We start from the raw sequence: 56,976 nt of genomic DNA, 5'->3' as shown, positions 1-56,976 counted from the left end.
GCCACAGCTAGAGAAAGCCCGTGCCCGCAGCAGAGACCCACTGCAGCCGAGTGTAAAGTCTAAAAGACTGAGGTACCTTAAGCCGTGGAAAAGGTAACGTTTGTAGATGTCGACATTTATGTCAAATGAGACAAGCAGGTCCCGGATATGCTGCGATGCATGCAGTAGGATGAGTGCAGAGGGATTTCAACGACGCAAGTCCACACGGTGGATCCACGTTTGTAAACACCTAGAAACGACCGAGGAAGCTATCTGCCAACAGCTGACAATGGTCTTCCCCTCCAGAAGGGGCAGAACTATGTCTGCAGTTGAAATCCCATGGACAGACGAGCCTGGTGGGCTCCAGCTCACGGCACGACTTAGCCACTACACAAATGGTGTTGGGACTTACGAGCGTGTGCTACTTTTGTCACTTAGGGAGGAAAGGGAAACACAGTCTCCAAAACCGAGTGCAGACGGAGAAGAGCTGCAGTCGCCCACGTGCGTGTGCCGCCTCCCGGCCTGTGCCAACAGGCCAGGTGCCCACACTTACTGAGACTCAAAGCGGCCTCCGTCACCACCTCCCGGAACAGGTGGGAAGGCAGAACCACAGACAGGTCAAGCACCTCGCGCAGGCCACACAGCAAGAGCAGTGCTGGGCCAGAGCATGCGTCCAGGTCCAGCCCAGAGCCCGCTCGCCCACCCGCGGCCCTGCAGAGGGCTTCTGCAGCCTGAGTTTGTGCTGACGACTTCGGGGTACACGGGGCTGTCCAGTGTCCAGAGCAGCTGCCTTCCCTCCCTCACGGGCTGTCCCCAACACCCCAGCTGACACACATCTACCCTGGTCCTATGGGGGCCTGAGGGCCAGGTGGCCGGGCCTCATTCACCTTTGCTCCTGAAAATCGCACAATAGTTGACATTAGAAAACGCTCAATAAACACATTCTAGTACGTTCTCAAATGCATTCCACATATTCACTGATGTTCATTATACGTGAAGCCCACTATTTAGAATTTCTGTGGGTCCTGGATTTTTGGTTTATTAGTTACATGGCTTGGATCAAGATTCTTATGTTCTTTAAGTGTCAGTTTTCTCATCTTTCAAATAAGAGCAACACCTCACAGGGACGTCCCTGGTCTCCAGCGGTTAAGAATCCACCTGCCAATGCAGGGGACAAGGTTCCAGCCCTGGTCCGAGAGCCACAGCTACTGAAACTCGCACACCGAGAGCCCGCACTCGGCCACAAGGGAAGCCCCTGCAGTGAGCAGCCACAGACCACGATGGAGAGAAGCCCCCGCGTGCCACACCTGGAGGAAACCCCGTTCAGGGCAGCAAAGACCCAGCACAGCCAAAAACAAGCAAATACTTCTTTAAAAAAGGAAAAAATAAAATCTAGAAAAAGAAAAAAGACCAATACGTCACAGAATTTTTCTGAAGATTAACTGTGGACAGTGGCTGCAGCCATGAAATTTAAAGACGCTTGCTCCTTGGAAGAAAAGCTATGGCCAACCTAGACAACGTATTAAAAAGCAGAGACATCACCTCGTCTAGTCAAAGTTATGGGTTTTCCAATGCTACTGGTAAGTCGCTTCAGTCGTGTCCGACTCTGTGCAACCCCATAGACGGCAGCCAACCAGGCTCCCCCGTCCCTGGGATTCTCCAGGCAAGAACACTGCAGTGGGTTGCCATTTCCTTCTCCAATGCATGAAAGTGAAACGTGAAAGTGAAGTCGCTCAGTCGTGTCCGACCCTCAGCGACCCCATGGGCTGCAGCCCACCAGGCTCCTCCACCCATGGGATTTTCCAGGCGAGAGTACTGGAGTGGGGTGCCATTGCCTTCTCCAGCCTTCTCCAATAGTCATGTACTAATGTGAGAATTGTCCCATAAGGAAGGCTGAACACTGAAGAACCGACACTTTTGAATTGTACTGCTAGAGAAGACTCTTGAAAGTCCCTTGAAGAGCAAGGATATCAAACCAGTCCATCCCAAAGGAAATCAGTCCTAAATACTCACTGGAAGGACTGATGCTGAAGGTGAAGCTCCAATACTTTGGTCACCTGATGCGAAGAGCTGACTCACTAGAAGAGACCCTGATGCTGGGAAAGACTAAAGGTGGGAGGAGAAGGGGTCGACAGAGGATGAGATGGTTGGATGGCATCACCAACTCAATGGATGTGAGTTTGAGCAAGCTCCGGGAGATAGTGGAGGACAGGGGAGCCTGGGGTGTGCAGTCCATGGGGTCGCAGAGAGTCGTGTGACACAGGGGAGTGACGGAACAGCACCAGCCGCGTGTGAGGCGCTGCACACACTGCTGGCCACGCGGGAGCTCCTGGACATGCAGCCTGAGTACACGTGTGCTCACTGCAGTGACCCCTCTCTCGCCTGAACTAGGGGGCAGGTGTCCGTCATTTGGTAGCATATCAGGGCTCAACCCACCCACCCAAGTCCAAAGTGGTCTGGCTGCACAAGGGCAGGCCGAGCACACGCCATCTATGCTGACCGTTAAGTTTCTCCAGAGCTTCCCGGGCCCAAGGATGCTCCTTCCAGAAGCCTGCTCTTGCTGGAAAACACATCACACCTCCACTGCCCACCCCGACACAAGAGGAGGGGGCCCCTGCCTGGACACCCGGCTTCCACCCACCAGGCTCAGGACCCCTGCCCAGTGGGGGCAAGCAGATGGCCCCTTCATGACACCTCTCCACAAAAACGCCACCCCCTGAGCACACCAAAACGCCTTCACAGGTAAGCATGTCTTCTGCACAGAACGTTCCCGATGCTTTTTATAAATGTCACAGCTGGCTGCCTGAGTTAATTAACAGAATGAAAGTAATGAGAAAGACAGAATAAGCTAAGCCATGAGCTAAACCACTCACCATGGCAGAGGCGGGAGGAAAATATAGCCCCTCAAAATTCCAAGTCAGACTCAAGCCTGTTTATCAGCCTCTGATTAAATACCTGCTTCTTAGGAAAATAAATTCCCATCATTCTTTCCTCGACTAGACCCATAAACTGTTACTTAAGTGTTTTTCCCTTAAAAGTTCTCCTAATTCCTCACTCTCCGATCCTGAAACCAAATGTCTACATTTCGCAGCAGGTAGGTCTTCGGTTCGTGGTCCTGGTCCTTCTCCACGCCCACTCTGGGGGCCGCCTCACCCTGCCTCTGTCCATGGTGCTGGAGAGACCCGCCGGAAGAGGGCCTGGCGCGGAGCCAGGCTCCTCCACTGACCAGCTAGGGGACCAGAGGCAGCCGTGGACCGTGAGCCCCAGCAGGGAAAGCACAGCTAAGACACAACTCACAGACCCGCTGCTTCCTGACTGTTCTGGGGCACGTATGCCCGGGGCCCAGGGAGGCCTGTGGTTTGAGCTCAGGCCGCACCTGCACTCTGCGCCTCTCCTCACCTCTCTGAACCTGCTCCCCTGTCTGCAGAACAGAGTCAGGGTGCGCGCTCGGTCATGCTGGGAGGACGTGCACATGAGCACCTGGTTCGCAGCCTCTGGTCCACACGCCCCGAGAAGCGGATGCTCATTTCAGCCGAGAGTGCAGAAGGGACTGCGTGCAGACTGGAGCTGTGTCCTGGATGCACCCCTACCCTTGGCCTCTGACACAGAAAAATGTACTAACCCATATTGATGAGGACGCTTCCTTAATTGCCAACTTTGATGCATCTTTTCAATATACTAAAACCCCTAATGAAGACGTGTACAAGATTAACAGATACAATTAGAAAGAGAGTCTTTCTGTTTCATTCGCTACAGAATCAGCTTTTTATTGCACAATTTGTAACACCTTCACATTTCAAAGTCAGGGCACACAGAAAGGGGAACTCGGCACACCCGAGTGTATCATACATAGTTATCTTTAGAGGGAAAGGAGAACAAAAGTGTGAGATAAGTCTCATTGCCTGTTGAATAGTGAAAATCCACAAGAAACAGAAAAGTGTCCAGGAAGTTTGTGTTCATCACAAGTACCTTTCCACAGTGGCTTCATAAACCCTTTGTGACCTTCAAGACTCTGGTTAAGTCTCCTGGACAGCACTCTCAACATGAAATAACAGTATTTAAGGAGTTTGTAACATAAGAGTCTCAATGGGTTTTGGAGCCAAGGTCAGAAAGACAGGCAGCCAGAAGTCCTACACCAGAGCATCTTCATCTGAGGGCAGACGGGCAGGACCCCACGCGGGCCAGGTCAGGGGTCCGCAGACACACAGGACAGGGCTGGGAGCCCAAGGCTGCCAACAGGCTGTGCCCCTAACAGTAAAGATGCCTCTGGCCCTGGTCATCACCCACTGTGGCCAGAGGCCTGGAGGACCTGCTTTCAGGAATGAGGCAATGGTCCAGAAAACCACCTGACCTCCAGGCCCCACCAAGAATGCTGGACTTCTGGCCTCTGTGACTGGACAGACATCCTCTACCAGATGCCAACCCTGAGCCCGCCTGGCAGGCCCGAGCCAGGCACAGCAGACAAGAGCTGCCACCGGAGCACAGGTCTGCCCCCGGGCCTTGTGGTGGGCACCCACCACCAGCGCTTGGACCATAGCCAGCATTTAATAACATCTGCTGCTCAGGGCATCAGGCACGAGACACAGGGCGGCACGTGAAGAGCCGTGTGGATTAGTCTCACATCTGCAATCCCCGAGCCACCAGACGGGGAGGGAAGGGAGAGGGGAGAAGCGGGGAGCGGAAGGGAGGGAGCGGGCGGTGGACAGACCAGGCTCTCCAGGGCTGACACAGCCCCAGGGCTTGGAGGAGAAAAAGTACATCCAACTGCTGACTGTTCCTTCTGTGACCGCTATAACAAGAGCGTTAAAAAACAACCAGTGGGAATTCGTCTGACTTTCTGGGAGCTCTCTAAAAAGCTGAGCATTCCTCGGGGGAGGATCATGGTAAGATTCTCTCATGTGTTAAAAACCGATTAAGGCCTACGAGCGAATGGTCATTGTGGGTCTCAACCGCAGGAGGTTACCGTGGAGATGTGAAGAAGCCAGGAGGAGGCTGCGGCTTTCTCCCCGACCATCAAGGACCCACAAAGCCGCCAGCAAGATGGGACAGTGAGTTATGAAAACCGAGGCCTTGGGGCTCCTGCAGGACCTTGGGACCTTGGAGATTTGGGGCAAAGGGTGCAGAACAGTATTACATACTCAACATCACTGCACTGTACACTCAAAATGGCTAAGAGAAGACAGTTCAAGCTGTGTGCATGTTACCATGATTTAAACGATAAATCAGAAGATTCAGGAGCAGGAAGTGGTCAAGCTGGACCTGTCAGCCGCTCACTGCCCTCCCTCCCCTCAAGTCCCCTCCAACCCACCTCCCCAGGGTCCCCCCATTCACTTCCCCCGGGTCCCCCTCACCTCCTCGGGTCCCCCTCGCCTCCCCCGGGCCCCCCTCACCTCCCCAGGGTCCCCCTCACCTCCTCGGGTCCCCCTCACCTCCCCTGGGTTCCCCTCATCCCCTCGGGTCCCCCTCTCACCTCCTCAGGTCCCCTCACTTCCTCCGGTCCGCCATCTCCCTCACAGGCCGGTGGTATCTCATCCTGGTTGACCCAATGCCCTCCTGGGTCGCAGCCTGAGTGCTCATGTCCAAGCCCCCAGGGTGGACACTGGTGGCTCCGGCATCTTCTACCCCCACCCCGGAATGCACGTCCCCAGATGGGACTAACCCGTCCCCATCATGGGGCCTGCCTGCTCCCCGGCACTCTGCATGCCTTCAGAGGGACACCGCCAACTCGCCGGGGGGCATCAGGTCTCCGCTGACTTCCAGGAGGTGGTTTCACAACCTTTTCGGCTCAGCTAGGAGGGTCCCTAGGTCACGTCGCCAGCAGCCCCTGTGACGGAGACCTGGGTCACCTTGCCGTGACTGCAGGCGGGCAGAGTGCACTTCTGGGAGAGGGCTGAACTGGCCGCAGTCTCCCAGCAGCCAGGGCATAAACCTTCACACCCCAAGAGGAGCCAGGGCACTCGGGCCCTTCCTGTTAGAATGACCCTACGACATCACCTGCACCAGGAGGATGGCCAGAGGCCCACCCACCACTCCGCTCGTGTGGACTGGGATGGGCCAGCCAGGCTGGGACATGTGGTCACCCTGGTTACAGCGAAGCCACCCGGGAATTTGGGGACTGAGAAGAAAAGGCGTGCCTGATGCAGATTCCTAGTCTGCTAAGACACTGACGGGGCCAATCCCGTCCCAGGAGGAGGTCAGAGGCTCACGGGCCAGTGATGTGCCCAGGTTCATGGTCCACGCAGCCTGGACGTCTGTCGCGAAAGCTCTCCACGCTCATGGTGCAGCTTGGTCCGAGACCTAAGGCTGGTTTATCACATATGCTAATGTATTTCCAGGTTTACTGGGGGCTTAAGGGGTCAAGGCGGAGAAGGCAATGGCACCCCACTCCAGTACTCTTGCCTGGAAAATCCACGGACGAAGGAGCCTGGTAGGCTGCAGTCCGTGAGGTCACTAAGAGTCAGACACGACTTCACTTTCACTTTCACTTTCACTTTTTACTTTCATGCATTGGAGAAGGAAATGGCAACCCACTCCAGTGTTCTTGCCTGGAGAATCCCAGGGACGGGTAAGCCTGGTGGGCTGCCGTCTATGGGGTCGCACAGAGTCGGACACGACTGGCGCGACTTAGCAGCAGCAGCAGCAGCAAGGGGTCAAGGCTGAAGAGAATGCCTATTTCCTATCCTTTAAATCACGGGGGAAAATCCAGAACATAAAGTGGGTCATCTTTAAGTGCACAGTTCAGTATGAAATATGTTCTCATGGCTGTGTAACTGTCACTAAAACACGGAAGGGCCTTCATATCCTATTTCAAGTTCATCACTAGAGGGATAGTGCCTACAAGCTTAAATTACACATAATGGCCCATCTCTGGGAGTCCTACATCCCAGGTAATGAGCATTAAGCTAAAATACCCTTGCTTAGCTCATAGGAAACATTCTGACCAGACCCACCTCTGAAGGCTTCAGGAAGGAAGAAATTAATATTCCCTCCAGAGTCCAGCTAAAGCAGACCTCACTCCCTCCCCTCTGAGTATAAAAGAAGCCTGAATCCTGACTTGGGGAAGATGGTTCTTGGGACGCTAGTCCGCCACCTTCTCGGTCTGCCGGCCTCTGAATAAAGCCACTGTCTGCTGTCCCGACACCTCGTCTTCCATCAGCTGGCCTATGATACAGCGAGGACTACAAGCTTGGACTCGAGGACATCACCACTGCCCATCTCCAGAACTTTCAGGGGAGCAAAGATCCCACATGCCTCGCAGCCAAAAAAATAAAAAACACACAAAACAGAAACAATATTGTAACAAATTCAATAAAGACTTTAGAAATGGTCCACATCCAAAAAAGGAAAAAAAAATCTTACCAAAAAAACCCCACACTAACTTACCATTCCCCTCCCCCAGGCCCCAGCACCCACCATCTACTTCCTGTCTCTACGAATGTGATTATTTCCAATACTTCACAGAGACGGAATCACCTGCTGCTTATCCTTTTGCGTCCGGCTTACTTCACTCAGCTGGACGTCCTCAAGGTTCATCCGCGTAGTAGCAGGTGTCAGAACTGCTTTCCATTTAATGCTAAATAACATTCCATTGCACACAGGCAGGCAGGTTTTACAAAACAGAAAGCGATCCTCAGCCTCCAAGGTCAGAGGCATCCGACAGGCTGGGGCGCAGGTCATGGCAGCCGTGACCTTGACACTGGGCTGGACTCTCCTCCTGTGCTAGGAGCCGCCCTGTCCCCCAGGCCACTCTGCACATCAGCCCTGAGAGCAGCTTTCAAACTAATAAAAGCAAGTGGAGTTTTCCGATCGCTCCTAATGAAGTTATGGGACTTCTGACGTTCACTGGGGGGAGAAGTTAATTCTGAAAGATGGTGCTCATCTCTGGGTGTCTTTTCAGGGGAACAGCGCAGCTCTGGGGCCCTGGCTGGCATGGCAGATGGGCAGCGGGTACTGGCGCTGGGCTCTCGCCGGCTGGCCCTTGTGCCCATTGCCAGGGCCAGTGACCTCCTCTGCGGCTGAGCAGCCTGGCTGCGGAAGGCTGTAAGACCACCGGCTCAGACAGAAGCGCATCTCACACAACACAGGGAGACACGTGATGGGCCACGAGGGGACCGGCCTGGAGGCAGCCTGGAGGTGGGGGCAGAACTGTCTATTCTCGGGGCCCCATAAACCAGAACCCTGTGAGCCCCGTGGCACATGCGGGTGAAACCCTTGAGTAAGACTGTCCATGCACACAAGCGGACCCCGAACTATACAGGTAACTCAGAGTCCTACCCAGAATCCTGTGCATGTGGCTGGAGAAAGTGGCTCAGGGTTTAGAACGGGCATGGACAACACCCCTGCGTCAAAACCCTGATGATCTTAGCTGCCTCTCTGACTCTTCGCCAGTGTAGACAAACTCTTGCTTCAAGGAGATGGGAACATTGCAAGGGCCGGCGTGCTCATCCTCACCCCACCGATCCACGTGGACAGTCTGCAGCCAACCGTCCCCCTCCCCCAACCTCCAGACTGGCCCCCAGCGCAGGGCAGGGTGACCAGCCCACCCAGCTCCGCCACCAGTTCCCAGAAGCCCCGGGCCAGCCACTCTCCCAGGCCTTGGTTTCCCCCTTGCCCCCATCACACCCAAGCCCCTCTCCTCTAAGTGGCTACACACACACCCCGACACACCCCTTCCTTCCGGCCAGCTCAGGCCGCTCACTGGGCAAGCCTGACCAGGAAGGGAGCCCCGTGCCCTGGGGCTGAGAAGCCCACCACCTTCATGGGACCCCTTCCCCAGGGCCAGAGGTGGACTCAGGGGCCACGTCTCCCATCTGGCTGAGGTCCAGGGAGCTGTCTGATGTCCTGCTGGGCACAGGAAAGGCGTTCCCTCATGAAGGGTCCCAGGGGCTCCTCCACCCCCTTCCTGCCCAGGCGATGATGATAACGGTGGCTCAGGGCATGGTCCCCGAGGACAAGAGAGCCCATCCAGGGCAGAGGGTGCAGCCCTCATACCAGGCTGTGAGACTCACCCCCTGGGGCAATGCCCTCTGTGGTCAAGAGCATCCCACCCCGCGGGCCACCTGCTCTGACCCCTGAACCACCTGGAGGAGCTCCTCCACATGGACCACACAAGCCACCCTGCAGGAGCCGGGGGCCGACATTAAGAAGACTGCTCTCCCATCAGGATTGGTGGAGAAGCTGGGGGCAAGGTTACCGCTTTCCCTGTTCTATGGCAAGAGTCTCAGCCATAGGCACTGGAAGAAATCGCTTCCATTTTTATTTCCTGATAAAAGATCCTCTCTGCTCCCACAACTTCCCCCGGCCGGAAGAAGAAAGTTCCAGCAAACCCAACTGACTCCAGCCGACACAGAGGATGTGGGGCGGGCGGGGGACGTGGGGGCCAGGGGACCACACCCCCTCCGACTTCAGGGCCCACAGGCCCCGTCCACTGGGAAGGGGCTGCCGGGTCAGTGTTGCCCCGAGCCCAGGGAGGCGGGGCCCAGACGCCCCGAGCAGCCAGTGAGGAGGACAGGCCGACCGGACGCCGACCCGGGCAGAGTCAGACAAGCCGGGGCTCGGAGCGCTGCGGCCGCTGCGCCCACAAACCCTCGGAGGATCGGTCACAGAGCACGGTCACTCCAGCGCGCGCCCAGCAACACCGCCGCCAGGGGGCGTGCACGAGCAGGCCCGGGGCTCCCTGGGCGGCCAAGCTGGACCGCGCTCTGGGGGGCCGCTCGCCCCGGCCGGCAGCTCCTGCCCGGAGGCGTCTGGACACTGATGCTGGCCCCACAAGACGGCCCGGGGCGGCAGCAGGCCCACGAGACAGGTCGGAAACGGTCTTCCCACACAGCTGCACGCTTATGCGTGTGTGCACATGCCCGTGGGCATAACACACACCCACACACACACGTGCACCCACATACGCACCAGCCTGTCTCCCTAGGTGCTGCCTGCGGCCCTGGGCTGCCATCCCCCCGGAAGCTCAGCTGCCCCGGTCAACACAGTGGACCCTGCCTGGCATCCCCACTGAGAAGACAGGTCCCCACTGCGTGCCCCCGGGCCAGCTCTGCAGCTGCGGAGGGGACAGGGAACAGCTCCAGCCCAGGCTCCGGAGGCACTAGACGCCTGCATCTCGGCCCTGTGACCACCTCGAGGACAAGCCCAGGCTGGCAGGGGGGGCAAGGAGGGGCCCCGTGGGGCAGCCCCCAGCCAACCCCACGTATCCCATGCATGTGAGACCCCTATTCCCAGCCGAGGCCAAGGCAGGACCAGAGACCCCGAGCGGGTGGCAGAGGGCAGGGTGTGTGCCGGCCCAGAGGTGACACCAGCAACCGTCCAATTTACACAAAAGCGTAACCAAAACCCAGCGTCGTGCAGGAGGGAGGAGTCTCATCAGAGGCTGGGCTCCCTGCCCTGGAAACCAGAGTCCTGCCGCGATACCAGGAAAGGGCCGCCCGGCCCAGCACGGCTTTGCAACAGCGGGGCCAGGAGACCACACTCAGGCTGCCGAGAACCACACGGGAAGGGAGCTGCTCTCCTTCCGGTGAGGCAGCGGGCTCGTCCTCTGACCCGCCCGCCCAGCAGGCAGTGAGCCTGCACAATCCGATACTGATGCACAACCCGCCCCTCGCCTGGGGGGCTGAGAGGACGGCCCCTGGGGTCTTGTCCGACCTGGGCTCACACCTGAGCGTGGCCTTTACCGCCTCCATCGTTTCGTCCACAGCCACGTCCAGCTGCCCACACCTGGATTCCCGCCACGGCCTCTTTGAGGCCAGCCTCCCTGGCATGGCGCCCCCTGCCTCCCCTCCCAGGCCCGTCTAGTTCAGCGGAGGTGAAGTTCCCATGGCCACTGCCCAGAGGCCTCCGGGGCTCCCCAGCCCTTTGCGTGGTCAGGGTCCAGCCCCACAGTTACAAGAGACGGGCCTTCAGCCGCTGCGCTCGTTCCCCGAGTGGCCAAGGGACCCGTGCGGACGCTGGACGCAAACAAGCAGGACGTGCCTCGCACCTCAGTGGAGCCAGCACTCGGGAGACAGGGAGTCGGCATGCGGGCAAAGGCGCCGAGGCATCGGGGGTAGCTGACCCGGGCCCGGGCTCATTCCTGTCCCCTCCTGCGGGCAGGGGGGCATGGGGGGGCAGGAAGGCAGGCCAGCGAGAGCCCAGCCCGCTGGGCAGCGCAGAGCCAAGGGCTGAAACTGTCACCATCAGCAAGCGCCATGGGCTGAGCCGAGGAGGGTCAAGGGTCAGGAGAGGAAGGCGAGAGCTGGGGAGGGCAGTGATCTGCTTAGAAAGGGCCTCACTGGCCAGGTGAGAGGGGCAGGAGAGGTGGCCCTGGGCACGCAGGGGCAGCAGCAAGGAGCCCTGCAGGGACTGGGCTGTTCCGTGTCCTGACAGTGGGCGTGGGTGCATGAGTTCACACGTGTGGTAAAGGGCAGAGAACTAGACACGTGCACGTGCCCACACACGCATGCATGCACAGGGACCCACAAGAGCACACACACACAAGCACACAGCAGGGCACACAGACAGGTAAGATCTGACGGAGTCACAGCCGTCAGCCTGCTGTCACTGACCCTGCGTGGACAGAGGGTGAGGACAGCCAGGACTCCTCTGTTACTTCTTACACTTGCTCATGAGCCTACCGTTATCTCCAGTTTTGTCAAAGCCCTGCCGGCCAGCACTCGGAGAAAAGGCTACAGGGAGGCTGGACCCCTTAAGGGATGAGCAGATGTGGGCACGTGAGGGCCTGCTGGGGGCCGGGGGCCAGGGGCCGCAGGCCGGGGCGGCCTGGAGCAGCAAGGATGGCACGGCTGCCTGAGCTTCGGGGGGAGGAGGCAGGGTCGGGCTCCCCCAGGTGCCTGGGTCACCCCCAGGCTCTGTGCTGAACTCCCCCCGAAACAGCAGAGGCTCAGATGGAAACGAACCCAACTTATAACTTTGACGGGTCATTTGAGTTTGTGAATAAGGCTAGTTTGCCAAAATGATTCTTCCCTCTTTAATTAAAATCCTTTATTAACTGCCAAGCTAACACCACCCCGCAAGACAGACAAGATAATGAGTCCACATCCTTCAGCACAGGCGGGCAGCCGTCCAAGTGAAGCAGGAGGTTCAGCAGAGGGGCCAGGCCCCTGCAGACATGCCTCACTCAGGATGCTGGGGGGCCCAAACCCCGGCAAAGGTTCCAGCTGGGGCACAAATCACAGACCTGACTGAAGATCGTGTGAGGAATGGGGTCCAACCCAGGCTTTGCCAGGCAACATGGTCCCCCACAGGCTCCAAGCAGACCAGGGCGGGGCAGGGCGAGTGCCCAGTCAGGGCACCTGGAAGGGAGGCGGCCTGGACCCGCAGGGCCCAGACTCACTCTCAGGCTGTGTCAGCTGAGCGAGGACCCTGAAAACAGTAGGTTCTGGATGCCAAGGGGCAGCAGGCTTGCACCCCAGTCACCCCGGCCGTGACCACAGATAAGGAGCAGGGCCAGGGAGAAGGGGCGGGTACAGTCATCCTTGCCAAGGGGGCACGTGGGGAAGTGACTCCACCAGCCTGGTTCAGCCGCAGGACATCAGCCCCACACGCACCTCCCATTCACTTCACCTGAAACATTTCAAACAGACAAGAACAATGGCTCATACAGTGAAAGCCATGTATAGGCCACCAGCCCTTCTCAATCTTAAATCACACTGCCCACTACCCTTCTAAGTGTAAAATAAATACCCGAGTCCACACCAACACAAATATGTTACTGGAAAAATTAATGAATGGAGAAAAGAGACAAATCTCCCAAAATCTCCTTGGAGAACTCCAATACTCTGCCTAACGACACCCCGTACATGCGGGCCGTGCAGATGGCTTCCTCCCAGAGGACACTGACCAGGGAAACCGTGGCTTGACTGCGGAGGCGCCTGACAGACCTCAGGTACCCAAGGCCGCCATCGGCAGTGTTGCACGCGGACCATACTCTAGGCAGGGCGTGATGAGAAGCACACTTGGCTCTGCTTTTCCTACCACAGCCCCACCTCAGTTCAGTTCAGTCCCTCAGTCGTGTCCAACTCTTTGCGACCGCATGGACTGCAGCATGCCAGGCCTCCCGGTCCATCACCAACTCCCGGAGTTTGCTCAAATTCACATCCATTCAGTCGGTGATGCCATCCAACCATCTCATCCTCCGTCACCTGCTTCCTTTAGCCTCATCTCAGCACGACAAAACCTCAGACAAATCCCAACAGAGACATGTCTCACCTGCCTGGCACTCCGGGGCAGCACCTGCCCAGCACTCAAGCTGCCAAGTTTACCAAAAACAGGGAGTGTCTGAGAAACTGCCCAGCCCAGAGGAGCCTCTGGAGACACACCCCTAAGAGTCAGTGTGGGACTCTGGATGGGACCCTGGGACAGAGAAAGACATCAGGTGAAAACGTTGCTGTTTAGTCACTCAGCTGTGTCTGCCTCGCGACCCCATGGACTGCAGCACACCAGGCCTCCCTGTCCTTCACGAGCTCCCAGAGCTTGCTCAAACTCATGGCAGTGATGGCATCCAACCATCTCACCTTCTGTCACCCCCTTCTCCTTCTGTCTTCATTCTTTCCCAGCATCAGGTCTATTCCAATGAGTTAGTTCTTCCCATCAGGTGGCCAAAATGCTGGAATTTCAGCTTCAGCATCAGTCCTTCCAATGAATAGTCAGGACTGATCTCCTTTAGGACTGACTGGTTGGATCTCCTTGCAGTCCAATGGACTCTCAAGAGTCTTCTCCAGCACCACAGTTCAAAAGTATCAATTCTTCGGTGCTCAGAGTTCTTTACGGTCCAACTCACGTTTGTACATGACTATATGAATCTTTGTTGGCAAAGTAATATCTCTGCTTTTTAATACACTGTCTAAGTTAGTCATAGCTTTTCTTCCAAGGAGCAAGCGTCTTTTAATTTCATGGCTGCAGTCACCATCTGCAGTGATTTTGGAGCCCAAGAAAAGAAAGTCTGTCACTGTTTCCATTGTTTCCCCACCTATTTGCCATGAAGTGGTGGGACCAGATGCCATAATCTTAGTTTTCTGAACACTGAGTTTTAAGCCAGCTTTTTCACTCTCCTATCTTCATCAAGAGGCTCTTTAGTTCTGCTTTGCTTTCTGCCACAAGGATACTGTCAACTACCATATACGAGATTATTGATATTTCTCCTGGCAATCTTGATTCCATCTTGTGCTTCATCCAGTCCAGCATTTCGTATGATGTACTTTGCATATAAGTTAAATAAGCAGGGTGACAATATACAGCCTTAACATACTCCTTTCCCATTTTGGAACCAGTCCATTATCCTGTGTCCAGTTCTAACTGTTGTTTCTTGACCAGCCTACAGTTTTCTCAGGAGGTGGGTCAGGTGGTCTGATAGTCCCATCTCTTGAAGAATTTTCCACAGTTTGTTGTGATCCACACAGTCAAAGGCTTTGGTGTAATGAAGCAAAAGTAGATGTTTTCTGGAATTCTCTTGCTTTTTCGATGATCCAACAGAATTTGGCAATTTGATCTCTGGTTCTTCTGCCTTTTCTAAATTCAGCTTGAACATCTGGACATTCTCGGTTCACATACTGTTGAAGCCTAGCTTGGAGGATTTTGAGCATTCCTTTGGTAGTGTGTGAGATGAGTGCAATTGTGTGGTAGTTTGAGCATTCTTTGGCATTGCCTTTCTTTGGGATTGGAAGGAAAACTGACGTTTTCCAGTCCTGTGGCCACTGCAGAGTTTTCCAAATTTGCTGGCATATTGAGTGCAGCACTTTCACAGCATCATCTTTTAGTACTTGCAGTAGCTTAGCTGGAATTCCATCACCTCCACTAGCTTTGTTTGCAGTGATGCTTCCTAAGGCCCACTTGACTTCACCCTCCAGGATGGCTGGCTCTAGGTGAATGATCACACCATTGTGGTTATCTGGATCATTAGGATCTCTTGTACAGTTCTGTGTATTCTTGCCACCTCTTATCATCTGCTTCTGTTAGGTCCATATTGTTAGAAAATGTGAATAAGGTATGAACTTATATCTGATAATAATGTATCAATATTGGTTCATTAATTGTAGCAAATCATCCATACTGCTGTGAAACACTAATAACACAGGAAACTGGGTGTTGATGGGGATATGGGACCCTCTGGACTTTGTGCCCCAGTTTTCTGTAAATCTTAAAAAGTCTGAAAAAAAATCAAGCCTATTAATTAAAAAAAAAAGAAAAAAACTAACCCCTGACGGTCCCGACTGTCCCCCCAGGTCCCTCAGCTCCCCCTCTGTAGGACAGGGAAGGTCTTCTGAGGCTAAAACACAAGACTCAAGAGCGGGGGAAGCCGACCCAGAACGGCCAGAGGTCTGTGCGAGCCGAGGCCGGGGAGGCCTGTCCTTGCGTGCTGCAACACCGGGCCCGGTCACCTGTGCGCACCTGGGAGGGCCGTGCGGGTCACCAGTAGCGAGGCGCCCCAAAGCTAGCGGGGCTCAACACCCCACCCGCAAGAGCCATCTGGATAAACTGGGCGGGCTGTGAGTGTGCCGGCTGGGGCTCTCCGCGGCCAGCCGGGTAAGGAAGGGTCGCAGGGTTCTCCCCCGCAGAGGCGCAGACCCCGGGACGCCCAAGGACCTCCCCCCAGGACGGAAGTCTCAGGTGCCCGCCCTGTGGGGGCGCCCTGCTCCCCAGACACTGGCGCCCGGACCACAGAGGCCTCCGAGGGACCAGGTCCCGGGGACCCCCGAGGGCCGGGGGGGGCAGCGGGGCTGGGGAGTCGTCGTCCCGGCTCCCTGGGCACCGCGGCCTCCGTGTGCTCGCCTGGAAATGAGGCCCACTGTCGGGCCAAGGGCGGAAGCGTGAAGAGTAATGCCGACGAGCAACACCTGCACAAGCGCGCGCGCGAGGCGCCCTCGCGAGAGTATCCGGCTTCCGGTGTCTCCCCCCAAACCCCGCGCGCGCGTGCGCACACGGCCGGCGCGCGCTCCGGGACCCGCTCCCGCGCGAGCCTCGGTCCTCGCGCGCCCCCTGGCGCCCGGCGGCCGGCCCTGCGGGCGACGCGCAGCGGCCCCGAGCGTGGAGAGCAGCGCCACCGAGCGGACACGCGCCGCCTCCGCCCACGCGGAGGGCCGCCGCCAAAGTGGATGCCACTTCCCCGGCCCACCGGCCGCTGAGCCCGCGCGGACCCCTGTGATCCGGGAGCGGCTAGAGCGATTCTGCAGGCGGGAGAACGGACGCGTGAGAGCCCCTGGAGGACCCCCTGGCGCCTGTGACCGTCAGTGCCCCGGCCTGGTCCCCCCGAGGCCGCCCGGCCTTCACGCGGGGCCCTTGGTGTCGCCTGCGGTCACCGGGCCCTGTGGCTGGAGCAGAGAGGTGTCCCTGTAGAGCTACGACCGGGCACACGGAGCGGGGGACGGGGGTCCCGGGGCAGGGACCCGCCCCAGCCAGGCAGGGCTGGCCACGCTCTCCGACCTCTGGTTACAGGGCCGGTATCTGCGCGTCCTCCTGGGCCGTGCGGCCCCCCAGCCAGGCTCAGGGGCTGCGCGTCCCCAGGGGCGAGGAGAGCCTTCACTCACCCACCAACCCCCGCCAGCACGGACGCGCCCAGGCCAGCCCTTCCAGAAGGCAGGCGCACAGGAACCCACCCCTCCAGAAGAGGGGCGCACTGGGACTTACCTCTCCAGAGGCAGGGGGTGCTGGGGTTGACCTCTCCAGAGCGGGGTGCACTGCGGTCGAGCCCTCCAGAAAGTTGTCTGTGCAGCGCCCCTCCACCCGCCCGCACGTGCTTGGCGCGCACCTCCTCCATGAGCCCCCGAGGGCGCACACCCCTCCCGGGTTGGGTGGGCAGGGCCTGCACAAGTCCGGGCACCGGCCCTCGGGGATGGCCAAGGAAACAGGGTGGGAGAGAAGGGCGGCCGGGCGGGGCGATCTGCCACGACCCTCGAGCAGCTCTCCAAGGGCTAATTCAAGTGCAGGGCTCCGGGTCACTGGCTGGGTGTGTGTGTCAGGTTAAGAGAACACACACGGTAACGCTGTGTTCCCTAGGTTTAGTGCTCGAGGGTTTGCACAGAGGGCGGGAGCCTTGCTCCGGCAGCACCTGCTGCTCCCCAGGGTGCCCGGGCCTGGCTGGGACCCGCTGGGCAGAGAGGGGCTCGCCCTGCACAAAGAGGAGGCCTTGTGGACAGCAGCCGCTTGGAGAGCCAAGGGGCTACTGGCCGGCAGCCCAGTCTGAGCACAGCCCTTGCTGATGATGACCCTGCTTTGCGCTCTGGGGGTGCGGGGCCTGGGAGCTCAACCACCCCCTCAGAGGCTAGACGTTAGCAAATTTCTGCACCTGTTCCCCCCACGACAGAAACGACACCTGTGACACCCACGAGTCCTCAGCAGTTTCTACACAAGAAGCACCAGGCTTCCCGCAGACTGGCCTTTGGCAGGGGGCAGCCCCCACGATCCACAGTCTTCTCCCCACCCCACACCAGCTCTCGGCCCTGTTAGGGCAGCAGGGCCCCTCGGCAGGCCAGCGCTCTGCCCTGTGCTCGGTCCCCTCTGGACACCTGGAGACAGGAATGCCTTCCCTCTACCTCACTGGGGCAGGAGCTGACTCAGGGACTCCACTCTGTGTAGGATGAGCTCTGGGGCCAGGTGACCCAGGGCCACACGCCAGCTCCACCGGGTGCTCTGTGACCTGGAGCAGGTGGCTTACCCTCTGTGCCATTTCCCCAAGAATAAAATGGGGTTGAGATGCTCACCTCACAGGGTTATTGTGAGAAGTAAGTGCTTCATGGAATCAAATATATAGGACAGGACGCGACATGTGATCAGCACCAGGTGGGTGGGAGCTAGCTGCCGTTATGCCAGGTCACTAACTCAGGGACGCACGCTGAGCAAGGAGCCAGGACCCCGTGACCATGTTGAGGGTAAGGTGTGTTTCCCTGGCAAACAGTTCCAAGTGCAAAGAGAAGACTCAGGAGTCCGGTGGTTACCCTACGTGGTTCTTCAACAGGATCCCTAGGGAAGAACACTGATTCCCCCACAGACCACAGGCCCAAGGCTGCTTCAGCCTGTGCAGGACCCCTGGCAGGCCCACCCTCAGGGAACCCAGACTGTTCAACACTCCTGTCACCTTGAAATTCTTCATCACTGTACCTCTGGACTTGGGTTTGCTAAGTGAAGTCCTGTGGGGATCTGAGACTTGGACTATAATCCTGTATGTATAGTCAGTAGTCAGGTGTGGATGGGAGAGTTGGACTGTAAAGAGCTGAGCACCGAAGAATTGATGCTTTTGAACTGTGGTGTTGGAGAAGACTCTTGAGAGTCCCTTGGACGGCAAGGAGATCCAACCAGTCCATCCTAAAGGAAATCAGTCCTGGGTGTTCGTTGGTAGGACTGATGTTGAAGCCGAAACTCCGGGACTTTTGCCACCTGATGTGAAGAACTGACTCCTTGGAAAAGACCCTGATGCTGGGAAAGATTGAACGCAGAAGGAGAAGGGGATGACAGAGGATGAGATGGTTGGATGCATCACCGACTCGATGCACATGAGTTTGAGTAGACTCCAGGAGCTGGTGATGGACAGGGAGGCCTGGCATGCTGCAGTCCATGGGGTTGCAAAGAGTTGGACATGACTGAGCGACTGAACTGAAGTCCTACAGGACAGGGTGTGTGTGTGGACAGGAGGTACCCACGACATGCATTCATACATGTCCCCTGCCCCCCACTCATACACAGCACAGAACCCAGTGCACCATGCACGGGACGCCCTCAAGACTCAGAGCAAGTGCAGGGGGGCGTGTTACACCTATGACCCCACAGCCCCGTGGCCATGCTTTCCACTCAGAACACAACTTGCTTTGTACACAGAAAGAAGGCAGTGGCGTTCTAAGAGCACAGGTGGTCAGGAACCCTGTCTGCCCTTCTGACCTCCAGGGATTCATATGGGAAACTTGTAATTTACTCGCACAAAATGTGTTGTTTTAGAAGATAATTAAAAATTATCTACAAATGGTAGTCATTTAGATGAAGGTGGGGGAGCACAGGAGAGACCATTTTGGTCCTAAATGCTGAGTCCTGGCACCTAATTTTTAAAATCCACAGTACTCTTGATGGATGTAAAAGTACTGTCATTTCAGAAGCCCAAGACCTCCAGCTGAAGCTATCGTTCAAAGCACAGTTCCCAGGCCTGGAGTCAGCATCTTCCTGGTTCAGACCCCGCTGCCAGCCCTGGACCCCTGCAGAGTGACTTAGACACCCTGGAGTCAACCTCAGAGGATGCTGAGGTCTCAGCTGAGCCAGCGCATGGCAAGCCCAGCAATGCCCAGCACACACCCTCCCTGTTGTGGCCAGCTGAATTCACATCTTCCGGATCTGAACATCTGTAGATATCGGACAAACCTCTATGAAAAAGCCCCTGGAATTCTGAAACCAGTGTGAGGCTACAAAACTATAAAACCCTGTCTTTGAAATTACCCATTTTGGTGCATGAGGCAACAACTTATATGTCCATTCCAACTCACCATCTGAAATGTGGTATAAAAATGAATTTATCTGCAAGGTGGCTCAGATGGTAAAGAATGTGCCTGCAATGCAGAAGACCCAGGTTCAGTCCCTGGGTGAGGAAGATCCCTTGGGGAAGGGAATGGCAACCCACTCCAGTATTCTTGCCTGGAGAATTCCATGGAGAGAGGAGCCTGGTGGGCTGCATAGGGTCCCAAACAGTCAACACTTTCACCTTCAGGGGAAAAAACTGTTTGAATTTTGGTAACATGTATCTGTTGTCAAGTTTAAGAAAACTGACTTTCATTAAAAATTAAGCCAGAAATCATGTTTCATATTTTGGTCTTAAGCTTTGAACTTCTGATTTGGCCACGCAAGCATGCATGCTAAGTCACACAACTCTGTGCGACCCCATAAACAGCAGCCCACCGAGCAAGCTCCTGTGTCCAAGGGATTCTCTAGGCAAGAACAGTGGAGTGGGTTGCCACTTCCTTCTCCAGACTTGGCCACAAGACAGGTCTTATTTCTGTAATTCCTTCCAGTGAGGCAGGTAGTGATCACCCGTGCCAAGTGCTTTAAACGCACTACAGCCACTTCTGAGGCCAACTAAACCTCTCTGCAGAAGTTTAACCTAACAGAAGCAGAAAATGTTAACAAGAGGTGGCAAGAATACGCAGAACTATACAAAAAAGATCTTCATGACCCAGAGAACCACGATAGTGTGATCACTCACCTAGAGCCAGACATCCTGGAGTGTGAAGTCAAGTGGGCCTTAGGAAGCATCACTGCAAACAAAGCTAGCAGAGGTGACAGAATTCCAGCTAAGCTATTGCAAGTCGTAAAAGGTGATGCTGTGAAAGTGCTGCACTCAACATGCCAGCAAATTTGGGAAACTCTGCAGGGGCCACAAGACTGGAAAAGGTCAATTTTCACTCCAGTCCCAGAAAAGGGCAATGCCAAAGAATGTTCAAACTACCACACAATTGCACTCATCTCACACACTAGCAAAATAATGCTCAAAATTTTCCAAGCTAGGCTTCAAAAGTATGTGAACCAAGAACTTCCAGATATTCAAGCTGGATTTAGAAAAGGCAGAGGAAATGGAAACCAAATTGCCAACATCCATTGGATCATCGAAAAAGCAAGAGAATTCCAGAAAAACATCTGCTTCACTGACTACACCAAAGCCTTTGACTGTGTAGATCACAACAAACTGTGGAAAAGTCTTCAGGAGATGGGAATACCAGACCACCTGACCTGCCTCTTGAGAAACCTATATGCAGGTCAGGAAGCAACAGTTAGAACTGGACATGGAACAACAGACTGGTTCCAAATAGGAAAAGGAGTACATCAAGGCTGTATATTGTCACCCTGCTTATTTAACTTATATGCAGAGTACATCATGAGAAACGCTGGGCTGGAAGAAACACAAGCTGGAATCAAGATTGCCAGGAGAAATATCAATAAGCTCATACAGATGACACCACCCTTATGGCAGAAAGTGAAGAAGAACTAAAGAGCTTCTTGATGAAAGTGAAAGAGGAGAGCGAAAAAGTTGGCTTAAAGCTCAACATTCAGAAAACGAAGATCATGGCATCTGGTCCCATCACTTCATGGCAAATAGATGGGAAAACAATGGAAGCAGTGACAGACTTTCTTTTCTTGGGTACAAAGTCACTGCAGATGGTGACTGCAGCCATGAAATTAAAAAACACTTGCTCCTTGGAAGAAAAACTACGATCAGCCTAGGCAGCATATTAAAAAGCAGAGACATTCACCCTGCTGACAAAGGTCTGTCTAGTCAAAGCTATGATTTTTCCAGTTGCCGTGTATGGATGTGAGAGTTGGACCATAAATAAAACTGAGTGCTGAAGAATTGATGCTTTTGAACAGTGCTGCTGGGGAAGATTCTTGAGAGTCCTTTGGACTGCAAGGAGATGAAACTAGTCAGTCCTAAAGGAAATTAGTCCTGAATATTCACTGGAAAGACGGATGCTGAAGCTGAAGCTCCAACACTTTGGCCACCTGATGTCAAGAACTGACTCATTTGAAAAGACCCTGATGCTGAGAAAGACTGAAGGCAGGAGAAGGGGATGACCAAGGATGAGATGGTTGGATGGCATCACGAACTCAACGGACATGAGTTTGAGCAAACTCCGGGAGTTGGTGATGGACAGGGAGGCCTGGCACGCTGCAATCCATGGGGTCACAAAGTGTTGGACACGACTGAGTGACCGAACTGACTGACTGTAACTTCTCTGCATGACTGGAAAGTTGTTTTCTTAAAAAACAAAAATGAGATTTTCTAATTATAAAAATGTGCTTTTTAAAAATTTAGTCTCTATTTCAAACTCATCAGTAGGTGTCTGAAAATGGAGAATAATTCTTCCTTCTTGAGCAAGTTTTTCATCAGTCGAGATGGGCGGGACCTAAGGTTCCTGGTAGAGGCCACGAGCAGCCACCCCACTGACCCAGAGTGACACGAGGTTGCCGTCACCACAGGGCAAGGTCCCCCAAGCAAGTCTCAACACATCTGCCCACAGCCTTCAGGTCAACCCTTGGACTGCAGGAGTGACAGCAATAGAGGAGGAGGTGTGATGAACCCTCTCCCTGATGCTCAGGAGAGGGACAGAGCGAAGCATGCTGGCTGGCCACCCCAGACTTCTCATCACAGGCAGAAAGGCAGTGTGATTCCATCCACCTTGGTGGGGCGGCCTCATGCAAGGGGCGAGCCTCAGGTCTCAGGGGTCGTACAATCCTGGAGTCACACATAAAAGCCCAACCCTGCACTGGGTCCTGCAGCTAATAAGTCTCGTATTTCCCTGAGTTCCTCACCTGAATTCCTAACTCCTTTCATTGTTTTTTTTTTTTCCCCCCTATGTCTGGTTAAAAGTAAACTCAAGCAGTTCTATTGGGATTTTTTAAGTCCATTCCTACAAGCTGTTTCCCCAAGTGGACACCAATCCCCCAGGAGCCCTCACAAGGAGGCTACCTCAGGGCACCACACACGGTGGAGTGGAGCTGCCTGCCCTTCCCCGGTGAGCCCTCCTGGTTTCCGGAAGTGCAACCCGGACAACGGGAGGTTTGGCTCCCCAGGGTCCAGAGACGAAGTCCTAGCAGCAGCCGCTGCCAGCAGCCTCGTCACCTGTGCAGTGACCTGCCACTCCCGGCCCCAGGCCCGGCACGAGCCCTCGGCCCAGCATGCCTCCCGGAATTCCCAAGTGAATTCAAGCACAGGGAGCTGTGCAGGCGAGGAGCTGGCAGAGTCGGCCCAGGGGGAGGCCCCTGCTCCCTGGCAGACAGCAATGATGCTCAGCCTTTCTATCCACACACACACCTGCTCCGCAAATTTCTGACCTCACTAGAGCCCTGAAACAGCACCGGTCCACAGTCTGCTCCCAACAGAGCTCGGCCTCGGGTAGCATCTGGATGACACCGTCGCCTTCCCCACTGACATCTCTCGGATGCTGGGAACTACTTTATCCCCAGAGAGAAGACAACTCTGAAAAAAGGTGATGACTACGGCAGACTCGACTGTTAGGAAATCTGATTGGGGTCGCGACCTATGGAAGGTGAAGCTCCACTGGGCATCCAGAAAGTCAGCGAGGAATGGCTCTCAGTTTGCACGAAGGTCTCTTGGCCTTCCTGACGTCTAGCCAGAAACATCTGCAAGATAGAAATCTGCTCCCGTCACTCCAACGTACCTGGAGCCAGCGGGGCCAGCAACTGCCAGGGCTCAAGAGGTCACCCTCATGTTCAGCACAGGGACAACTCCCCGAAAACTCTCCCAACTCAAACCAGATGTTCAACCAAGGACGACACTGCCCCCTGAAGGGAGTCTGTCCTAAAACACATGCGGCATCTTACATTATCAGAGTAACACCTCTGAGCAGAAGGGTGGCTCCCTAATTGGAGGTCAGAGTTTTTGCTAAAAGTTATGCATTTTATTTGAATATACAAGAGGAGGAAAAAAAAAATGATCTTTTCACGTTGTTGTGAAAGCAGATACTTTTTCTTGGGATAAGATGAGCTTAAAATCTGACTTAGTAGAAAATACAACAGGGCAGGCAGCGCCCATGGAGAGTGCAGGAATCATGAAAGCAGCATGGGGCTTAGATGGTTTGGGTTTGGGCTAAAGGAAATCAGGGCCCCTCCAAGAGTCACGCACATCCCTGGAGCCAACAGCTTAAGAAAATTTCAGTCAAAATCCACTTCCATCTGCATTTTAGAGGTTTTGCTTATACAGTTATTTTCAAAGTGGAAAAACGTAGTTCATAGACTAAAAAGAGCCCAGAAGAGCCCCATCTAATCATACATAGTGGCAGGAAGACACTAACCATGAGGGTGTCCTCCTCATGGCAGGAAGCAAGGCCACGTTTAGCACCCGAGGGCACATCTCTCCTCTCTGCACACGGCCTGTCGCGTGAGAGACAGGAAACGCCAGCGCCCTGGTGAGTGAAGGCCTGCCTGTGCTGGAACCACCTGCTTTCCCTCCCGTCTCTCCTACCCCAACTGCTGGCTGCTGCGCCCCTTTCCTTACAGACACCAATTTCCTGGAGCCTTAGACACCCTGCTCAGCAGGCAGGGGAAACTCCATGAGGATAACACGTGCCTCGGGTGCCGGCAGAGTCTAAGAACATGGCACCGGACTCAGCCTTCTGTTTAAGGCATGCACGGCAGGGACCTAAAGGAGCAACTGTGTCTTCAGCATGTTAGATTCAGAATCAAAAATACTACTACACCGTTCATAGACTTCTGGATGTTCTCAATTTATTTAAGGACTAAGTTAGTATTTTTAGTGCAAAGATTAGAGTAAGTTATGATGCGTAACACAACCCAACACCACCATCCTGCTCTCTGCCAGGCTACCTATCCTTGGACAAGTTCTGAAAGAAATCTGCTGACACCCCACTGAGAAGCCCCCTCCTCTGGGAGGGTCCCAGGGGCTACGCTGCTGGGGCTGATACAGGTCCTGAGTCTGCAGGCGCCGACGTGGACCCAGCCATTTCACCAGGGCCCCGCTCAGTGATGCTCAGAAAAAGCCCTGCAGCAGGATTTTCTGAGCTGTAAAGAGATCTTCGGCCAGTGAGGGGAGCCATTGGTTTGGTCTGTGAGTGGCTCTAAAGCTGGCGTGGCTCAGATTCTCAAGTCCCCCCTCTCTGAAGACTGTCTATTTCTTAACTGCAAGCTGCCCACAGATGATGGAAAAGAGATGAAAAGTGGGTTAGTCACAGTAACTACACACCTAACATCACTATAAAGACACGCTTTTTTACACAATTATGTTTAATTGAACTTGAAGATGTTTATTGCGGTCTAATTTTGGTGGAAAAAAGGTCACAGACGTTACTTAGCACAGCCTTGTGAAATACACAAAGCGCAACTGAGGATGAGCATTTTCTCCTCCTAATCCGTTTCTGAGGACTAGACCACGAACTGCTCCGCGGGAGGAAGCCTTCCTGCAGGGGGTGGGCACCAAGTCTACCATTCATTAATTTTCTCCTTTCAGTATAGGCAGCAACTCCCCATTTTCTTTCAATTCCTAAAAATAAAGAATGAAACAGTATCATGCATACGTATATATAGAAAATGAAAACATCTAAACAATGGCAGGTTGCATCTGTATCAGAGAACCCGAAGAAACGCCTTACTGGATGCAAACCCCAGTCCACCAGCACATTCACGCTAAGGGCACCGCCATAAAAACTGCAGGTACACTATCACCTTACAAAATTAGAGTTAAAAGATGTTCGAAAACCCACAGATCTTTCAGCATTAGCAAACACAGCAATTGGAACAAAACAGTGAAGCTTCCTATTTAAACAATAGCAATTAACAGGGAAAATGAACTTTAAGTGATTGAAGGAACACCAGGTCCACTCAGATACGATGCACATGACGCCTGCTGCCCTGCAGGCAGTAACGAAGCTTCCTGGTTTCAACCCAACCTGGAAAAACCAGGCACTGGTACATAAATGTAAAGGCCAGGAACCATTACAAAGCTGAAGTATTCAGAAGGGGTTTGTGCCTATCTTTCAGATCTAAAATTGGAACACAGCCATCAAGTTTAAAATGTGACAGTAGAGGATAAATAAGATTTTCTAGTTTAAGATAAACAATTTGACAGGACATTTCAAGTTATTCTTAAGCTTCATGAACAACAATCAATAAAACCACTACAATCCACTGGCACTCTCTCTGGATTAAACCCAGACAGGCAGGTCTTGGGATCTGGTGCCCATTTAACAAGCAGACATCCGGCTACATCAAGAAGCCATGCACGACCTCTCAGAGCACACGACTTGCAGGCAGCAGGCCATGCAGCTTGACGGCTGGCTGGGTGGATGGGCCTGACATGAGACCGGGACGCAACGGCTCCCTGGCCAGGAGGGGGCACACCACTCCCCTAATTTCCGACTATTTCCGGACCTGCTGGGAGGGTGTCAGGCAGTGACCTATGGGAAGCACCTGACTCTCAACTGATTCTGCATCCCAAACTCTTCACAGCTAACGTTAGCTCTCTGCGTCTATACTAACCAGGCGACGTTCTCCAGACGTCAGCCTGGCAGTCACTCAGTCACCAGATAATCCATTCACTCATCACCCATTCAACCAAACCGGCACTCACGGCTCCTGCTGAGGAAGCCAGGGGTGAGCCGTGAGCAACACAGCTAAGGCTTTAAGTGACATAAAGATGGAGAGCTGCCCTCTGCCAGAACAGACCAACACAGCAACATAACATCAAACCCGTTACCTTCTCAGAGAACTGTTAGCAGTATCACAAATTTCCAGACGTGTAAGTTCTTAGCAGGTGAGCACAAGAAGTCATGTTACACACTGTTACACACCTAAAAAGAACCTGCCCACACAGCTCAGCTTCAGGGTGAAATGAGGCATCTGTACCATGTCTCCCCCAGAGCTGCAGTGGCTGAGGGACAGGCTGCAAACCTTCAGACAAGAACAGGCTCGGGAGCGTCTGGGCTCTGAACACTGCCTGTGTCTCTCACAAACACAAGTAGATACAGGACAACAAATGCAGACCGAGTTTTGCTGCCTCGGGGCTGTTCACAGCTACTGTGGTCTACGTTTTTTCCCTCCAGCAAGGAGAGTTTACTGGGGAAATGATTCACTGGCTTCCTCAAGAAGCGTGACGTCAAACCTGGAATTCAGCAGGAGACCAAACCTGGGCAGTGAAACCTCAGGACCGCAGCTTTGGGACTCGGAAAAGCTGCCAGCCCTCAGCGCTGACGGGCCCCAGGGCTGGGCCAGAGCTCCTCCACGGGACGACGGCGTTAAGTCAAAAACTTAAGAGGGGCAGCAGCAACCAGCCAGCAGGTTATAAGACAACCCGAGGCAGCGGCACGTACTCCATGCTTTCCACTTAAAGCATCAAGGCCCTGGCCTCAGACACAGTCCTACAACTGGCCAGGCCAAGGAGGGCCTGAACCCCACAGCTGCGCTCACCCTCCTCCAGGAGCCACCCTGCAGCCTCACCGCTGCCACCGCGCTCCCGCACTGCGGCTCCGGGGGGCGGCTCCAGGGAGGCTCCGGGATGCTAAAGCTCCAGCTGCCCCGTTGTCCTGGGCTGCCCTGGAGAGCTCCAGAACACATGTGTGCTACCAGGAGGGGTGCCCTACATTCCGGACTTGAAATCCTATAAGCAAAGTCATGTCTGTTTAAAATCCACTTAGAATTTACTTAAAGCCAGAATCTAACAGAAGCAGAAGATACTAAGAAGAGGTGGCAAGAATACACAGAAGAACTGTACAAAAAAGATCTTCATGACCCAGATAACCACGATGGTGTGATCACTCACCTAGAGCCAGACATCCTGGAATGTGAAGTCAAGTGGGCCTTAGGAAGCATCACTACGAACAAAGCTAGTGGAGGTGATGGAATTCCAGCTGAGCTATTTCAAATCCTGAAAGATGATGCTGTGAAAGTGGTACACTCAATATGCCAGGAAATTTGGAAAACACTGCAGCGACCACAGGACTGGAAAAGGTCAGTTTTCATTCCAATCCCAAAGAAAGGCAATGCCAAAGAATGTTCAAACTACCACACAATTGCACTCATCTCACACGCTGGCAGAGTAATGCTCAAAATTCTCCAAACCAGGCTTCAGCAATACGTGACCCGTGAACTTCCAGATGTTCAAGCTGGTTTTAAAAAAGGCAGAGGAACCAGAGATCAAATTGCCAACATTCGTTGGGTCATAGAAAATGCAAGAGAGTTCCAAAAAAACATCTACTTTTGCTTTATTGATTACGCCAAAGTCTTTGACTGTGTACATCACAACAAACTGTGGAAAATTCATCAAGAAATGGGACTACCAGACCATCTGACCTGCCTCCTGAGAAATCTGTATGCAGGTCAAGAAGCAAGTTAGAATCAGACATGGAACAACAGATTGGTTCCAAATTGAGAGGGGAACACATCAAGGCTGTAGGCTGTCAAACTGCTTATTTAACTTATATACAGAGTACATCATGAGAAATGCCGGGCTGGATGAGGCACAAGCTGGAATCAAGATTGCAGGGAGAAATATCAATAACCTCAGATACGCAGATGACACCAGACAGTGAAGAGGAACTAAAAAGCCTCTTGATGAAAGTGAAAGAGGAGAGTGAAAAAAGCTGGCTTAAAACTCAACATTCAGAAAACTAAGATGATGGCATCCAGTCCCATTGCTTCATGGAAAACAGATGGGGAAACAGTGGAAACAGTGACAGATTTTCTTTTCTCGGGCTCCAAAATCACTGCAGATGGCGACTGCAGTCATGAAATTAAAAGATGCTTGCTCCTTGGAAGAAAAGCTATGACCAATACAGACAGCACACTAAAAAGCAGAGACATTACTTTGCCAACAAAGATCCATCTACTCAAAGCTACTGTTTTTCCAGTTGTCATGTATGGATATGAGTTTTGGACTATAAAAATAGCTCAGTGCCAAAGAATTGATGCTTTTGAACTGTGGTGTTGGAGAAGACTCTTGAGAGATCCAACCAGTCCATCCTAAAGGAGATCAGTCCTGGGTGTTCATTGGAAGGACTGATGTTAAAGCTGAAACTCCAATACTTTGGCCACCTGATGGGAAGAACTGACTCCCTGGAAAAGACCCTGATGCTGGGAAAGACTGAAGGCGGGAAGAGAAGGGGACGACAGAGGATGAGATGGTTGGATGGCATCACTGACTCGATGGACATGAGTTTGAGCAAGCTCCGGGAGTTGGTGATGGACAGGAAGTCTGGTGTGCTGCAGTCCATGGGGTCCCAAAGAGTCGGACACAACTGAGCGACTGAACTGAAAGCCAACCAAACAAGGAAGTTCATCATCAAACACATAGAAGAAACAGAGTCCTTGAAATACACTGACAACCTGACAGAGGTCTCAGCTTCCGAGCATCTGAGACCAGTCGGGGACCTGGAGATGACCTCATGCAGTCCTGAGGTCAGTGACCTCAGGCCTCAGTGGCACAGCTAGCAGGGCCAGGCCAGCACTGTGTCCCAGGCCCCCGGCCCTTTGCCCGGCACTCTTTACTCCATCACCGAGTACATGTGAGTAAGGCAACTGAAATGACACCAGAAAGTAATAAAATTATAGTAATATAAATGTAACAGGGCAGGAGAACTTCAGAAGCAGATGCAAAACAAACATTTCTGGATGAAAAAATCTAAGATTCACAGACAAGAGGAGCCTGAAGGATACAGAAAGCATATTTAAATATGGACTATGCAAGGAAACTCAAAGTAGAGACAGGGTGGAAAGAAGCTAAAACATGGAAGAACTTAGTGCCCTGTGAGTGAAGCAGGGGTGGAGTCTGGCCACACCCAGAGCTGCTCTGAGTGCTGAGTCTCTCTGGGGACCCTGGCTGGCAGCTCCTTAGAACCAGAGCAAAGGACCTAGTGGGCAGGAGAGGCCATACAGAGAGGGGCTGATTCTGACTGGCTCCGGTGAGAGGTAAGAGACAAGATATTCTTGTTGGAGAGATGGTAGCTCTGGGCTGGAGCGATCAGACACGAGGCCAGAAAAGGACACCAAGGACAAGTCCAGTGTAACAATAGTTTTCATACACGCTCAGGCTTTCATTCCTCCAGGCTCCCAGTGATTCCTGACCTCACCTTAACGATGTCCAGTCCTCCGACGAGCTCCCCCTTCACATACAGCTGAGGGTACGTCGGCCAATTGGAGTAAGCTTTTAATCCTTGCCGAACCTACGGAAACAACAGGCACCCTGAAATCATCCTATCAGATTAGAATAAATGACAATCCTAATGGTTAAAACTAAGACAAAAGACAAAACCTAAAACACAGAACTTACTTCTTCATCCTCCAATATATCAAATGTCTCATATTCAATCCTACAAAAAGGAGAAAACATTTTAACAAGAAATACAGTTTTAGACAAAAATTATAAACTCTATTTGGTGTTTCAGAAACAGTCAAGAAAAGTAAAACTGTTTTGTTGCTAACAAAATTTGGGGAAAAACAGAAATTATTTTACTTCTTTATCTGTCTTGTGCTTGACAGAATAAGTCATCCCAAAATAGAAATTTTTCTGGATTTTCTCTGCTTTGGGAGCAAGAGGGAGCAGCCTTGCAGCGCCCAGGGATGGAGGCTGGGAGTTCACCAGCTGGGGGACACACCCCCAGCCAGCTTCCCCGCTAGAAATGAGCCTCCCACAGAGCGTGTAGAACACACGTGCTCTCTCCACAACGCATACAGCCAGTGCGAGGGCTGTGGCTTGATGCCATGTCATGAACGCTACTTGTATAAATGAGTGAAAATTCAACCACATCTACGCAGGAGGGTTTCATTACAAGGTGGTCAAGGAATTAGTAAGCACGTGTGACTGGATCCCTGCAGGAAGACTGTGAGTGTATGTGCAATTTCAAAACCTGGCCCAAGAAAATGCCACATATGAAAAAACAAATTTCGTTTTCCATAAAACCAAAGCCATTTTCATAGGGAAATCCTGTTTACTTAATACACAAGCTAAGCTAAGTCACTTCAGTCATGTCTGACTCTGTGCGACCCCATAGACGGCAGCCCACCAGGGTCCCCCGTCCCTGGGACTCTCCAGGCAAGAATACTGGAGTGGATTGCCATTTCCTTCTCCAATGCGTGAAAGTGAAGTTAAGTCACTCAGTTGTGTCCGACTCTTAGCGACCCCATGGACTGCAGCCTACCAGGCTCCTCCATCCATGGGATTTTCCAGGCAAGAGTGCTGGAGTGGGGTGCCATTGCCTTCTCCAACTTAATACACAAGTTCCAAAGAAAACGGTCCATAATGCAAGAAAGAGTCAAAAAAAGAACCTGACAGGATAAATCAGCAACAAGTATCAAGAATGTCATGTTTGAAAGAAGAGCAAAAACGATTAAAAAAAGAAAAACAGAACCACACAGTATAAGTCTCCCTTCAAGTTGAACTAAAGAGGCAGATCTTCTAATTGACACAATATGATAAAAACACTGAGTTCTGGAGCTGCCCCTTGATACAAGGGATCTAAGAAGTGCTGGGCCTACATGTGCACGGGTGTGACGAGTCACAGCTGCCATAACACCTCCTGAAGTTCCCTGAAAGGGCGCCACCCACACCCCAAGGCACACTGGGTGCTCAGCTCCTCGGGGCACATGTCTTTCCTCGGAAGGGACAGACAAGAGCAAGGATGGAGGAAAGGAACAGAGCGCTAGAAGCGTCCCCCACATTCCAACAGCTCCAGCAGGACCACAGTCCTCCACGTCAACAGACCCTGGAAGGGTTCAGCCAGCCTGGAGTCGGGAAGGTACTCCGTCCCAAAGAAGCTCCCTACTTCTGGGGGAACTGGTGCTTCCAACCCAATCCGGCTTAGACAGACATGGGACAGAAAGTAAGTGATGGAGACTTTCCACCAAACACTTAGGCTGTAATGGGCCAAGAACTGTCCCATCCTGGTCTCAGAACCCCAGGGGACTAGCTAGCGCTAAGGACAGGTGGCCTGAGGGTGACTCACAGGAGATGTGGCAAAGGGAAGAAAGCGACCAGAGCCGAGCCAGCCTCTCCTGCAGCCCAAGGCAGGGTGAGGATAGGGCAACTGGAGGCTGAAGGACAATAGCGACCAGTCTCTCCTCTGTGAAGCATCAGAGTCACTTGAATGACTGTTCTTCTTTTCTCCCGAAAGTTGCATCTGGGGCTGTTACTCCGCCCAGCCCAAGAATGCCCACACACTTCAAAGGTGACTTTCCCTGTCATGTCATAGGAGTCTATCTAAAGCTACAGTTAGAATCCTTACAATACTGAAGAGAGGCAGTTGAGAATAAGGAAGAAAAATAAGCAAAACATTGGGCAACACAGAAGATGTGCTAAGTATCTCTAAATAGGTGGTTTGACCACAATTCCAGTTTTCTTACCTGGCAGCTTCATCACTGAGATCAAAAGCATGAGCACCACAATCTGATTTACCCACCTCTCAGACCCAGGTAACGGATCTTCCTGTGCTTCCTGTTTCACAAACTATTTGGAAACTAGAATATTTTTTTTAAAGAAAATTAAAAATCTATAATACACTTTACCTAAAATATCTTTATGCATGCTAAGAACTCAGTTATTAATCTTCCTCTAGGAAAGGAGACAAATAGTTATCTCAATGTCTGCCAAAATACCTCCTTTATGTTACCAACAGGTTGACATTGGTCGAAAAAATTCTACTGTGGTCTACGTTAAAGCATTCACAAAATGCTACAGCAAAAATAAATAAAAATACATGAACAGATATAACAACTAAGAAGAATCAATGTCAGAACTGAAAAGTTAGTATTTCTTAAATACACTCTCTGAAAACAAGATTTACTTACCCAGTACTATTTAGTATTTCCAAAATCTGTCTGCTGAAGCCACACTTAGCTTCCTAAATTTAGGAAAAAACACAAACTTTAGGATGCACTGCATGCCAACACAGCCCACGGGCACGGCCCTGTCTGAGGCTCTGTCGGGTGGATGGCACTGCAGAAGATGGCCGGCTCCCAGGGCCTCCTCGTACCAGAGCCGACGGAAGGATGGGACCCGCCCCTTCAAGAAGGACCCACCCAGACGTCCCCCCAGGCACACGGCCCCCAGCCTGACTTGGGCTTGTCACCACCGGAGAGGACTGTGTTCCGACACTGTCACCTCGTGATCAAAAACCTCCCAAGCCAAACCCCGCCGCCGCCGCCGCTGCTCCAGTTCACGCAGACCCACAGCCACAGCGCCTCCTTTCTTAAGTGGTTGGAATCATCCCTTTTCTAGTTCCACTTTTTAAACATATGTTTACATTATGGAGTACCAAACTTTATGAGGTTATAGAAGAAAAGTCTAACAGTTTTTTTCATGCCAGAGGATCCCAAATCCCATTCCTATAGAAAAGACTTGGCACCATGTAAACATCTTACCAGCACTCACAATTCCATTCCCAGAATTCATGATAACTTCCTGGGCTTCCAGGAACAAAATATAAAAATCTGCTTTAAATAACCTCCAAGAAGAAAAAAAAAAGGTGACTGGGAATTGTTAACTTCCTCTCCTTTGTTTTAATAAATACAGTGAAGCAGTCAAGGAATCTAGGTCCTACTCTCGGGACCCCAATATGGTGAAATGTATATCACATTTTCCTAGTTACTATTACTTGCACTCTAACAGCTATGTTTACTAGTTACATAAGCTGTACTAGTTATATAAATTTCCCAGAATGACTCTGTATCATTCTGCCACCCACTAGAGGGGGACCCTGAAGCTCTGGGGCGAGTGGCTTCCCCAACACACCCCACTGGACAGGTGAGGCAGATGGAACCGCCTCCACCCAGCCTTCCAGAGTCCTCCTGTCCTCTGCCCAACCCTGCCCACCTCAGCACCTAGTTAGAACAAAGGAAGGTAACAGGGGCTGGCTTCTAGAGATCACCCATCTAATTCAAATACTCAGGATAGATGATTTTCATCAACCTATCAGTAGGGGTGAGCTATCAAACTTGATATTCAGAATGATGCACAATCAACACAACTTTCATCCATCACAGTGACAAGAACCACCCAATTACAAATAAAAACTGTCAAACCGTCCCACTCATTCATCAAACAAGTTCTGAGCCCCCTAGATACAGCCCTGTTCCTTTCTGCATCGCCAGCACTTTAGACCATGGTCCAGGGCTGCAAACCAAGAAACCGTGAGGTTCCCAGCCCCGAAGTGCACGCTCTGGGAGTAGACAGCAGCTAATGGAACCGCCCAGTGCTAGCTAGCAGTGCTGACCACATCCACTGACAAAGTTTGGCAGCAGAAAGAAATGCACCCCGCTGAGATGCTGATGACAAAGTCAAGGAAAATGTAGATTACTTTGTTTGATCTCCATAAGCACCAATTAAGGCCTAGATAACTTCCTGCTACCACTACAGCTTCATTAGCTAAAGCTAGGAAAAAAAGATTTAAGTGTCCCCTTGTTGCAGATGTTAACATCAAAAGAAATTACAAATAAAACCATTTTTGAGTTCTTTACCTGTTTGTTTCCTTTCATAAAGAGCATCACAGAAGCTTTATTTGTCAGTACTTTGAGCCTGAAGAGAGAAAATTGATATGTAAGGGCTCAGCTCAATTATTAACCGCCACTTTCGCTCCGCTTCGCAGATACCGTGCACATTTGAGGGACGGCAGGATGAGAGTTCACAGCACCGAGTGTATTAAACAAGCAAGCGCACTGGCATTCCCCTTTCTTTCACTGTCTCCCTAAGCCACTGTAAAACACAATATGGCTTTTTAAGGCAACAAATGTGCCTTCAAATTGCAAATTTAAGCCCATCAACTCACAGAACTAAAAAAATAATAATAACCAACTCAGTAAGGAATTGCTCAATAAGGGACGTACAGGCTGAGCCCACCCGGAATTCCCAGAGCTAGACTCGTGTGTCCTTTCCCATCACGAGGCCGGCACAGCCCCACACCCTTCATGCCCACAAGGTCCCACCTGGAGGGAGACGCGCTCAGCATCAGTTGCTGAAGTCTAATGCTCTCCTCTCAACTTTATACATCTTTCAAACCTCCTGATCTAGCTTGCTGTCCGAACGCTGACCATCTGCACACACCCTGGAGTCCACGGCGGATCTCAGGGCCCACCCCCATCAGGACCAGGGGCTCCGCGGGAGTCCCAGCACCACACTATCCTCCTTCTACATGCTCTGGAACACTCGCAGCTCCAAATCTCCTCAGAGGAAAATGGTCTCACAAAAGAAGCACACGAATCGTGCACAAAGCTGCGTGGCACACGCTTTCACATGGTGCAAGCAGCCACTTTTCAGGAAGTGCCCACGCCCTCACCTGGAGACCCAACTACTGGGATCCAGGGAACCGAAACAGGCCCCTCTGTCCCACAGAGACGTGGCCGAGGCCAGGGACTCGGGCCCCGAGACCGCGCTTTCCAGGAGCCCTTCAAATTATGAGTCCAAGTGCAGGGCCGACTACCTTCTATGTAACTCCAGCCAGTCACCTTCCGGTGCCTGAACACAGCACAGCAGGAAAGAGCAGCCTAATGAAAGCAGGGACACAAACAGCAGCAAAGGCGCGCTCAACACGGAGGGAAGTAAACCAAGAAAACCCAAGTGCGTCTGGAGACAGGCCTCTGAGGCCCCGGCCCTCGGCGAGCCACCCAGGCTTTAGAGCAAACCCTAGCCCAGGACACGAGAGTGCCACAGGGGCCAGGAAGGCACGAAGGGTGCACGCCACCTGAGTGTGCACGCCACCTGGGAGCACGTGGCACTTCCAGGTCAGCTCAACATACACACCAACTATGAGGAGCACTGTACTAACCGAAACAGGTGAGTGAACACTTGCAGGGAACCCCAGAATGTTAAACGAGAAGAAAATTACGAGAGAAAGTCTTACCTTATAAACTCAAGCCCCAACTATGAATGGTTGATACGCTGCTGTATTTCAAAATAAATTGCTTTTTAATCCTCTACATTAATATTTATTATAACTACTTATTACAATTAATATTTATTAAAATTAAAATCCTACAGACCCAAGTCCAAACTTTCTATAAGACAGAATCTCTAAAAGCAGATTGAGACTCTTCGTAAGACAAAGCAATTTCACAGTTCCAAACAAAACCTCCTTCAATTTTAAGTTACCACGGTCCTAAGAATGGCAATGAGAAATCCCAGAGTCTCCACATGACCTCTACATTCAACATGCCGTCTGTGGGGTCGCACAGAGTCGGACACGACTGAAGTGACTTAGCAGCAGCAGCAGCAGCAGCACAGAGCTCTACCAAGATGGAGACAGCAGCCAGCCCAAGGCCGGGCCGCGACCCAGGAAAACACGAGAAAGCAGCTTCAAGCTGTGAGCAGAACTGTCGCTAGAACCTAACACCAAGACTGGAGCCCAGCTCCAAACTGCAGAGGAGAACTGCAATTTGGTCATTTCATGGTGACAGTGACATTTCTACAAAAACCAAGAATATCCTCCACATAATCATTAAACTGGTGCAAAATTTTCTCCAGTCCAAATGAGACCTTTCTAAGTTTGCATGGTTAACTTTGTAACAATTATGACCTCCCCATACCAGAGCACACCTCTGATTTCCATATACAAAGAGTAATACAAAAACTGAAAACTCAAGAATATTTTTAAAATAACAGCAGACTGAAACTTTAAACACACTTACCTTTCCTCTAACTTGGGGGCTTTGGGGCAAATCGTATCTAGTTCTTTAGATGCTTCTAGCTCCTAAAATAAACACACATGTTTATTTATACATTTATTGTAACCAATCTCTTCAGTCATACCATAATATGAAATACCAGTGTATCACCTATTAGCAAATTCATTAGTGAATTCACGGGAGTGAATCAGAAATACTGTATTTATTCCAGATTCATAAATGTAGATTCTACAAAAATGTATACTTTTGATTTAATACAGCACTTATAAAAGTCTGCTTCAATATGAAAATTCCAAACCGGTGGCTCAGTGGTAAAGAGCCCACCTGGCACGGCAAGAGACCCGAGTCCGGTCCCTGAGTCCGAAAGATCCCCCGAAGGGAGAACCGGCGGCCCGCCCCAGCCCTCTTGCTGAGGAAATCCCACGGACAGAGGAGCCTGGTGGGCTGCAGGCCATGGGGCCCCAAAAGAGTCAGACACAACTTAGCGACTAAACAACAGTAAGAATGAAAACTCTTTACAACGGTCTTCTCAATTCTAACCTTGATTATATCAAGTCCTCCTATGAGCTCTCCAGAAACATAGAGCTGGGGATAGGTGGGCCAATTGGAATAGCTTTTGAGGCCCTGACGAACTTCTTCATCTGAGAAGATGTCGAAACTGCTAAACTGAATATTATGTTTGTTAAGAATTTCCACCATCTGCTTGCTGAAACCTGCACACAGAAAAAGAAAATAAACAACTTTATTTCTCTCTCTCACCTACAAAGAATTTTATGTTAATTCAGAGTGTACTCTACCTACTGAACACAGACAATCTGCCTCTGTTTTACCAATAATTTAATTAGCATGGCTGACTAGTGTGTAAGGAGGAAACCAATTCCAAGAACCCCTTCTCTAGCCTTGAACCAGAGTTTTTTTAAAGTGTGTTTATTTATCCGAGTTCCCCCTCAATGTTAGGTACGTTTTCATAGCAGGGGAAATGGTGCCGGCCCAACAGCACAGACCTCAAGCCCAGGAGCCCAGCTCCGCTCAGCAAGCAGAGGCCCGGTGCAGGCCCAGAGGCCACCTCCCCCTCCTGCACTCTGCTATCAATCAAGAAACTGGCCCGGACACCCATTCAGCGTCCCCGCCCCCAGGCTCTGCTGTTCCGTGAATCTGTGAGAAGCAGCACTAGGTGGAAGAGAAAACTCCATAACTGCCATTCTCCACGACTGGACCATACTGGGAACCCCAATTCTGTCTGGTTTCTGTTGTCCTTTGACTACTTCCTGTGTATCCATTTCCATAGTTCTCCATTTCATCATCCCTAAATAGAATAAATTAAAAATCAAGAAAGCAGTATGTTCTCTTTTAGTCTAAAATGACAGCACACTGAATTTCAAAGCTATCTCCTCTACTGTTGTACATGAACTGTCAACAGACTGACAGTACCCCTTCTCACCCCATGTCATTACCTGACAGTTTCTTCTCTAAAACTTTCTATGCCCCAAAGCGTGTAATGTGATTTCTCTTTTTTTAACCACACTGTAGTGACGATCTTATGTTCCATGATTTTATTACACTTTTGTGACACATTTTTGTTCTGTGCTTTTTTGACACCATTTTCTTATTATGACATTAGTACTGAAGAATAAGAGGGTGCATATCAGTCTTTTATAAACCTATTTAGTCTTGTCTGAAAAGAGGGTATTTTTCTTCCTATAAGCTAATTCTTCCTGATTGTTTTTCAACACTGGACTCCACTCTTTCACATCCCATCATTCTTCTTTCCAAATACAGTTGTAATCCATTGGAAAATAAACTACTCTTCAGATTCAAAATTCCTGGAAGGTAACAGCATCTGCAATTACTTTTAAATAAAATCAAATCATGAATAGGCTTTACCTGATGTCATGCAAAAGCACTTGTACTATTAAAATGTGGATCTATAACTGAGCTCCAGACATTTTGAGGTCTGCCATTCACTGAGATGAAGCACCAGTGTTTATTTGTATAGCATGTAAGCTGCTTTTCCTGCAACTGAAGTGTTAAGTTCATGTATAGCCTGAAGTAAAACACTGATTCTGAAATTTTTTCATTCATCTGGGAGTTCATTAGTAAACAGCTAACGGCTGATTGCTGATGGTTATTCTGTTGCCAATATATTAACTCATTTCTACTGTAACTGACTGAGAAAAAGCTTTATTTTTGCTTTAGGCAACTACATGCAGACTAGAGAGACTGACTGGTAGTGTTTCATTTTAAGGGTTAAAGTGGCAGACTGGAAATGCTATGCTTGAGGATAAAGCAGAGGCTTTATTTTAATAACAAACTAGTTACACACACTTTTTTAAGAAAAATGCACGAACGCAGTAAAACTATTTAGAAGTAGAAAAACCATGTTTAACTGTTACAGAACCATCATTTTTCTCCACAATCATTTCCACTCGTGACAGAAGACATGAATACGGAGCCTAACTACCACATTTCATCACTATCTAACAACAACAAAACCCTGAAGAATATGCTTCAGAATCTGTAACATTTCCATGTTTGATTTAAAAAGTAAAACCCAATTAGATGACTCACTGCAGGAGAAATTTCTGCACTGTGGTTCAAACACCTTTTGCTTCACTAAAAGCGCCGTCAGAGGAAACAGATGCGAGAGCTCCCAGATAACTTAATTAGCCCGCAAGATCAAGGATCTATCATTCTGTTTTAAAAGATGAGCATCTCAGTGCACCTCGAAAATCATCCTAAAGCACGACAGCCTTCTCTCCTGTCCTCCTGGGCAGCACAGACAAAGGGCAGACTAATCCTCTGACGACTGAGGCCCTATCAGCACGCCAGGCTCCTGAGACAGAAACCATCCTACAGGTAGGGCCCAAAAGTGAGGGTGAGAAGACAGAGGTGTGCAGCGTGCAGGGACTGGGCTGAGTCCAGGGAGACCCCAGGGCAGACCCTGAAACGGCTGTCAAGGTTTCCTTGACAGAAACTTTAAGTGTTATTCGTTCATGTTTTTCTGTTTTACTGAAAGCAAGGTGTGGACCCGCTAATCAAAACTCAAGTGTAGCTCTACTCCCAAAGGGAGTCCAAAGGGAGCAATGCGTGTTAATGACAGCAGTGCTTTCAAAGTGAGTTCTGTGCCAAGTATGGAAATACCAGCCACCCGAGTTCATGAGAGCTGATGGCCATGCTTTTATAAAGAAGAGTTTGCCTGGGCCTCATCTCTAATGTACCATCAGAAAACCAAAAGCAATTTTCCACTAAACAAGCTCAGAAAGGAAGAGGGTAAAAGAGAACAGTTTCAAGATAAAGACAGTGTATGGAGCCATGCACACCGACAAGGGCAAACAGTTAGAGAGCAGCGCCAGTGAAGGAAGCAGCAGGGCACAGGCACAGCAGAAAACTCCCGGTTAAGCCCCAACTAGACGCTTTTGTAAAGAATACCAATACTCCAAAATAATCTGTTTACTATGTGTGATAGAAAGACATGCTGTCACAGAAACCAAAATACTGGGAAACAGAAAAGCCTACTAAAATGTAGTTAAAAACATTACAAATAACATATAAATAATGAGGAATGAAACTGTGTTTATCATATGTATCTAAAAATCTTTTTTATATCTCCCAAGTAGTATCTAAATGTATATAATATAGTGTATATTATAGTGTATAATATAGAGCAATAATATATTGCTCTGAAATGTTTCAAAGCTTTTCATTCTAACTCATTATTTGTACAGCCTTCTAAATGCCACTCAGGCAGTTAATATAAAGATGGCTAGAAATACCTCACAAATTCAGCCTAATAAAGTAAATGGTAAGCAGAAAAATGATTATTTCTAAATGTAATTCTATTTTATTTGAATACTCATTCAGCATCTGGATGGCTATCCAAGGCTGACTCCGACCTCTGACACGACAAAGAAAGAACTGCAGGCGAGGAAGGTGGCCGACGTGAAGCTGGAGGCATCAGGGCAGGCACAGTCAACAGGCGGCCCGCCTGCCGGCATCTGGTCTGTGAGGCAGCCCAAGACATCCCCTTCCCCTCTGCCGCTTCAGACTACCTTCCCCAGCTGCAGTTTCACCACCTGCCAGTTTTACCTGCCAGGGAATCTCTTCATTCAGAAGAGATTAAGAGAATATCAGTGTTTTGCTCCCGAAGAAGATACCATGCTACTGGTTTTACTGTGGGCCTACTGTGCATAACCTGTCACACAGGCTGCTCCGTGCCGTACAGCCTGATGACGGTCCTGACCGGGACCCACGGGACTGCTTGCCGTGAGGTCAGCACAGAGAGTGCCAGAAACAGTGCTCCTGCCTGACGGGGAGAGGCGAACCAACATCCATTAAAAACAACCAACCAACACACAGAGCCTCTCTGTGGCTCCCTCTGGTTAACTCTCACACAGACTAAGTTAGCCTTTCAGTACATAAACAGCAGGCATCTGACATGTAAATGCTGTCAAGGAAAATTTTCAAGCAGAACTGAGAAAGAAAGAAAGGAACCTTTTCTTTCTCTAACACAGAATTCCCCATGAAACTTTACATTTAAAACTAGACTTTTTCATAATTTAATAGGTAATTTGCTAACTATACAGGGAAGAATTTACAACTAACTTTACAGTGGAAGTTTGGCTGTATTTATAAAGTCACACTGGACACGCAGTAATGACATCAATAACACATTTAATTTCCTTGCCACCTATCTTTAACAAATCCCTCCTGTGCCGTTGAAAGCAACATCCTTAGATTCTCAACAGCATCATCGAAAGGCATTAAATGCTCAATTATGCAGCATAATAATGTTGCACGAGGCACAGTAAAAAGAACACAACATAAACTCAACACCAGAGGGGCCACATAACTCTGAAAGTTACTTAAGGACAAAACTCCATGCATATCTGAGGCAAGACGGTAAGAGAGACTATAAGCCACAGGATTAGGAATCTTTAAATCCTGAGAAGCAATGAACTGGAAATGACCGCGACGGGTGAACAGTGTCATCAGACGCTGAGAGGCAACAGGAAAGGCAAGCGTATACGGGGTGGACACTGGAACGCTACGGCCATTCTGTGCGCTTCTGACCTGCTGAATCTGAACCACATGCGTAAAAGGAGGCTGCCAAGAAAGAGAAGGTAAGTGTTAAGAGCAAGGTTAACTGAACAGACCAAAAGCCTATTCATGGAGACAGCAACATGGTGGCCAGGACTCAATCCCAACTCTGCTACTCAGTAACAGCAAATCGCCCTCACCGGGAATTATGCAGACAACAGAAGTTTTGAATTAGATTAGATGATTTCCAAGATGTCTTTTGGTTCCAGCATTCTCCAGGTCTATACTGCAAACAAGTTCTCATCGCCTGACTACAGAGTCCACTGGAAATTACAGCCTCTCTGCTCTTCTAAGGGTGTCTGATGGCAAGCATCGGTAGAAGGTGTCCAGCACAGTCTGCACAGAGCACGTGGTCTCGAGCCCAAGCCCGGTGCGGCGTGGCTCGGAGCAGCCCCTTACCACAGCGCGGCTCCTGAGGCGTCCCCTTCATGAACAGCATGCAGGGGGCGGCGTGGGTTAACTTCTTCAGGCGCAGGCTGAGGTCCTCCTTCGGGTGCTCACTACCACTGGGCGAGAAGGAGCCGCTAGATGCGTGTCGCTGAACTTTTTTGGTCAACTCTGGGGCATGGGCACCATCTAATCGGTCGATTTTCTGAGAATTCTAAAGTTAAAGAAGTCATTCAGAATATGTATACATTCCTTCATCATCTATTTGAGGCTTCAAAATTATAACAAGCACAAGTCCATAGCTCTAGCCAGTATTTAAAGAGGTCAACACTATCACTGGAAAAATTTTTTAAAACTCGGATTGCAAACTGCCTGCTATGCATGTCAATTTTAGAAATAAAGAGTTGGTTTCTTTTTTCCTTTTTGGAAACACTGGGAAAGCAGCACTACTCCTCAAACCTGATCAGAAAGGCTCTCCCCACCCCCGCTGCGGTCAAGCTATTGTGAAGTACAGTGAGGCACCTGGGGGACCATGGTGACACCCAGGGGTGCCCAGAAACACAGACTTGCACCCACTTCCTAAGAGAGTCATTAATCAAACCAGAAGCAGCAAGACGTTTCATCACATCCAAGCACATGCCCCAACCAACCATCTGCTGACCCAACTCAGGGAACATTTTGGGTTTATAGCCATGGCTTCTGGTGGCTGGACCTCCACAGTCCATGTCACTTTCCCAGGACCCCGAGCGCAGGCAAGCAATGAGACTACAAGACAGGTCAAGGCGAGGAGCAAGCTAACACCTAGTGCTCAGCAATCAGGGGAAAGGGTGAAGGAACCGGCAAAGACAGCCCCGCGGCACTCAACAAATAATCTCTTCCACTGTTTTTATCCTTACCTTGAAAAACAGAAAGGTGGGAACAGAACTAATTTCATATTTCTCAGATACTTCAGGAACAGCTTCCGCTTCCAACTTTAAAATAAAAGAATTTAAGCATGATTATAAAAAGGTCTTTCCTTTTTAACTACTTCAACATGTAAATCAGTTTCACATGCATTATCCCCTCAGGTAGCTGACGTTTTTAAAGAGTACAGTACGAAAGTTTATGACACATTTACATTTAAATGAGACTCACTGGGCTGGCATGTCATCCACTGAGTCTGCGGTGTCAAAACAGGTTCAGAGGTTTTTATTTTGTTGCACATTTCAAAAGATGCCTGGAGGCTGTGAATAAAATTTTTGGTGCACTAGTGACCTAGTAAATTTTCAATCATATGCAGCTACTACTATATTGAAATCCATAAATCACTGACCCCAGTTATGTCATGATTACAGTGCTTATTTTCTGCCCACAGCAATTCGTGCTGTTTGCTCTATTGACTAATTTCAAGAGGCAGTACATCATGACTGACAGTTGCAGCCTTCTGCAAATTATGAAGCAAAAAGGAGTATTTCTTCAATAAACTATTGATGTCTGATAAATTTTACTTTTAACTCCTGCAAGGCTGCTGAACCCTAAGCAGATAGTTATCTTGCTAGGTTACTTGCTTCTGGGTCTGTTCATATATTTAAGTGCATTTTAAATAAGATGACCACATTCTATTTGAAAATTTCCTTGAAGCCCTTCAACAAGATCTGATATGATATCGACACATAAATTTAAACAGATTTATTAGTAACACGCTCTCTAATAATGAGAATAAAATTACTATAAGCTTTTTATGTGGACTTTATATACTTTGAGAAAAACCAAGATATATTGTGTTTTTCCCTCACAGGACTGTCAATGTTAACACAAACTTTTAAAACCAATAAAAATCTGTATCCACATTATACCTATAGGAAATAAAAGTTTATTGATAAATTACGTTATTAAAGAGTTTTTAAAATATATACACTGTGTTTTTCCAAGAGTAAAAGATTTCCACTGGGCTTAAAATACTGTCTTTATCCAGAGCTTTAACCAATCCACTGTTTCTGTCCATGAAAATGGCCATGACACGGAGGGGGAGGCTGTGCTATGCCTGTGGCTTGTATCGTCCATCTCGTATATGCTTGGGTGCTCTTTTACCGCCTTAATTCTATTTCCTTTAGAACACCCTTTTGAAACAATATTTTAAATTATTTTCTTTTTTAATGTGAGAAACCACATATATTTTAAAATCAATGTCAAGTGTCCAATAAAACTGAAAAAAAGAACAAAGAGAAGGTTAAGCATTCGGAGACAGCTATTCAGAAGACACTCTTTCTAAGTCTAAGGAACTTCTGCACCATATTCTTTCAGACAATTCCACACTAGACCAAAGAAGGCAGAAAGGTGGTGGCCGACGCAGCGCCCCCGACACACACTCTGGGCACTGGGCCAGGCTCAGTGACGATCCCCTTCGCTCGCACTACGGGGTTCTAACAGAAAAGTAATACGAATCAAAAAACAGGTGCTACTAAGTAGAAGCAAGATAATAAAGTCTTAAACAGAACAAACAAGTCACATCCTGACTCATAAAATCAAATTCCTATATGCTTTTAAAAGCTGATCTCTTCTCATATTTCTGCTGGTTTCCAGTAGGGCCCCTTACTGACAACTCTTCTGGGAAGCAAATGATGCTCTCAAAATTCCTGCTGAAGCCAGGAGGATCACTACACGTGCCTCCCCTCAAATGAGCTCCCAGAAGACGGAGCTTAATAAGACAAAGGCAACAGTGACAGGCAAATCCTCCTGAGTCCAGACCAGGAGGGCCATTAAAGGCAAAGCTGCTCCCCAGAATAGCAAGGGCAGCTGAAGTCCGAAACCCTTCACAGCACTAAAACTCCTTGGAAATATTTCTCTTGGATGTAAAGCAACATAACAGTTATAACAATGGAAGTAGAAGATAAATGCATACATATTCAAAACTTTTAATTTCAATTTTCTTCTGCATTCTGAAGAGACCAAAGATGGCCAATAAGAGCTACCTTCCTTGGAGGCCTGCTCTGTGCTATACACCAGACTTGTCACAACCTGGAAAGCAGAGGCCACGTTATCATCTCAGCTCCACAGGGGCCAAGAGAGAGGTCACTGCAGACACAGTCAATTAGCAGCAGAGCTGAGAAACCAGCCCATGCCTGCTTGACAACAAACCCTGTGCGTTTCTCATTATGCTACGGTTACCTTTTCTACCACAGCAAATAAGAAACAGCAAATTTAAGAGACAGGGTTATATGTGACTTCAGGACCAAACAGACATGGACACTTCCAGAATGGGTTCCCAGCCGGAGTGCCTTGGGGGAACCATGCGCTTCCTACACCTAGAATCTCAAACTTGGACCCTTCCCACTCAGGGCGCTGTGTGTCTGAGGAGGGGCGAGGAGGGCAGGGGAGCCCTACTACAGCAGGATGAATCTAGAGGGAAGGAACCTCCATCATCTCCTTCAATATATCAGGGGTCCCCAAAGACCACCGTGATGGTGATGGCTAAGAGCTATGGTGTACTCTAAGCCAGACAACATTCTGAGTGCACTCACATACTGAGTTCATTTAATCCTCACAGTGAGTGAGCGAGTGAGTGTTAAGTCGCTCAGCCGTGTCTGATTCTTTGCAACCCCATGGAGTGTAGCCTGCCAGGCTCCTCTGTCCATGGAATTCTCCAGGCAAGAATACTAGAGTGGGTAGCCAATCTCTTCTCCGGGGAAAGCTTCCCAACCCAAGAAGCACACCCAGGTCTTCTGCGCCGCGGGCAGGATCTTCACCATCTGAGCCCCAGCAGGGCCCTCACGGAGGGTGCTGCCATCACACCCCATTTCTGGGTCCCTCACTGCTAAGCGGGGGGTGAGGCGTCTGGCTCCAGGCACAGTCCACTCTACACAGCCCTGCTACCACCTCACCCGACCCAGCGGTGCCTCCTTGTCTTCTCATTTCACTGACCTTTCCGTCTCATTCAGCAAGCGTGACCACAGCTGCCTTCTCGGGTTCCCTTCCCTTGGCTTTCCGTGTCTTCTCTTCCTCTAACTCCTGGCCTGAGTGTCTGGCTTCTTCCTTCACCTTTGCCAACCACAACATTGCTGCACATCCCAGGACTTGGTTCTGTGCCTGCTTCTCTTACCTACACTCACTTTCCTAGAAGAGTGGTCTCAGGCAACACCCTAGCTCTAAGGAACTCCAGTAGGGCACCGCCACCCAACCTCTACCCAGGACAAACGTCTCCTCTTACCTCCAAGCCACACACTCGACATCTGCCCACAGATCCCCACTCGATATTTCCCACTGCACCTGTCTACACCCCAGGGCAGCCCCGATCTCACTTAACCCACCAAGCCGCTCAGATCAAAAAGGAGACAACCCTAACCGGTCTACTTCCTCCACCCTGACATCCAGTCCCCCAAGAGGTCTCCTGGGTGCCCCTCTAAAACATAAGCCGACGCAGACGACAACAACATTTCAACAATCTCCCCACTAATGGCCAAGAAATCTCTTACCTGGGCTAGTGAAACAGCCTCCTAACTGGCAGACCTGCTTCTAGTCTGTACCCTTACCCACTTCAAACCATTCTCCATGTGGCAGCCACAGTAATCAACTTAGGAATCAGACTGCACTTGCAATAAAACCAAAACTCGACCACGGCTCACAAGGCCATGTGGCCCTCCCAGCCTCTGCAGCTTCCGGTCAGGGCCTCGACCCCTTCCCTCTTCTCCAGCCCCGCTGGCCGCCCACTGCTCTTCTGAGGTCTGCATCTGCTAAGTCTCCACCTAAAGGCTCTCTGCCAGCTCTTCCAGTGACTGTCATATTTGCGTTTTTTAACTCTCACTTGTTAGATACACCCTTTCAGAACAACCTATATAAAAGCACCCTGCCTACCCAAGACCCCCTCCTCTTCACAGCCTGCCTATTTATTTCTTTTGTTGAACTTCACACCACCTGAAATTACCTTGGTACTGTGTTACCCATTTATTGTCTACACCCTTACTGTTCTGCATTCCCAGTAACTAGCATCCGGTGTGGCATATAATTAAGTGTCCAAGAAACAGAATTCTGAACAAACAGTAGTCACTATTCCTAAGCCAGAAACAAGTGACTGCCTGCCAGTGGCAGCACTGAGGCTCCAAGGTAAAGGCAAGAGTGAGGAAATGCGATCTTCCAACGTACATCAACTAGACTTCAGTGACACTCTGGGACACTGTTATGCCTCATACAGGACTTCTTTCCACTCTGTGACGTGCTACAAAAGGTGAATTTTTCAAAGTCAAATTCTTTGTTTGCCAGAAAATCAAATATAAATTTCAAAATAGTACTTAAATGAACATTTCTAATAACTTTTTATAACACTTTGCCAAACTTTACCCAGTAACAGCTAAGAAACGATGTTAATTATGTTTTGCTTTGTTTTTTTACCAAGACAGCAGAGATTAAAACTAGGTTGTTTTAAGATTTAACCATCCTACTAGAATTATCTGAGAGACATTTCTATAGCTCCTAAAAGATGGAATCCTATGTATGCTCTGTAGACACCAAAAAAACTGATCAATATTCTGACACACACAAAAACAAGTTCAGACAGTCAGCTGATACCTGATACAGCCAGTTAGCCGATGCCCATGCCTAGTGATACAGCCAGTTAGCCGATGCCCATGCCTAGTGATACAGCCAGTTAGCCGATGCCCATACCTAGTGATACAGCCAGTTAGCCAATTACTAGTTAGACAGCTAGTTGGCACCCTTCTGGAGACTGCCCTACATTTTCTGCTTACACACACTAATCATACAGATTATTTAGAATTTAAACAGTGTAAGCTACAGAAATTATCTATACTAACTGTACAGACCTTTAGAAATTACAGTGTAAGCTCTTCTTTAAGATGGTTGCACATTTAAGAATATACCAAACTATAAAGATTCCTTTTTAAGGAAGCAAAAGAAAGTTCAAGGAGATGACCCCTTCCGTGCCCTTGACTCCGTGTCTGAAGACACAATGCGCACAGAGTGCAGGAATAGCCACCACGCAGACAAGATCCATAGTGAACGAAGTTCAACCATATGGAGCCCCACCAACCAGGTGGTCGCCAAGTCTGACTTCAAGAATGAATTTCTGTACCAAAGTGCAGTATATGGTACATTGAGTATCAGAGCCTGGTAGGACTAAGCTAGAATTAGGGGGAGAGAATAAAGAGGAGAAAGGGCTGGCACGTGAGGTGGGAGCCACCTGCACAAAGTAAAGCAACTTGAACAAACCAAGCAAGCATGGTAAAGGCCGCGCCCTCCAGCGTCTCACCGCCGAGTCAAGAAGGCAGCGCAGCAGGGGCGCAGCAACAGAGCCAACGAAAATACGGGAGACCCCCTGACAGTCCAGCCAACGGGGCAGACTGAGCTCAGAAAAAGAGGAAAGGGAGAAAAGTCACGGAGGCACACAGAAAAGACACCGCACAGAAGGGATCTGATATAAATCATCGCGCTGTACACTTTAAATACACGCAATCTTACTTAAAAAGCAAAACTATAATAATACCAAATATAAGAATTTAAAAATAAATTGCCACTCCTAATTTTTTTTTAAATGGCTTTGATTTGGACCATCAATTTGACCAGTGGCCCCAATTTCACCACCCAAAACTATTCTTCCTCTTTCCCACACCACCACCAGACACTGTATCTTGAAATAAGTCTACTGACCAAACAATTTTGATTTAATGATAAATGTGTATTCCCACTGTAGTTAAAGTGCTAACAAACTGAGTTTACATAATTTGAAATGCAAAGACACTTGATATCTTAATTAGCTATTTAATCTTATTCTAAATAAATGTAAGGTTTCTGTGAGACCTCAAGCAACAGACATAACTAGTATGTGTCCTCCAAGCCCTCGGAGGTGTGAGAAGGTCAGGGAAGAGCCCAGCCCCAGGTCCTGACTAGACCAGGCAGCCGATGCAGGCGACCACAACGGCAGGCATCCAGGAAGTGAGGGGATTCAACGCAGTAAGTGAAATCTTGCCCTTCAGCAACCTATTCCAATGGGCACAAACTACTGGGATTAAAAAACAAAAAAATGTATGCTAGGTTTTCTCAGATGTTATTTTACCATCTTCTACAAAATAAGGAATTGATGATCACCAAACTTTAGAATCAGAGTATTAAAAACACAGTGTTTAAGATCGTCCTATGCAATGATTCTGTAAATCTAAGTCACAGAATGAACTAATCTCTATACTTCAAGTCAAAAATGCCAAACAACTGCAGTCGTTAGAAAAAGAAAAAGACCAAGAAAGCAAACTGTAAGAAACAGAGAGTGACAGGACGTCGGTTCTCTGGACTGGAAGAGTCACAAGAGCTCTCACTGAGTAAGCTGCCTTCAGTTGAACCACACACCCCTCCTCTGGAAAATGCCATCGCCGCTCTCCAGTCCCTCACCTCTTCTGGGCTGACCACGGCTCAGCACTGTGGCCTTTAAATCACCTACTTTCCGAACTCCATGCAAATGACCTTTGCCTCTGAAGATGTCTAAGAAAACAAAACTATGCCACAGGCTGACTTCCCAGAAAGTAACAACACCTGAGCAAACTACCCATGTAAACCTGTCACCCTCCCTGAACAGCAGGTACAGTCGGGGTCAGGTATCCCCAACAGATAAGGGCTCCCAACCCTTGGCTTGCCGAGACACTTAAGCACTTGAACAACTTAAAATCTCACTGCCAAGTCCGGTACTGATGTGAGAAGTAATCCTATAGTCACTTTAAATGAATCATTCAAATGTCAGCTAAGAACAATATGTTACCTAAACCAGCAACATGATACGCATAAAAGCAGACTCACAGCAATTACCGCTGTCTTGATTAATCTCACGACTGAAATGTTTAATCATTTATTTCACTTGTAATCGTTATCTTTTATCACTGACCAAACATGCAGTTTTAATGTCCACTTCTATTATTTATACTGGACATTTTAAGGTTGTATTCTAAGGTTACATTACACATTTCATTGGAATTTTAAGCAAGTCCTTAAATTTTAAAAAGCTAACTATTCATACATGCTCTATCTGCATAAGGAAACACTGCAAGGATTCATACAAGATTAGTGCAAGAGCTCCTTGTGGGACGGGACAGGACGGTGGGCTGGCGAGGAGCAGGCTGGGCCTTCTCAGTGGACTTCTTCCTGCACTGTTTTGATTTTGAACCATCTAAACGCAATCAATACCTGTTCAAAGGACACATATTTAAACAGAAACTGTCTGAAAAGTGTATCAGCCGCTATACAAATAAATTAATGTGTCAGAATTCTGGGTCTTCAGTTTACATAAAAAGTGGCACACATACAAATACAGCGGACATCCCTTTTGACTCCCTATACTTGCCAACACATCCTCTAGCTATTCTTTTTAAAAAATCAGGCTTTGGGGTTTCGTCTGCTTTGTTAAATCCTAAAGATTCAGCTTCTGAATACAGGGTATGCCTCCCTTCCCCAAAGTTCATTTCTAAAACACTCAACTCACATGTTGGCCATGTTGTCTCAATTAAGTCCTGACTGATATATTAAATGTACTAAAACCAAGCGAGCTCGTCCTTCGTAACTCTCAGTATCCTAGACCTGCCTACCCAAGAAAGACCCCAGGAATGAGGAGGCTGGAGCAGAGCAAGGACAAAGAAGGCCACATGCAAAGGGAGCGAAAACAAAGGCAGCCAGGGAGAAGCTGCTTCCTTCTCCCTCTGCTCCCCCAACGCCACACAGAGACTCTGGTTTCCCTGCAGGCCCGCATTTACCGGACCCCTGGCAGCAAGCTCTCCCAACTCCCCTGTTCCCTGCAGCCCTCACACACCTTTCTTGAATCACTTTCCATGTCCCACTTAGCTTTTCAATGAAGCAAGTCTTGTTAACATCTCTACTGTACAAAACCACAATTACCCACAATGAATGATCTTGCCTGCGAGTGCCCACGTAAACCCTCTCCTGACTGCCCATCCTGTCCTCCCACCCAAGCATGTATTCAGGAAAGTGTAATGAGTTTCACACCACTCCCTGCTTGAAAAATATAAAACCATTTTAAGATTTTTAAGAATAATCTACTGTGAAAATAACAGATCCCAACACTACCTTTGAACACAAGGAATCCCACACCGCCACTCCTTTCTATGTCAATAAAATGTAGTCTAACCCACAAATTAGAATTAAATTCCTAAGGCGTGACACTGAAAGCACAGTACCTTCACAAAGGAAGCTTGTGGGTGCTCTTTGGCGAGCTCGGCCATCACGCCGTTCATCTGAGCGCACTGAGGAGCCCATGGTGCCCAGAAATGGACCACAAGAAGGGACCTGTAAATCCGTAAAACACAGACTTTCAAAATACAGCAGCTTTAGAAATAAGCAAATAATGATAAATTCTATTACCAAAGAAACCTTTCAAGGGCCGCCTGAATTGTTTTTGTACTGCTAGAATCTTGTATTAAACACAGGCTGAAATATGATTTCAAGGACTTCTTTTGGATGAATTTTCAAGTTAATGACATTTTTTGAATTAATACTTAGCTCACATGAAGAGGTTCTGAATATTCACCCACCTCAACTACTAGCCATGTAAATTAACTCTATTTTGAGACCCTGTGGAAACTAGATTTCTGCAGTCAGGGCACAAAGTTTGTGAAAAATGGCTGTATATGCGTTACTAGTGTATTAATCTTAGTATTTTTAAACATGGTATTGTGATGAAGTGATCATAGGAATAAAATGGGGCAAATGAAGTATACAAGCAGAAAACAAGGAAAAACATAGAACTGCTTTTTACAGAAACTTTCTTATATTATGCTACAAAGTATTTTCTAAAAATTGACAGTATAAACAGACAGAATAGTGGACTAATAAACTGTTGATAAAATCCTTAGAAATCTCAGTATACATCTATTAACTATTTTCATATAAAATTACCTTGGCAAAGATACCTTTAAGTCTAACCTCATACTCAACTGAAAAACCCTTCACTTTTACAAAATTCTAAATTTAACCAGTTGCTTCAGTCGTGTGCAACTCTGTGACCCCATGGACTGTAGCCCGCCAGGCTCCTCTGTCCATGGGATTCTCCAGGCGAGAAGACTGGAGTCGGGGCCCTGCTCTTCCCGACCCAGGGAGAGAACCTGAGTCTCTCACGGCTCCTGCATTGCCAGGCAGGTTCTTGACCACCAGCGCCACCTGGGAAACCCAAATTCAAATACAATCTCTCTCAACTACAAAAAGGCTTCCCTCATAGCTCAGCTGGTAAAGAATCTGCCTACAATGCAGGAGACCCCGGTTTGATTCCTGGGTCGGGAAGATGCCCTGGAGAAGGGATAGGCTACCCACTCCAGGATTCTGGCCTGGAGAGTTCCACGGACTGTACAGTTCACGGGGCTGCAAAGAGCAGGACACGACTGAGGGCATGACGGAGCGACTTTCACTTTCAACTGCAAAAAATCTGAAAACTCAGGAAAACACATTGAAAAATATGCTACAAGGAGGAAAAAAACAAAGACAATTAAACTTGGGCAAGGAAAGAAGTAATCGACTGTTAAACCATTAAAACAATACAGCTGAGAAGAGAAGGGGCTTAGTACCTCCAAGTTTCTGGCTTAGTGACTTAGGTAGTGGTGGCACTGCCACAAATCACAGCCCAGAAGTTGGCAACCTGAGAGGAAAGGAAGTCTAGTGGGCTGTTGCTGCCGCTGCTACTGCTAAGTCGAGTCAGTCATGTCCGACTCTGTGCAACCCCATAGACAGCAGCCCACCAGGCTCCCCCGTCCCTGGGATTCTCCAGGCAAGAACACTGGCATGGGTTGCCATTTCCTTCTCCAATGCAGGAAAGTGAAAAGTGAAAGGGAAGTCACTCAGTCGTGTCCGACTCTTCGTGACCCCAGGGACTGCAGCCCTCCAGGCTCCTCTGTCCATGCGATTTTCCAGGTGAGAGTACTGGAGTGGGCTGCCAAAACACTGGGCTGTTAGTAACAGTAGAGCTCAGGAGAGAAGTCCACACTTGATCTGCAGATCTCCGAATCAAGAGATGGTGGACACCACCCTCATCCACGCCGGAGAATAAAGAAGGGGCCAAGGACAGAGCCTCTGGGGCTCGTCAACACCAAGTCAAGACAGACGGAAGGAAAGGAGTCCTGGCCGCAGACCAGAGAAGGTTCAGGGGTCAGGAAGGGAGGGGGACAGCCATCACACGGAGCAGGAAGAGTGACCAGCAGCAGGGAGTCATTTCAGCAGGTGAGAGAAGTGGTGTGTGGACCACTGAGCTGAGGACGAGGAAGTAAACTGCTAGGAACCTACTAGCTAAGAGACTGGGCTGTTAACAGAGAGAGAGCAAGGATCCAGACAGATCAAAGGAATGGGCTTTTTTCAATGCAAGAACATCTTCATAGTTTATTTTGTGAGGGGACAGTGCAAATGAGAGGGAGAGGCTGAAGACATGAGATTCAAGGTCTCAGAAGTGGCAGGACAGGGGAATCTAGAGCAGAGAAGAATTCAACTTGAGAAGAAGACAGTCTCCTCTGCGTCAGGAGCAAAGGAATCAAGAACGGGTAAAGTGAAAGAAAGTGTTAGTTGCTCAGTCTCGCCCAATTCTTTGCAACCCCATGGACTGTAGCCTGTCAGGCTCCTCTGTCCACGTGATTCTTCAGGCAAGAATACTGGAGTGGGTTGCCATTTCCTTCTCCAGGGGATATTCCTGATCCAGGAATCGAACCTGGGCCTCCTGCATTGCAGGGAGATTCTTTACCGTCTGAGCTACCAGGAAGCCCCTAAGTGGGAAAAGCTACAAGCAAATCTGTTGTTGGGGGAGGGGCAAGTAGAAGAAGCAGTCTGATGAGGCTACTGAAGACCTGTTTTCCCAGGCAGGAAGCAAGGTCTTGTGCTGAAACAAAGGACAATGGAGGACAAGGGCCACAGACAGGAGCGAGGAAGAAGGCACACTGCCTGGGACACAGAAAGCCGGAGGCTCCAGAGGAAGAGCCACCGAGGGTGGGGGAGGAGCACACGGTCAGGCCCCCACTCCACGGCCCCGCTGTATCTGGAACTCAGGAGCATGGGCAGAGACCATGGAGGAAGTACTGATACTTCACCAATTACTGCTTCCTCTTCTTCTCACCCGTGCAGCTGGACTACATTACCACTTCTTACCAAACTGAAAAATGATTTTTAAAATCAAAATATTCAATGATAAAAAGGATAAAGTGAGACAACACTTTTATATCCCACTGGTAAAAGTTCAATTGAAAACTTTCAGAAATTTCTTGTACCACTTTCAAGGATCCATCCTACAGCAGTCATTAAAGAGACAAAGATGTATGTATATGACTACTTCCCCAGTATTTTACATAGCAAATAACTGTAAAAATCTATTATTCAACAACATAGTTTTCTTAAGTCATAAAATATTATAAATCATTAAAAATCGTATCTCAAAGAACATTTAATAACATGGGAAAATACAAAGAGTACATTTTTTAAAAATTAAAATAGGTTACAAAACTTTGTAACAGTAAGTGCCAACATAAGGAAAAAGAAAAAGTACACATATACAGCTTAAATTCCATCATTACTAATGTGGCTTTGAAGAGTAACTTAACTTCCACATCTGTGAAACAGCAATAATACCCTGAGAGGCTGGGAAGACCAAACAAAAATACGTAAGCCCCTTAAAAACGTTAAAGAATGACATTAATGTTCTTTTAAATTATCCACGTTATTCTCATATTTAGATGCTTAGCTTCTACTTTCCAATTAAGTGAACAACGCCGGAGATCACGAGAATATAAGCCTGAAACACACAGAGACGCTGTCACCCTCTCGGGATGGCCCACTGTTCTCTCCATCGTCATGGATAGATAGCTCAACGCGCAGGGTGCACTGTTTAAGGAAAAACCTTTCACAGAAGACGAAGTTCAAATCCTAACTGCTGCTGCTAAGTTGCTTCAGTCGTGTCCGACTCTGTGCGACCCCATAGACGGCAGCCCACCAGGGTCCCCCGTCCCTGGGATTCTCCAGGCAAGAACACTGGAGTGGGTTGCCATTTCCTTCTCCAATGCAGGAAAGTGAAAAGTGAAAGGGAAGTCACTCAGTCCTGTGGACGCTTAGCGACCCCATGGACCGCAGCCCAGCAGGCTCCTCCCTTCATGGGAGTTTCCAGGCAAGAGTATTGGAGTGGCGTGCCATTGCATTCTCAAATCGTAACTACTGTGCTTTTAAACAATATAATGAACCTCAGTTCTTTGTCAGTAAAATAATTAGTGGTCAATAAATTGCTGTATTTGTTATTTCAGATGTTCTGCTCCTGAAGTTATTCCTGTGCAGATAACACTAACTACCATGTATTAAAATCATGTGGTATTAGACTACATTAGTTAAATATTTTACAAATGGGCAAAACCTTAATTACTCTGCAAATGGGTATTAATATTCCCACTGTATAGACTAACAGGTTTCAGTAACATATAAACATGTGATGACTTAGGCAAAAAACATTTTCAATTCACATGAAATTTTAAAATTGAGAAGCGATGATCTGTCAAACAGACGTTAAATGGCATTAACAAGTACTATTTCATATTCTGAAATACTGCCATTTCCACCAAAAGGAGCAGAGATCTGTTCCTTCCCCAGATGCCAAGCACCACTTCCCACGTGCCCATCTAAAGGAATCATTTCAATGTTAATACCTTTTGGATGCGTTCTTGCCACTGCTCTGTACTTGGGTCATTTCACCTACAGACCAGTGGCAAGAACGCATCCAAACGGTGTTAACACTGAAATTTTAACCGACTACGACGGCTTAAGGACTTTTACGTTTAAAAAAAATGAAACATAGAATCAAAAACGCCAAACACACAAACAGCAAAATAGTCTTCATCCTCATCGGGAGAGGGTGACCACGGTTATGTTTGCTTCGGGTTTCTGTCCTCATGACGTCAGGCGCTGTTTACTCGAGATGGGTAAACTGAGCGTTTATTAAGGACAGATCCACACAAGCCCGGCTCCTTCCAGAGGCGGCCTCCGGGCCGCATCCCTTTTCATCAATGAGTCAACGTCATTCCCCACGCACCCGCCTCCCCCGGCCCACCTCTTTCAACAATTTTCCAAGTGAACCTGAAACGCCGAAGGAGCAGTTCTGATGAACACTTTTCGGCACCGCGGCGAGGAAGACAGGGGCTCTCCCCTCTCACCCGCACCCCCACTCCCCCCCGCCCCCTGCCACGCTCCCAGGGAGCTCCCCAGCTGCCTCCAACTCGAACCCGGGGCCGCATTCAGGTCCCCACGCCCCACCGCCCAGAGCTCCGCGCAGGCTCTCTGCCCCCTGGAGCCTCCGAGAGCGCTCCCGCCCGCCGGCCACGCGCCGCCCACGGCCCTGACCCCTCTCACCGCAGAGGACACCGAGGCCTGGGCAGGGCGCGAGCGCAGGGGAGGCCCAGGGCTGGCAGGGGGCTGAGCGGGGGGCGGGTGCCCAGGCGAGGGCTCGACTTAGCCGAGGCGGAGAGACCGCCCGGAGGCCCCGCGCGCCCGCCGGCGCTGACCCGCAAGCTGGGGGGCGGGGGGCGCTGCTTCCGGGTACCCGCCAAACGGGCCCACCGCACCCCGCGGTCTCCTTCCGACGCCTCCCCCCAGGGCGACAGGCAGGCGGGCCAAACCAGAACCGAGGGCGGCGGAGGGCGCCCCGGAGGCGGGAGAGCCCCGTCCAGCGCCCGGGCAGGCGCGCTCGGCCCGACCACGAGCGCCCTCAGACGCCAACTGCCGGCCCCGCTCGGCCTCCCTGCAGCGTCCGCCCGGGACGACGCGGCGAGGGGTCGGGGTCTCCGCGCCCATCCTCGGCCCGGAGCTGGGTCCCCGCGTCCCCGCCCCCGGGGGCCGCCGGGCCTGGCGCCGCGGGGCGCCCGGAGCCTCGAGACCTGGGTCTGCGGTGGACCCGCTCCCGCACCGGGGCGGGGACCCGGGCTCGGGGTCCAGGCCGCCCAGGCTGGGCCGCGCGTGAGGGAGCCGGGCAGTGCGCCCGTGAGGCCGGCCCCCGCCGCGCCCCCTCGCCCCTGCCGCCCGCCGCCTCGCTTACTTGGCTCTGAGGCGCAGCAGTTCCTCAAACTGCCCAGCCGAGCCGACCTCCACCACCGCCGCCGCTGCCTCAGCCGCCCCCGCCGCCATGCTGCCGCCGCCAGACGAGAGCAATCGAGCGCGGGCGGCCGATGGGGGCGGAGCGCGGGCGGTGGCGCAGGAAGCCCCGCCCCCGGCCGTCCCGGCCGTCCCGCCCCCTACCCGGCCCCGCCCTCCAGGGCCACGTGCCCGCCCAGAGCTGGTGAACACCCTAGGGCTGCTGCGTCTGGCCGGCCAATTAGGACCCTGACCGCCCGGACTCTGGACTCTCAGGAATCCTGACCTCCGGAGCTCCTGAAGTCAGGGCTTCCTGCGATCCTAGAAGCTCCTAAGGCAGCTGGGAGA

The 56,976-nt window shown here is 50.1% G+C and overlaps 1 protein-coding gene across 2 annotated transcripts; it reads right to left on the bottom strand.

Moving 5' to 3' along the window:
* Positions 1 to 24,702: 24,702 nt before the first annotated feature.
* On the bottom strand, positions 24,703 to 56,734 carry GLRX3 (glutaredoxin 3). Of its 2 annotated transcripts, XM_040254766.1 has the most exons (11): positions 56,594 to 56,734; positions 50,733 to 50,841; positions 42,465 to 42,539; positions 41,581 to 41,782; positions 36,625 to 36,797; positions 36,088 to 36,149; positions 33,925 to 33,982; positions 32,257 to 32,309; positions 29,744 to 29,783; positions 29,544 to 29,636; positions 24,703 to 24,964 (listed from the first exon to the last, which is right to left on the bottom strand). In XM_040254766.1, the coding sequence occupies exons 1-11, from the start codon at positions 56,680 to 56,682 to the stop codon at positions 24,914 to 24,916; spliced, it is 1,005 nt and encodes a 334-aa protein (XP_040110700.1). In that variant the 5' UTR covers positions 56,683 to 56,734; the 3' UTR covers positions 24,703 to 24,913. The 2 variants fall into 2 exon arrangements, with proteins under 2 accessions (XP_040110700.1, XP_040110701.1); XM_040254767.1 differs by lacking the exons at positions 50,733 to 50,841; positions 56,594 to 56,734 and adding an exon at positions 42,703 to 44,936.
* Between the last annotated feature and the right edge of the window lie 242 nt (positions 56,735 to 56,976).

The sequence above is a fragment of the Oryx dammah genome, unplaced genomic scaffold (assembly GCF_014754425.2).
Source record: "Oryx dammah isolate SB20612 unplaced genomic scaffold, SCBI_Odam_1.1 HiC_scaffold_14, whole genome shotgun sequence".
Taxonomy (NCBI): Eukaryota; Metazoa; Chordata; class Mammalia; order Artiodactyla; family Bovidae; genus Oryx; species Oryx dammah.
The sequence above is the reverse complement of the archived record's forward strand: the minus strand, read 5'-3'. Positions and strand labels throughout refer to the sequence as shown.

What these genes read in the sequence shown, in the direction of transcription:
- GLRX3 (XM_040254766.1), bottom strand. Translation starts at nt 56,682, where the DNA reads ATGGCGGCGGGGGCGGCTGAGGCAGCGGCGGCGGTGGTGGAGGTCGGC. An exon ending in GCCTCAGGAGCCGCGCTGTG is followed by an intron (nt 36,798 to 41,580) that starts GTAAGGGGCTGC and finishes TTCTGTGTGCAG; the next exon opens with GTTTCAGCAAGCAGATGGTG. An exon ending in GCCCCCAAGTTAGAGGAAAG is followed by an intron (nt 33,983 to 36,087) that starts GTAAGTGTGTTT and finishes TTCTCTCTTCAG; the next exon opens with GCTCAAAGTACTGACAAATA.